The sequence below is a fragment of the Setaria viridis genome, chromosome 1 (genome assembly GCF_005286985.2).
Source record: "Setaria viridis chromosome 1, Setaria_viridis_v4.0, whole genome shotgun sequence".
Lineage (NCBI taxonomy): Eukaryota > Viridiplantae > Streptophyta > Magnoliopsida > Poales > Poaceae > Setaria > Setaria viridis.
The window spans coordinates 15,915,527-15,987,615 of NC_048263.2; the positions used below are offsets into that span (position 1 = coordinate 15,915,527).

The 72,089-nt window shown below is 47.6% G+C and overlaps 1 protein-coding gene and 1 pseudogene across 1 annotated transcript; one reads left to right on the forward strand and one right to left on the reverse strand.

Moving 5' to 3' along the window:
• Positions 1-67: 67 nt before the first annotated feature.
• Positions 68-2,657, reverse strand: LOC117840744 (GDSL esterase/lipase At5g45910). Its single transcript, XM_034721302.2, has 5 exons — positions 2,253-2,657; positions 1,931-2,140; positions 1,643-1,791; positions 1,275-1,551; positions 68-581 (listed from the first exon to the last, which is right to left on the reverse strand). The coding sequence occupies exons 1-5, from the start codon at positions 2,512-2,514 to the stop codon at positions 364-366; spliced, it is 1,116 nt and encodes a 371-aa protein (XP_034577193.1). The 5' UTR covers positions 2,515-2,657; the 3' UTR covers positions 68-363.
• Positions 2,658-30,614: 27,957 nt separating this feature from the next.
• LOC117854410 (translation initiation factor IF-2, chloroplastic-like) lies at positions 30,615-56,521 on the forward strand (annotated as a pseudogene).
• The last annotated feature ends 15,568 nt before the right edge of the window (positions 56,522-72,089 follow it).

The window sequence follows — 72,089 nt, forward strand, 5'->3', positions numbered from 1 at the left end:
ACTTTTTTCAAAACCACGGTATGTTACGTGTGCCGCACAAGCTGATGGCACGAAAAATGCTCAGGTCTAAGCAAAATCAAACTGTGCCACAGAAAAAGAACTGGTTCTTTTTATGCATGCCGAATACATTTGATTTTGTGATAAAACTGGCCGCCAAATGCAAGTTACAACAAGGATCGATGACATCGCAATACTATTATATTCCACAGTTGCCGTCATTGCTTTCTTGGGCAACGTAGTCAACCCCTCCAAAGAAATAAATAGCGAAATCGATAAGCCAACAATTAATCCCCTCCTCAATTAATCCAATCCAACTCTATATAAATAATAAATATAAATCACGGACCGCCTATCCTGGCTTATTTAGCTGTGAAGCATGGGAGGGCGGCAGTAGGGCCCCTTGAGCCATCCGTCAGTGATCTGCTTGTACGCGGCTTCCGTGAGGTGGATGCCGTCCCAGCTGAGATGCGATGCGGGGCTGGCGCACGCGGACGCTCCCTGCATCCCGCAGCGGGCGCTGTTCTGGTAGTTGTACTTGCCGCCGCCCGACCCGCAGCACGTCTCGAACACCGAGCTGAACCCTGCAACACCCATCAAGAACAAAAAAGATGAATAAATGAAAGATGAACAAAAGGCTAGGATCGGACTCGGAACATGTTGGCGCATTGGTTGGGAGAACATAGCCAGATGGAGCGAGAGCTCGAGACATTGATGGAAAACGCTTGACACTGCACCACCCCTAATCGGCGCATCGATCTGCCATCGTGTTCCCATGCATACCCCCTAAACAAATAATGCTCGCCAGTACGTCGTCACAATTACGAAACGACCATGCATGCCTGGCCGGGGCCATTTTCTTTGAGACGCCCGCACGACATGTTCACGTTTCCGCGTAACGCGCAGGCATGGGTCTCACTCACTGATTGAGGAATCTCAGCCCGGTGCACATGGGCACGTGCAGCTCACGCTGCTGGTAGTGCACATGTTTTCAGAGTGTTTTTAAACCTACCACGTTGCTTGTTTTTTGTATTTACCTGTGGAGTTCAGTGTTTGCCAGGATGGCGCGTTGAAACAAAGGCTCTCTGCGAGGGGAGCTGGAAGAGTCATGGCTCAATACTAAAATCGCAGTAGCCGCCAAGCCGGCCCGCTCCGGACGCTCGTCACGGACACTAAGTTTGCGTGACATTTCCCGTTATACTAGCTACTAGTCCTATCGGATTACAACCTGGAAGAATATGGGGACTAGGCCGGCGCGGAGCTCATAGAGGGCGTACCGTAATTCTGCGGGTTCCGGACCATGTCGTAGACGCCGGAATAGAAGTCGGCGTACATGATCCGCACCGTTTTCCTGTGCCTGCTCTGGATGATGTCGACCCTTTTCTTGAGCAGGGTGTTGTGGTACGTGGAGAGATCATTGAACTTGTTGAGGCAGCCGAGGTCGTCGTAGTCGCTGCTGTTGGAGCTCTGGTAGATGGTCAGGTAGATGGGGAAGCACCCAATCGGCAGCACCCCCGGCACCACGATGTCCGTCGCGCCCATGGCGATCAGTTTCTGAACGGTCGCAACAATGTAATTCCTCAAGACACAGCGCCCCAGTACTCTTGCAGGTGAGAGGCAGAAACGTAGCACAGCGAGAGCTCACATCGATGCCCCTGGAGATGGTGTTGACGATCTTGGGCGTGTATTTCCTGGCCTGCTCGGTGGTGTAGCCGCCAAAAATCATGGCGTTGTAGTCGTTGCCGCCGAATTCACCGAACACGAATAGGGAGTTGGCCAGGTAGCTCTTGCAACCTGCTCGTACACATACGAGGACGAGTTGGACCAAGCGAATTGACTACTGATAGCATAGGGTCTTAATAAGAAGGTAAGGTAAAGCGCGTGGTAGCTGGTGACATAATGTTGGTGAGCTCTGAGTCGTCCGTCCACTTACTTTGCCCGCAGATGGAGGTGGCGATCTGCTGGAACCACTGGAGCTGGAAGCTGATGGGCCCGTTGTTCCAGATCTTGTCGGAGAGCCCCAATGACCGGAAGAAGGGCGCGTCCATGGCTGTCGCGCCCGTGATCGCCATGTTCGCTCCCTGCTTGAAGTCCCCGCTGCTAGACTTGGACGGCGGCAGCAACGGCAGCCCGAACTGGTCGCCTGCGTGTGAAGAGACAGAGGGGGCCGTGTCGATGATTGAATTGAATTTGAGACAATTAGAATACGGGATCGACTCGATAGAGATCGAGGAAGTCAGGATGGAGATGCGTACTCAGGAAGTCGACAACGACGCGGCCGTCGGAGCAGCGGCATGTCGGGGTGCCGAAATAGGTCTCACCGTAGGGCGGCTGGGTGAAGGTGATCATCGACGGCCTGCCGTTAGTGCACAGGTTGCCGGTGTCCGTGATGGAGTCGCCGAAGTTGAAGATGGCACTGTAGTTCTGCGCCGCGGCGAGCACCCACGACGCGAAGAGCAGGGTGAGCATCAGCGCCGACGCCGGCGCGGCACCAGTAGCCGTTCGGTGGCTCCCCATGATCCGCGGACGCTTGCTGCCGGCCGACCAATGCGACCAAAGCCAGCAACTGGCGAAAGGAGACGGTGGTGCGTCTGCCTGTGCAAAGGTCTCGGCTGCTCAGCACAGCGCTGGTAGAGCTGCAGAGCGGAGCACTTGAATGAAACGGGTGGCTGGAGGCGGGTTTTATAGCCTCTCGCCCTCTTGAGGCAGCGCGTCGCCCTGGGCCCTGGCTCCTTTTCCAGCCGGATTCCGCCGATCGCTGTACCGCCTGACTGACAACGGACAGGGACAGTCCAGATGACATTCAGACGGGGAATGATATATCCCGTGTTGGATCTGAAATTTCCGGGGTCGATTAATCAAAATTATAGTATGTCATGTGGTTCTACAAGGTGCGTGTGGGAGCAGTTTGCACGCATTTCGGTAGTTGATCAACATGCAGACAGGAGGAGCGGCATTTCGCTGATTTTATGAGCTGTATTTCTTCCACCTTTGCGATTGATCGGTGACTTCCATGTGATTTTGGGGGCCTTTTGGGTGGGCAGTACGGTCGGTGCTCGCAAGGTCCAACCAGATTATTAGAATGAATGAGAAAGAACTGTTTTTGTATTTCAGCCAACTAGGTATTCAACTAGCGAGTGCATGGAGCCCCGTACATTTGTTTCCTACTTTAAAAGATATCAGAAACCTACTCCTATGTGACTTCGGTTCCATTCGTTTGTATGTATATGCGCACTGGCAGAACATAGAATGGCAGAACATAGAATGGCAGAACAGGCCTTTTCCCCGGTGCTTATACTAAGCTGTACCGGTGTTTGGAAAGGACTAGTTTAAAAGCATTTGATAGCTCGGATTAATTGTATACTATTAAAATGTTCACTAGAGATATTCGTATTATAGATGAGTAGTATTGGTCGTATAAGGGTATTATGAGGAAATAATTTTGGATGTTTTTTAATTAGGGCCTCATCTTATTTGTAAATTGGAATCACAATTATTTCATTAGAATATTGAAATCACAGGCAGCTCATTAAAAATTAGAAATTGGAATCACACCTGCTCCTCTCCCAGTCACCTCTCTTCATCTCGCTCTCCTCTCTACCTCTCTTCCTGTCGCAAGCCCTGGCGGCGGTGCGGGCCAGTGCGACTGCCGAGGGGACGATGAACGGCAACGTGTGGGTTCACTGGAGCGTGCGGGTAAACAGCGTTGCGCAGGCTCGCGCAAGCCACTGAAGGGGAGGGCGGGCCTTACAGGAGAGGCAAGGACGGCAGCTAAACGGCAGCACGCCCGCCCACACGAACTGCCCGAGGGGAGGGCGGGCTCGTGTGAGCGCAGGGGAGGGGCACTTGCGGAGGCTGCATGAGTTGGAGCAGCCAGATCTAGGCCAGTCTGTACGAGCGACAGGGCGGGGCATGGCAGCGGCTGGGGATGGGGCACCTCATCCTCCCCTGTTCACTTCTCCCGGTGGGCAGCAGCTTCGGAAATGAGGTCTTTGACAGTGGATTCGGTCTCCTCCCGGAAGTGAAGGATGCAAGCTCCTCCTGGAAGTAAAAAAATCAGGGGTGTTGTCGACGATCTCCGTTTCTCCGGATATTGCTTCGTCAGTGAAGTTGCTCTAGTCAGCCTCTTGAGCAGGGTTCAGATACTTCAGAGAAGGGAAAATTGGTTTCATAGCATCGAAAGATCGTTAGGTCCGTAAAATACCATAAAAAATTCACCCCTCATAAAATACCATTCAAAAATTGAACCGTCGTGCACTGGAAATAGCAATCTGTCATGTTTTAAGGAAACGCCATCAACCCCATCAAATCCTCCATTCTCCTTCCCAAGCTGAGTGCGGCAGCTCCTCGTTCCTCTGCTTGGCAGCGCACCACCAGTCCACCACTGCCACGCACATACAACCGCCTCATCCTTGCTGGAGTCCAAGCTTCGGGCTAAGGATGTCGAGGTCAAGCAAGGGCGTCCTAGTCCCAACGCCATCTCTCCTCGGTTCTCTCTCCCACCACCAAAACAAGCACCAATTGCAATCTGTCTTATTCAATCCCTCTCTACTGCTCCCCTTACCTCTTCTCAAATCGGCACAAACTATCAAGCCGCACCTGCATCTCTGAACAGAGGAAGCAAGCAGCATGCCTCCCTTTTCTCTATACTTGATTTCTCCCTGTTCTCTATAGGATCAGAAGCACCTGCCTGCTTCAATTTTTCACGTGGGCAAGTACTAAATCCACCACAGAAACCTTCAACACCATCAAATCGATGGGCACCGGAGGCCAGGGCTGCAAGGCATGCCTGTGGGCCGTCATGCTGCTCGTTGGTCTGGATATTGGGCGTGCCACCACTCGGCCCGTCGTGGCGGCCGAGCGAGGACTTTGGGGCAGCGCCTAGCACCTACCTGGACGGGTATGGCTGTACGGCAAGGGGCGCCTGTTTGGGCCGCAGGACGGGCGCTGACCTAGAGTGGAACTGCGGAAGGGGCAGCGGCTGCCTGGAGCAGTCACGGACGGTAGCCTGAACCTGCGGCCTGGGACTGAATTTGGGAAGGAGAAGGGACAAGGTACACGGCGTTGACAGCGTTTATACTCTAGATATGACAGAATGCTATTCTCATTGGACAATTGTTCTTTTAATAGTATTTTACGGAATGGCGAAATTTTGATAGTATTTTTCGGATACTGTGCCATGAAACTAATTTTCCCGACATCAATGATGACCAGATAACCAATCAGGCAATATTTCTAAAATAATCAATGGATGATGCCTTAAGGGGACCAGTCTCTGCTGCAAACCTCAGAGACAGATGGGAGTCTTGATGGGAGCTGCGACATAATTTCTGGAAGGGTGACACGGTGTTTTCGTGGTGTATTTCTTGTAGATATGCAACAAGTTTGTTTTTGTACCCCAAAACGCATAGGGCCTAAAACTATAGGTCCTTTATTCCTAAATTATTTAGACGAATGTATAGGATAGAATGGTGTATGATACCGTACCGTAGAGAGATAGGAGATGGGAAAAACAACACCCACCCAAGGAGGGCGGTAACCTTTCATATATATAGCCAAGGAGGCTTGGTGTACAAGAAATAGGTACAACACAATATGATTATACATATAGATCCTAACACCGTCTGCAGTTGTAGCGGGAGCTAGATTGACGCAAAGACTGAACCTAAAATCAGTAAACAACTATACATGCAGTCCTTTTGTCGTGATATTTGCATACTGGTGGGCTGATGACACATGAAGAACCCCAACTTCACCAAGAGTGACCTTCTCGCGGACGAAGTGAATATCGATCTCAATATGTTTCATATGACGGTGGTGGACGGGGTTAGCGGTCATATAGACAGCACTCACATTGTCACAGTATACCACCATCGCTAAAGCAAGAGGGATGTGAAGTTCTTGGACAAGCTGCCGGAGCCAGCAGCATTCGGCCATAGCATGAGCAACAACTCGGTATTCTGCTTCAGCACTGGAATGGAAAACCGTGGTCTAGCGTTTGGATGACCATGATACCAGATTATCACTGAGGGTAGACGCAATAGCATGAACTGCAGTGTCAATAGTCTGGACTGCCTGCTCAGTCACCGTCAGAGTAGGTTGTGAGTGTGTCAACTGAACTAGTGCCAATGTGAAGACTAGCAGACAAAGTCCCCTTCACCCAGCGCAGCATGCGCTTGATCAGCGCAAGGTGAGGCTCTCTGTGATCGTGCATGAATAAGCAAATAGCATATGCCGGATCTGGGCGAGTCAGTGTGAGATACTGAAGAGTACCAACTAGCACTACAAGAAATGTGTTGATCTATGATGAAAATTTTATGACACATTTGTTCTCGTCATAGATCTATGATATTTCTAGCTGAAAACATCATAAACTTTCACATCTGAGCAAATTTAATTAGTGACAAAGTTACGAAACATCATAAAAGTTACCACTGTAGCAAAAAAGAAATCATCACTCGCTCTTACATGGTGGTTTTGTGACAATATAAGGTCGGCGAAAATGTCATAAACTGACCAGGGTCCCACATGTAAGCATTTGTTGAAAAATAAGGTATGCAAAAAAGTCATAAACCGAGAGGGATCCCCCATGCAAGCATGAGTTAAGAAATAAAGAGTTCCAATTCGTCGTAAAATCTAACAGGGTTCCACAAGTCAGTCTGTGATAAAAAAGGGAGAAAAATAAAAAGGTAAGAGTGTCAAGAGCAGGGTTCGAACCTGTGACCTCTTAATTCTGACAAATCAGCACAACCACTGAGACATAATGCAGTTTATGATTTTTGAACAAGGCAGCTTCTTTATATTACAGTTCCCAATTGCAGACTAGAGCAACGGGTATATCTGCAATGGCATCAACTGCAAGGGACTCACCGGCACGCTCTTGTTAGCTGTGGCAAAGACTTAAGCTTAGACGTGTTGGTGCGTAGATCTGCATCGGGCGGCGTGAATGGCGCATCCTAGCAGTGAAGGGGAGTAGGAGTTACAGTCAGGTCAATCCCCTATTTTGTGCCGCTAATTTCCCCTTTCGTTAGAGGGAAGGAGATTTTCTGGAATTGGGGATTTGGGTTGAAGAAAGTAGATTCTGATTTCATCCTACACTTAGGTCTGCATCCGATTGGTATTAGAAGTTGATAGGCTATAGTTTATGAAGTGGAAAACTAAACTTTGATTTTAAATTACAGTGACTTTTTTGAATATTCTGAGTATTCCATCGTCTTCTTCCATTGGTAGCTACTGCTCGGAGACATCTTCCTGCGACACTACCCGTTAACATCCTAAAAGCAAGTGCGATAACGGATTGAGAGTAGTGGTGAAGTATTCTTGGACCGTTCTCAACCCTGGCCATCGGTTTGCTTGCTGCCCAAAGTAATGGCTACCTACCTCACAAAGATATTGGTGCTGTAGTTTCATGTTATTGTTGTTAATGACAATTTGTAAAGGGGTGTTTAATTTGTAGGATGAAAAGAAGCAATACGGTTACATGATCTGGGTTGATTAAGAATGGAATGATAGGGCCTTTGGTGTTCTCGTGAAGCTCATGAAAAAGAAGATGCAAGCTAAGGAGGATGCAAAGAAAGTGGGAAGAAGAACTGGCAAAAGCTAACAGTGAGACGGTGCGGCAACAACTTCAGAAGGCTACTGCCGAGCTGAAGTTCATTGGGAATTATAGGCACAATGTCAAACTCGCGCACCTACTGCTTGCTTTATTTGTTGTTCTCGCGGGATTGATGCTTGGTGGCAAGGGTAATTAAGTAGATGGTGAAGTTCTTAGCTATGGTGAACAATCTTAATGTAGTTTCCTTTGTCTGTATTTGTGATGTTCCTATCTATGGTCAACCATCTGGATTTTGTCTGAATTTGTCAATTTGTGATTGTCCTGAGGCACTTCAAAAAAAAGTTGTTTGTGAAGTTGTTAGTGTTTTTACTCCAGGAATACTCTAGTGAAAAATTAATAAAAATATAACAAGAAAGAAATGACTCCTTAGGAGTCGAACATGAGACCACATGTTTGTGGTGGGCAATCCATACCACCAAACCAACTGCACACTTGCATAGGAATTGGCTTTTATTGTTCTTTATGGAAATGAAAATGTGCCACCGAGGTGGGCGTTGCCTACTCCTCGTAGCCGTTCATCTGCACATCGATGATTCAGATCGACTATTTGATGCCACGGCCTCTGACAGTTGCCATACCAGTGTTCCCGCACGTTCTTCGAGGAGCTAGTTGCCATCCTTGAGAGGCGTCGGTTGCCAAGCTTCCCAGGGAAGCTGGTGCAACTTTCCATGGAAGGTGAGGAACTCCTTATTTAATCACCATTTTCCCCACCATCAGCGTCGTCACCAGTTCCACTACCATCTCGTCCCCTACGTGCACCTCAATCCAGCACCTCGACCAACGCCATGGAGTGATCTGTCCCCCCTCACCACCGCCTCCTCCAGCTCCCCATCATGCCACCTCTCCCCCACCGGCTCCCCCTCATGCATCGAGCGGTCCTCCTTGTCATCATCGCGGGTTGTCACCGCGCTTCCGCCGCACCATCGCTCGCAACTTCACGGCAGCGCTACGGCACTACGTCCACACGGTGGGGTCATCCCGCGATAGCGGCGCTTCCGTGTTGGGATCCTGCTCCAACGCTGGTGACCTCGGGTGGCCATTGCGCTTGTCATCGGATTGCACTCCGACGCTGCTGACCTCAACCCACCGTTGCTCGCGGATGGTCGCCGTGGAACCGTTGGGGGCTCCCCGGCGCGTTTCCAACTTCCTCTGGCAGTGGGGGTGGCTTCCTCCACCCCCGCGCCCTCATCACCGCATTGAAAGTTGACCTTGACGGTGACCCTTCTAGCTGATGCGTTCAACTCCGACTCCAACTCCCAGACTAAGATGGACTCGTCTGACGACCGTCGCCGCGGCTACCGCACACTCTTCCTCTGGGGCGGCACTCTGCGTGTCTTCCGCCGCGCTAACAACACCTTCGCGTGCCCCATCTGCCCCAGCACGAGGCATCAGTGGAGGATCCTGAATGAGGTCAAGGACCACATCCTGGGGATGGCAAAGTCCTTGCCCCTGAGGGGTGAGAACAAGAAGTGGAGCTGCCACCTCGTCGTGGCTCGGAACGAGGGGTGGATGGTGGGAGCGAGCCATGTCGTTGGAAGATCAATGCTGTTATCTTTGCTATGCTATTAATTAGTAACTTTAGATTTTTTTGGAACCTTAGCCATCTTTGATATGTTGTTATTTTTTGTTTGCAAGATCAATGAACCTGTTTTCCTGCTCTGTTTGCTCTATTTTCCAGTTCTGTTTGGTTTGTTAACTATCCCTCACCCTTAATGTGATTAATGTGGATTTTTACCTGAGGATTAATGTGGCAACTGTCCATGTTCCAGTGTCGTGTAATGTCACATCCTCCACGTCCATGCAGTCGGTCATCCTTGGTTCTCGTGTAGGCATGGTTACTTGAAACAAATTTTTGGTCTTCCCTCATTTAATTCCCAAGATGGATCGAATTTTATGTTTCATTTAATGAGAATGTAGTTGGAATAGTGCATCAATTTTGTGAGGGGTTGAATATCAATATGGGACGATTATTAACAAATACTAATGTGATTTTATTTGTCTCTCTCTCAAAAGCAAGGAATCTTTGCTCACCTAGCTTGTTCGTTCTCTCCACCATCATCTCCTCCAATGGATGCCGCCGTTCCTCGTATCCCTCACGTCCGAGCTGAGGGGTCAAAAGGGAGGTCCTTGACGCTCCACATCACACTGCTACTGTGGAGCACCACGACAGTGCCGAGGTGCGGTGGCTGCGGCGCCACTAAGGCATCACAGTGGGGGATGGGCTTGACAGGGCCCTGATTGCTCTGTAGCACCTGGGGGGTCGTCGTAGGGCCGCGGGGAGCGGCGGGGAAAGCCCCGACGTCATCGGCAGAAGACCATGACCACCGTCTCCAATCAGCCGCCGTCGGCACTGAAAGGTGGCCTCTAGTGGGTGCAGTGTGAGCGAAGCACGACCGGCTGCACGTCGCTGCAGACCATAGCCACTCGACCAACAATGCAAAGTGGGCCAAGCATAGTTTCTCACCCAGTGTGGGAGGTGCTGGACCCTTTCCTTCTCGATGGGCGACGCCGCCCATGATCGTCGACGAGCCTTACTGGATGGCCAGCCGCAACATTCCTCCTCCAGTATCTTCGCCTCCGTAATCGTTTAAGATTTCTGAGTAATAACTTATGTTTTCGTCCGTGTGTCCTAAACAAAACTGCCGTGCACCTCTAATGTTTGTAACATCGTATTTTGAAATATGGATTGGATGTTTTGTTAGCAAAGCATGTACCACAATGGTTGCAACCTATAGATGCCACAATTTCCCATTGATTGTAGTTTGAATAGTGCATCGAATTTTAGAGAGGATGTAAATCAATATGGGATGATTATTAACAAATAATGTGATCCTATTTAGCTCTCTCTGAAAAGCAAGGAAATCCTTGCTCACCTTGCCAAAATTTAGACCAAGCAACTTTTTCCTAATAAAGGATCACACATGTTAGTCCAACCTATTCAATTTTCCAATAATGGATCATACATCTGCACATCGCCAAGTATCGAATTCTTTCTTTTACCTGATTATTAACATGGCTACCATCCACGTTCTAACAACGTGTAATGTCACATCGTCCACGTTCCATATCCATGCAGCTGGTTATTTTGGGATGCTAGCCGATGAAGGAGTGGTGGTTTTATTATAAATGCAATACGCCTCCACTTGTTCTTCTTCAACCGGCCTCAAGCGCAAGAAAACCCTTGGGCATCTCCTCTCGGTGCAAGAAAACCCTATTTGGCAAGGTTGAAAGTCAATATGGGACGATTATTAACAAATAATGTGATCCTATTTGGCTCTCTCTCAAAAGCTAAGAAATCCTTGCTCACCTTGCCCAAATTCAAGCCAAACATATTTTTGCCAACAAAGGATTGAAAATGTTAGTCCGGCCTATTCACTTTTCCTAAACCGTAAAATACGTCCTCACCTTGCCAAGAAACGCAAGTGTCTCTGCTACTCCAGTAAGACGTGACCGAAAATGTCCGGTCTCATACAAAATATATTCGCAGAAAATCTAGTTTCTTAACAAAATCTTATTTTGACCCTAAAATCAACGTGGCAACCAAAAGTTGTTCTAGTGACGGTTGTTTTGGGAGACTTGCCTGGTGAAGTAGCGGTGGTTTTGTTATAAATGTGATAGCCCTCCACTTCTTCTTCAGCTAGCCTCAAGCACAAGAAAACCCTTCTGCATCTCCTCCTATTGGTGCAAGAAAACTCTTCTGCATCTCCTCCTCTCGGCGCAACTACAATGCTCCCTCCCTTATCTCTGTATCAATTTGTATGTACATTCAACCCTGACCCCTCTTTGATCAAACTAATTTCTATGTGCATTTCAGGATCGTAGACATGGATACTCCAACTCCGCTACTGGAACTCACCATCACCCAGGCTATGCTGCTCCACCTTGGTGTCTGGAATGTTGTTGTTGATCGGGTGGTGGCAGCTTATGTCACCAAGCAGCACCACCAGGCTCCTTGGCTCACCATGTCAGTCTACATCAGCGCTTCGTTAGGCCATCACAACTTCAAGATGGCACACGACACTACCTCCAAGCTTGTCTTTGTCGTACTTCCATCCTCCCAGGATGTTGACTGCCTTCACGATCACACCTGGCAGTGGTGGAAAGAGGTCATCATCTTCCACCACATCAGTCGCTTCAACATCTTCGAGGGTGACTGTGAGTCCCTGGGCAACCCTAGGGAGATTATGTAGATCGTTTATCTTTGCAATGCTGTCAATCGTTTATCTCTCCATGTTCTAGTACTTGCAAATTAAGTTTAGTTCTTTATTTCTCTACCAGAATTCGCTGAGATTTCAATGTTATTCACTTGCAAAAGGCTGCTACATTATTAGAGATCGATTAACCTCTTACCATTTTTCATCCCCCAACTCCCGATGCAACCCTTCGGCTTTCCCTTGGCAACTAAGAGCCATTAATGTATTGGTACCCTTCTCCTATGCTAACCAACCCCTCCATTGCCTTGCCTCCACTCTCTTCCTCTAGAAAACTACCATGGCTTCTTCTCCGATTGCTTCTTCTCCTTGTTCCAACTACTCCTCCGACGAGGATGTTGGCCCTATCAAGGATCGTGGGCCACCGTATGATGAGTCCGACCCCTCATATGAGCTCTCCATTGTACCTGAGTCTCCCAGGTACTCCTACGATGAGGAGACCGAGTACGAGAAGAAGGAGGAGGAGGAGGACAACGATGAGACCTACGTTGAAGAGAACTTGGACGAGGAGGATGAGGAAGCGACGATGGAGGTGGTAGAGGAGGAAGCGATGACAGTGACCTACCAAGAAGTGGAAGCGAGCAGAGGCGGCTGCGGTGCAGGTGGTGGAAGTGGCATTGGTGGAGATTGTGGTGGAGGAGAGGGCCAAGAAGCGGGCTGCTAAGAAGAGAAGGGAGGAAGAGAGGGCCAAGAAGAAAGCTGCCAAGAAGAGAAGGGAGGAGGTGGAGGTGGACTCGGAGATGGCTAGGAAGAGGAGGTGGGTGGACTTCAATGTCGACTCTGGTCCCTCCAATGCCGGTCCTGGAAATGTCACTCCCGCGGCACCCACCATTGTCGGCCCCATGCCAGAGTCATCGGGGAACTCCTCAGAGGGGTCATCCTAGATTACTCCGATTTGGGGTTTTCTTTTGCATGTACATAGGTGTTCTTTTAGATGGAAAGATCAATGGACAGTTTTCTTTTGCATGTACATAGGAGGTCTGTGAATCTAGTAGGAAAATCCTCTATTTTCTAGTGCGAAGATCAATCCCCTGTTTTCCTACTATGTTTGCTTTGTGATGGGACATCAGCAAGAATCTATTCATCTTCCTTGGTGCTTTGGTTTTCCTTGGTCATGATGCTGCATCATAGCCTGCCTTGCCATGTCTTGTCAAGTGATTTTTCTATTCTTATCCCACCGCACCGCACTACAGCAAAAAAGTCAATGTTTCCCGTTGAATGTGCATGAACGGACTCTCTCGTACCAAGTACTAGCAACAATGGCTATCTTGTCTTGTGTATTTAGAAACAAATGACTATCTTCCGTAATTGGTTTTTTGAGTGGTTGAAAATCAATCTATGACGAAAAGTTTAGTCCGTCCTATTTACTTTTTCGACAATGGATCTTACGTTTCTACTTCGCCAAGAATCACTATTTTTGATCATTGTGCCGATGATGTATTGTCACTTTACCAACCGAATTGCATGATTTTTCCAAGAGTTCCAAGCTTTTCCTAGGGAGATTAATTAAATCATTTATCTTAGCTATGTTGTTCTCCAACTCACATAGCTCGAGAGGACAAGATGGATCAAATTTTATGTTTCATTTAATGTGATTGTAGTTAGAATAGTGCATCAGTTTTTTTGAAGGTTGAAAATTAATATGAGATGAACATTAACAAATAATGTAATCCTATTTGGCTCTCTCTCAAAACCAAGGAAATCCTTGCTTACCTTACCAAAATTCAAACCAATTCAAACCATTTTTCCAACAAAGGATCGAACATTTTGGTCCATCCTATTCACTTTTCCTCTAACGGATCTGTAACAACCGACCCCTAATCCTTTCCAGTTAGTCTTGATCGCAGCCCTCAACCTTAGTCAGCTGTCTTGCTTGACCGCACCTAAGTGCTCAGTTTTCCGCCAGGTCCCGACCCCTGGATCCAACCCCTTCCCGCTTCGCTCCTTTTCCGACCCCAGCGAGCTCAGCCCACCGTCGGATCCTGCTGATCTTCCTCACCCATCCGATCTATCCACCCGTGGACCCATGAGATCTTTTCAGATCCTCCGCGACAGCCGCACTCGAGTTTGCATGGCCGCCTCGGAGTCTTCCTGCTGCGTGGCTCGTCTTCTCCGACGCTGCCGCTCAGTTTTGTCTCTGGCAAGCAACAGAGTGGGTTCCCGCGCCCCTTTTCCCCAATGGCAGCGGAAGCCCTCTGCACCCCTTTCTGTAGAGCCTCGCCTCCCGCGCCCATCATCACGCCACCAGATCCCGGCCCCAGAGCCTGATGTCGCCCGTCTTTTCCGTCCCTTCAGCCACAGTTGCGCCGTCCGGTCGTCGCTACACGACGATTCCTCCACCGCCAACCCCGACCGCGGCCGCGACAGTTCCTTTCCCCGCTCTGTCAGAAGCCGCCCGACAATCTGTTGTTCCGCGCTCTCCCCGCGCCCGCGTCCGCCTGTCTTCTCACCTGTGCGCCCTCGATTCTAGCGCCGTTAAACCGGTCGCTTCTATCACCTCTTCCGCACGACGATGCCCGCTTGCCGCCAAACCTCAACCACCAGTCTACCCGCTCCTACGCCGCCCTGACGGCAGAACGCAATGATCGCTGGCGTCACCCCCGGAGTTCTGCAGCACCGCCCTCCTTGCTCAATCACCACCACGGCAGAGCACTCCATTGCTTCTCCCCAGCCTTCGCGCCGCTCCCTTCTCTCTCTCCGCGCCGTTTCCTTTTCCCTGCTCCAGCAGCTATAAAAGGAATGCCCCATCGCCGGAGTTCCCTCCGCCTTTGTTGCCTTCAGCTTTCTCTAGCTCCCTACTCAAGCTCCTAGCGCCACCCACCCAGTTCTTGAGAAGTTCTTCTCCCAGTTCCCTCTCAGTTCCTCCAAGTCACCCAGCAGCTTGCTCCTCCGTGCTGCGTAAGAGCTCTCTTGTGATCCACAAGAAGCAGCGCCGCCGCCGTAGCATTGCCAGTTGTAGCCCTTGCTCGAAGCTATAGTCCCTCCGCCCAAGTTCGCTTCTTCCCGACCCCAAGCTTTCCTTTCAGGAAGAAGGTGAGTTGCCGACCCTAAGTCCGCCTCGCCCGACCCCTCCTATCCGCCCGACCCCAGTTCCGTCTCGCCCGACCCTGTTTGTTCCGCCGACCCTTATCCGCCTCGCCCGAGGGCTTGGCTGTGATATTTTTCTTCAACTCGAGGGTGTATGTGTAAAACCTGGGAACCCTTCAGCGCTTGCGTCTAAGGATCCCAGTTATCACATCCTCTAGTTCAAGGATCAGACCACTAGTTCCTTTCCTACCCTTACCTCTTGATCATCATCAGCTCTCTCGAACCACCATAACCTCCTGCTCTTTGTCGCAAGTTTCTGGGCTCAGGCGAGCCAGTGTTGCTGTTGAAATAACTGTCTAAGATAACCCTTGCATTGCATTCGTGTAGAGCTGCACCTCGCCGACGGTTTCTACGAGCTTCACCCGGCGCCAGAAGAAGAAGCTGTAGCCGAGCTCCTGCCCTCCGAAGCCGAAGTCGCCCCCGAAGCCGAGCAGTTCCCGTCCTCCTTGCTTGAAGGCAAGCCCCGGTTGCATGAAATCCTACGTGTTTTGCCAAACTTGCGCATGCCTTCCGTATAGCATGCTTGTGCATTTACGCATAGGAGTTGTGTGAAACCCTAGATGCATGACTCAGGTAACCCATGATCTGAGCACTAGCTGTTGGACCGAGTAGCTGCATTGCTTAACTAGGAGACGGTAAAAGTCGAGTGATTTCCTGTCACTCGCGAGTTGTAGGAGTTGCATGATTTACTCTCCTGTTATAACTATAAGGACGATGGATGGGGCAGGGTTTTGGTAACTTTTTGGTGGTCGGATGGTCGCCCCGTCTGTCTATGAAATCTTGCTAAGGCCCGACAGCGGTGGTGTTCATGATCAAGTGTTTGAAAGTACTAGCCTCATACTTAGTATGGGATGAGGAAGCCTAGTACCGGATTGAACCTAGACGTGAGTGGTCGCCCCATTGTTCTTGGAACGGAGTTTCCCCTGCTGGTTGTCGCACGTGGTGGCAAGCGTGGTCACAGGACGGCAGAGGCCGAGTCTGTGGAACCTTGCACCAAAGGAAATGGGCCCGACACGGGTTAGGGGATTGATGGGGAAGGCCGACACAGGAAGCGACCTCCGGGTGCGCGGATTTCGTGAGGCTAGGTTCACCATGCATGGTTAAAGAACTCGAATCGATTCGTCTGCCTCTCACAGCTTGAGATTGCTTGATCGCTATGTCACCCTGAGTAAATGAGGAATCTGATGATGGCAATGTTTGTTGTTATATCTACACATCTTGTTGGCTCTATGATTGCTTAGAATAGGTTGCACAACCTAGACTGGTAAATGAACCTAGAACCGGAGCTAAAACTTGAATTAGGGTTACTCAGTGCTTTTGGCCAACAAACCCCTCAGCCAAGAAGCCTTGCATGTCTAGAAGGAGGAGTAGTCCTTACTCCTATCGGTTAAGTCTTGTTGAGCTTAGTAGCTCAGCCTTGTTGTGGCTTCTGTTTTCAGGTGAAGTTGCTGCGTCCGACCCCTCTCTGGTTGGTGCTTGGCCGCCCCAGCTCCCGCCAGGCTGGACGGTCGAGTGGGACCCCTCCTCGGACGGTGAGGAGAGGACTCAGTGATGTTCTGGCTGGCCTCGCCCGGACATTCGACCCCGACGAAGTCTTCCGCTAGTGTTTTCTCTGTTGTTCTTTTGAATTTTGTAAAACTCTGATGTTGGATTTTATGGTTGAACTAAAATGTGTAAAACTTGTTTAACTCAATGGACTTGTTGTATTCTCTGTAACCACTCACCTTCGTGTGGGTTTGCTAAACTCGATCCTGTTTAAGTGGTTAAATCGGATGAAATCCGATGGCACTTCGTGTTAGCTCGGTTTAGGCAGGAGTGTCGCATGTTAGGCGGCTTAACCCTGCTTAATCAATCTAATCCGAGGTGGTTCCACCACAGCTGGTATCAGAGCAGTGTTTAGCATTTCAGAGAACCCAATGAGCCCTAAACACTTCTTTAAAAAGATAAAAGTTGCAAGGAACTTTTGAAAATCTCGTACGATCGTTAAGGATGACTTAGTGCGAGAGGCCCTAGGGGATTTCGGGGTTGATTTAGGTGGCTAATAAGTATTTGGTTATTTTGCTAACTCTTCCAGCACTTCGCCACGTCTATCATACGTGTGCCGAGTTCCGCATCGCGAGCATGCGAGGTTGATAGGGATCTCCATTCAAAGGACCCTATCTTCGCGGTTGTTTTCGCCCACGTCTATTATACGTGCGCAGGTTCCGTATGTGTGTTCCATACGAAGGTTGGTACGGTTCGATTCCAACGAACCTATCGGCAAGGTTGCTTCGCCACGTTTGTCATACGTGTGCCGATTCCGCATCACGAGTATGCGAAGGGTTATATGGTTCTATTCGACAGGAACCTATTTCCACGGTTGAGTGCTGTCCATGCAGCCTTAAACGCATGGGTGCCGTTCCTATAGTGAGCGGTAATGTTTGGGAACGCTTTCGTGGGTGCTGGCATGAAAGGTTCGTGTGTGGTGTTTTTCTGCAGGTTGCTAACCGCGTTCGTTAGGAGACGTTACTAGCACCGACTAGTTATTATAGGGAGAGACGTATTGTTGCCTTGTCACCGGCGCTGACCGCGTAAGACCCGAAGTTCGGGCAGTTGTTTTTGGTTAAGAGTACGGTAGGCCGTGCATGCGTCATATCCAAAAGGTTGTACGGTTTCCTTTCTCAACAGCAACCCTGTTCAAAGGAGTTCTTTTGGATCTAAGGATTTCTAGTTTCTCTTAGTTACCCTCGGTTAAACCTGTATGCTTCTCTATCCGACCCCTGATCCTTGGAGTTATCTCACGTGGTTTTCGGTTTTCTTGGTTCCAGATGGCTGTTCCTGAACATGTTGTTTTTGGAGCGGACGGTACCTTCCAGTCAACGTGTCTGCATTTCGAGGGGTTTCCCGCGATTCTGTGGGATACGCTGAAGTGGTTTGGGTATCAGTCCCCGCCCCTGTATGCCGGGCGGTTATATATGGAACAGGGCATTCAGACATGCCAAGTGCAAGCGTTGGTACCACCTCCCCTTGCACGGCCCGACTGGCCCTCTCTTGGCATAATAGCCTATGGTCTCGCTCTGGAAGATACATGGGAATCCGCCGCCCTTCAGTTGCTCACCCAGTTCTGTCAGTTGCATCCTGTGGAGATCACGCTAGACCCGATCGGTCTCTTCCCCGTCAGGAGTCGGCTGGACCCGGCCTAGCTTGACCGCGTCGGGAACATCGAGGTGTTGGCCACCACCTGCTCCATGGTCACCATCTCCACCAACGTCCGGTGCATGGCCGCTCTCTACCGGTTGATAGAGCTTCAAGGAAGAGCCATGACTCTCTTCGCCCGGACGACTGTAGATACCCACGGTTACCTCCAGGCAGCAAGAAGAGACCTGGTAGGCCAAACCTACTAGCTGATCCAGCGTGGTATCCAGATCCACGATATGCAAGATCGGATCTCCGAGCTAGAAGGAGAAGTCGCCGACCTCGTGGACGGCATGATAGAGCTCTCGGAGGAAAAGATGGAGGTGGAAATGGAGTTGGCAGTCGCCAATGCCCACCTGGAGGAGCACCAAGCTGAGCTCGAGGATGTGCATGCCCTCAACATGCAGCTCGAAGCTCAGGAGGACCCTGAGGAAGACGAGGGAGCGTCCAGCATGGATATAGAGGAAGATGGCGCCCCTTCTCCGACTCATAGTGTCCAATGGTAGCTTAAGGGTTCTCAGGGAACCTTCTTTCTTTTTGTTGTACTCCTCGGCAGCCTAGATTTTGGAAAAGTTGTAATAGGTTAGCCTCGAGTTGAGTACTCCCTGTGTTGACACACCGTTGTATAAAGTTAACCCTGGTGCATAGCTTTCTCATCTTTGTATGGTGTGGATGCTGGGCTGAGTAAGTTGCGCCGTGACCTTATGATGTGTTCGGAGGACCTGTTCTTGGGCCGACCCCGGCTTGTGAAACCAAGTGCGCCGACCTTTGAGGCAGTTTCCGCCTCGTCCGACCCTTTTCGAGTACGGACCGTGTCCGACCCCTTGGTTTGAGAGGATCAGATCCTAGGAGTCTGTATGTGGCATGTGTGCCTGAAGTGGAGTACCAGGACAAGTAGAGGTTATCTATGCTGAGAATGGGAGGAATGTGCTTCCTCTATGAGGACGTGTGATGCACCATTGGCAAGGGTCGCATTAAGGGATTTAATTCATACATTCCATTTGTTGGAGTACACCTGAGGTTATGAAATTAATGGGGTGTTGACTCTTGCAGATGGCGCACCGCACTAGGTCTGGATCTGTGCCCAGTGGTAGTGATCAGCGACAGGATCTTCCCCCGCCCCCGCCCCCATCACCATTGGAGGCAATCTTAGCAACTCAAACCGAGCTGCTAAGGCATCTGGTGCAAGGACAACAACAGCAGCCACATGGTGGAAGAGCACAGCCACAGCCGCATGTCGCACGATATGAGGACTTTCTAGGGACACAACCCCCGCTGTTCCAGAAGACACAAGAACCGCTCGATGCTGACGCATGGGTTCGTACGATTGAATCCAAGTTCGAGCTCCTCACCGCTCCATGCCCCGATAACAACAAGGCGCGGTTCGCAGCTCAGCAGCTGCGTGGCTCCGCACGGCTTTGGTGGGACCACTACCATGCCATGCTACCTGCTGGCCACGAGGTCAGTTGGAACGAGTTTAAGACGGCGTTTAAGGCGCATCACATTCCCGAAGGTCTCCTGGAGCGCAAGCTCAACAAGTTTCTTGCCCTCACCCAAGGAACTCGGGATGTGCTGCATTACGCCCAAGCGTTCAATGACCTATGCCGTTATGATGGCTATCATGCGGACACCGACGAGAAGAAGCGGGACAGATTCCGCCGAGGACTGAGCTTGGAGCTCAGGGAAAGGCTGAACCCCATCAGGGTGGACACCTATAACGAGTTGGTCAACCTGGCCATCTCTCAGGAGGACTGCATGCAGGCTCTCAAGGCCGACCAGAAGAGGAAAGCCTCTGTGGCATTTCTGAGTCCGCCGACTCGAAGGTTCCGGATGATCCCTCCACAAGCCCCTGGCCGACCCCAGCAGTCAGGGAAATGGATCGCCCGACCCCCGCCGGCAACAACGCCTTGTTTTCCAGGCTTCCAGCCGCAAGTGCCCCGGCCGACCCTGCCAACGCCACCTCGCCCGGCAGCCAGTAATCGATGTTTTACCTGCGGCAATGAAGGACATTTTGCAAAGGACTACCCCAGGAACAAGAATCAGCAGCAAGGCCAGAACCCCATGTCAGCCCGAGGAAGAAGGCCCAAGGTGCAAGTCCAACAAGGCCGACTCAACTACACCAGCTTGACCGATCTCCCCGAAGGTGCGTCAGTAATGACGGGTACTTTCCTTGTTTTAAATCAAGCTGTTGTTGTGTTGTTTGATTTGGGAGCCTCTCATAGCTTTATCGGGAGTAAGGCAAGGGAAAGATGTGGGCTAAGTGTCGGTCACACTAAGGAACCCTATGTGATCGCCACTCCTGGAGGAAGGATAACGTCGGATCAGGTCGTTATTCTTGTACCTCTCCAGCTAGGTCCCACCCTCTTCAAGGAAAACCTTATCATCCTTGACCTAGAAGGCATAGATGTCATCCTTGGCATGGATTGGATGGCCCAACATCATGTTGTTTTAGATACATCAGCCCGATCCCTTTACATCAGCTCACCCTCCCATGGCAGTTCTACCCTATCTTTGACCCATCCTGAGTCTCCGACTCCTTGTGCCTACCCTCTCTTGGGAGCCCGTCTAGAAGACCTCCCTGTTATCTATGAGTACCCTGATGTGTTTCCAGAAGATTTGCCGGGTATGCCACCTGATAGAGAAGTTGAGTTTTCCATAGAGTTGGTTCCTGGCACAGCCCCGATATCTAAGAGACCCTATCGGATGCCACCCGCTGAGTTAGCCGTGTTGAAGGCCCAGTTGCATGATCTGTTGGAAAAGGGTTTCATTCAACCCAGTACATCATCTTGGGGTTGCCCCGCCCCGTTTGTGAAGAAGAAAGACGGCAGTCTACGTATGTGTGTGGATTACCGACCCCTCAATGCAGTAACAGTCAAGAACAAGTACCCACTGCCACGCATTGATGTCTTGTTCGATCAGTTAGCCGGAGCAAAAGTGTTCTCCAAAATCGATCTTCGTTCTGGTTATCACCAAATAAAGATTCGACCTTGCGACATACCCAAGACAGCTTTCTCTACCAGATATGGACTGTACGAGTACCTAGTCATGTCCTTTGGACTCACCAATGCACCCGCTTATTTCATGTACCTTATGAACTCGGTGTTTATGCCCGAGCTGGACAAGTTTGTAGTGGTGTTCATTGATGATATCCTAGTGTACTCGAAGAACGAGGAAGAGCATGCCAACCATCTTCATATAGTTCTCCAACGGCTGAGAGATCACCAGCTTTATGCAAAGTTCTCCAAGTGTGAGTTTTGGTTAGATAGTGTCAAGTTTTTGGGACACACTATCTCCAAGGACGGTATCGCCGTGGATCCCAGTAAGGTGCAAGAAGTCATGGAATGAAAGTCTCCTGCCTCAGTACACCAGATCAGGAGTTTCCTTGGACTGGCAGGTTACTATCGGCGTTTCATACCGGATTTCTCCAAGATAGCTAAGCCGATGACCGAGTTGCTGAAGAAGGAGGTCAAATTTGTGTGGGACACCAAGTGTGAAGAGGCTTTCAAGACCCTAAAGCACTTGCTGACCACCGCCCCAGTTTTGGCTCAACCTGACCCCTCTAGGCCGTATGACGTATACTGTGATGCCTCTGGTACTGGACTCGGATGTGTTCTTATGCAAGACAGCCGAGTCATTGCCTATGCCTCACGTGCGTTACGACCTCATGAGCTAAACTACCCGACCCATGACCTTGAGTTGGCAGCGGTGATACATGCCTTGAAGATATGGAGGCACTACCTAATGGGAGCTCACTGCAACATCTACACTAACCACAAGAGCCTCAAGTACATCTTCACTCAAGCCGACCTCAACATGCGTCAGAGAAGATGGCTGGAGTTGATAAAGGATTATGAGTTGGAAGTGCACTATCATCCTGGCAAGGCCAATGTGGTAGCCGATGCCCTCAGTCGCAAACCCCATTGCAACTGCTTGTTGTCAACAGCCTTCACCAACACTCTGTGTCACGAGATGGGAAAACTAAGTCTGGAGATTGTTCCCCATGGAACCCTTGATCACCTCATCCTTGACTCAGTTTTGGAGGACCAAATTCGATCAGCACAAGCTAAGGATGAAGAAATAAAACAGATCCTCAGTAAGATCTCAGTAAAGGATGAAGGATATAAGCATTTCCGTGAGGACCAAACGGGGGGGTGTATTATGGAAACCGACTAGTAGTGCCCGCCGACCCCAAGTTGAGGAAGCAAATCCTAGATGAAGCTCATCTTTCCAAGTTCTCGATCCATCCTGGCAGCAATAAGATGTACCATGATCTCCATCAAACCTTTTGGTGGAGTGGAATGAAACCAGAGGTAGCTCGTTATGTTTCAGAATGTGACACCTGTCAACGTGTCAAGGCCAGTCACTTGAAGGTAGCAGGAACCTTGCAGCCGCTACCTATTCCCTCTTAGAAATGGGAAGACATCAGCATGGATTTCATAGTTGGATTACCACTTACAACTCAACGGTATGATTCCATCTGGGTTATAGTGGACCGTCTGACCAAGACCGCACATTTCTTTCCTGTTCGTACCACCTACACAGTCAAGCAATATGCAGAGTTGTACCTCGACCGTATCGTTTCCCTACATGGTGTACCCAAGACCATCATCTCTGATCAAGGAGTTCAGTTTGTGGCCCATTTTTGGGAGCAATTACAAGCATCTATGGGCACCAAGCTCATCCGAAGCTCAACGTATCATCCCCAAACCGATGGCCAAACCGAGAGAGTCAACCAGATCCTTGAAGACATGCTAAGAGCCTGTGTTATCCACTATGATAAAAACTGGGACAAGTGCCTGCCCTTAGCAGAATTCTCCTACAATAACAGTTACCAGGCCAGTTTGAAGATGGCACTGTTTGAGGCCCTATATGGCCGGAGATGCAGGACACCCTTGAACTGGTCCCAACCAGGAGAAAGACAGGTCTATGGCCCTGACTTAGTGGCAGAAGCCGAAGAGCATGTGAAGGTAATTCAAGCGAATCTCAAGGCCGCCCAATCCCGACAGAAGAGCTACTCCGACCAGAGGAGAAGACCCCTGCAGTTCGACCTTGGTGATCATGTGTACCTTCGAGTCTCCCCGACCAAAGGAGTGCAACGGTTTGGAATAAAAGGCAAGTTAGCTCCCCGCTATGTTGGCCCTTATGAGATTGTGGAGAGATGTGGACCCGTTGCTTACCGGATCCAACTCCCAGAACAGCTATCAGCCATACATGATGTTTTCCATGTGTCTCAACTGAAGAAAATGTGTCCGAGTTCCAGCAGAGATCTTAGAACAAGAACAGCTTCAGGTAGAGCCTGACCTGACCTACGCCGAGTACCCAGATCGAGTTCTTGACCAAAAGGAAAGGCACACCCGATGCCGAGCGGTAAAGATGTACAAGATCCTCTGGAGAAACCACACCGAAGATGAAGCAACATGGGAAACGGACGAATATCTGAACAAGCGTTTCCCAGGTTTTCTGTCCCATCAAGGAGGTAAGAACAGCACACCCTTGATCTTTGAATCTCGGGACGAGATTCTTTTTAAGAGGGGTAGGCTGTAACAACCGACCCCTAATCCTTTCCAGTTAGTCTTGATCGCAGCCCTTAACCTTAGTCAGCTATCTTGCTTGACCGCACCTAAGTGCTCAGTTTTCCGCCAGGTCCCGACCCCTGGATCCGACCCCTTCCCGCTTCGCTCCTTTTCCGACCCCGGCGAGCTCAGCCCACCGTCGGATCCTGCTGATCTTCCTCACCCGTCCGATCTATCCACCGGTGGACCCGTGAGATCTTTTCCAGATCCTCCGCGACAGCCGCACTCGAGTTTGCATGGCCGCCTCGGAGTCTTCCTGCCACGTGGCTCGTCTTCTCCGACGCTGCCGCTCAGTTTTGTCTCTGGGAAGCAACAGAGTGGGTTCCCGCGCCCCTTTTCCCCAATGGCAGCGAAAGCCCTCTGCACCCCTTTCTGCAGAGCCTCACCTCCCGCGCCCATCATCACGCCACCAGATCCCGGCCCTAGAGCCCGATGTCGCCCGTCTTTTCCGTCCCTTCAGCCACAGTTGCGCCGCCCGGTCGTCGCTACACGACGATTCCTCCACCGCCAACCCCGACCGCGGCCGCGACAGTTCCTTTCCCCGCTCTGTCAGAAGCCGCCCGACAATCTGTTGTTCCACGCTCTCCCCGCGCCCGCGTCCGCCTATCTTCTCACCTGTGCGCCCTCGATTCTAGCGCCGTTAAACCGGTCGCTTCTATCACCTCTTCCGCACGACGATGCCCGCTTTCTGCCAAACCTCAACCACCAGTCTACCCGCTCCTACGCCGCCCTGACGGCAGAACGCAATGATCGCTGGCGTCACCCCCGGAGTTCTGCAGCACCGCCCTCCTTGCTCAATCACCGCCACGGCAGAGCACTCCATTGCTTCTCCCCGGCCTTCGCGCCGCTCCCCTTCTCTCTCTCCACGCCGTTTCCTTTTCCCTGCTCCAGCAGCTATAAAAGGAATGCCCCGTCGCCGGAGTTCCCTCCGCCTTTGTTGCCTTCAGCTTTCTCTAGCTCCCTGCTCAAGCTCCTAGCGCCACCCACCCAGTTCTTGAGAAGTTCTTCTCCCAGTTCCCTCTCAGTTCCTCCAAGTCACCCAGCAGCTTGCTCCTCCGTGCTGCGTAAGAGCTCTCTTGTGATCCGCAAGAAGCAGCGCCGCCGCCGTAGCATTGCCAGTCGTAGCCCTTGCTCGAAGCTTTAGTCCCTCCGCCCAAGTTCGCTTCTTCCCGACCCCAAGCTTTCCTTTCAGGAAGAAGGTGAGTTGCCGACCCTAAGTCCGCCTCGCCCGACCCCTCCTATCCGCCCGACCCCAGTTCCGTCTCGCCCGACCCTGTCTGTTCCGCCGACCCTTATCCGCCTCACCCGAGGGCTTGGCTGTGATCTTTTTCTTCAACTTGAGGGTGTATGTGTAAAACCTGGGAACCCTTCAGCGCTTGCGTCTAAGGATCCCAGTTATCACATCCTCTAGTTCAAGGATCAGACCACTAGTTCCTTTCCTACCCTTACCTCTTGATCATCATCAGCTCTCTCGAACCACCATAACCTCCTGCTCTTTGTCGCAAGTTTTTGGGCTCAGGCGAGCCAGTGTTGCTGTTGAAATAACTGTCTAAGATAACCCTTGCATTGCATTCGTGTAGAGCTGCACCTCGCCGACGGTTTCTACGAGCTTCACCCGGCGCTAGAAGAAGAAGCTGTAGCCGAGCTCCTGCCCTCCGAAGCCGAAGTCGCCCCCGAAGCCGAGCAGTTCCCGTCCTCCTTGCTTAAAGGCAAGCCCCGGTTGCATGAAATCCTACGTGTTTTGCCAAACTTGCGCATGCCTTCCGTATAGCTTGCTTATGCATTTACGCATAGGAGTTGTGTGAAACCCTAGATGCATGACTCAGGTAACCCATGATCTGAGAACGAGCTGTTGGACCGAGTAGCTGCATTGCTTAACTAGGAGACGGTAAAAGTCGAGTGATTTCCTGTCACTCGCGAGTTGTAGGAGTTTCATGATTTACTCTCCTGTTATAACTATAAGGACGATGGACGGGGCAGGGTTTTGGTAACTTTTTGGTGGTCGGATGGTCGCCCCGTCTGTCTATGAAATCTTGCTAAGGCCCGACAGCGGTGGTGTTCGTGATCAAGTGTTTGAAGGTACTAGCCTCATACTTAGTATGGGATGAGGAAGCCTAGTACCGGATTGAACCTAGACGTGAGCGGTCGCCCCATTGTTCTTGGAACGGAGTTTCCCCTGCTGGTTGTCGCACGTGGTGGCAAGCGTGGTCATAGGACGGCAGAGGCTGAGTCTGTGGAACCTTGCACCAAAGGAAATGGGCCCGACACGGGTTAGGGGATTGATGGGGAAGGCCGACACAGGAAGTGACCTCCGGGTGCGCGGATGTCGTGAGGCTAGGTTCACCATGCATGGTTAAAGAACTCGAATCGATTCGTCTGCCTCTCACAGCTTGAGATTGCTTGATCGCTATGTCACCCTGAGTAAATGAGGAATCTGATGATGGCAATGTTTGTTGTTATATCTACACATCTTGTTGGCTCTATGATTGCTTAGAATAGGTTGCACAACCTAGACTGGTAAATGAACCTAGAACCGGAGCTAAAACTTGAATTAGGGTTACTCAGTGCTTTTGGCCAACAAACCCCTCAGCCAAGAAGCCTTGCATGTCTAGAAGGAGGAGTAGTCCTTACTCCTATCGGTTAAGTCTTGTTGAGCTTAGTAGCTCAGCCTTGTTGTGGCTTCTGTTTTCAGGTGAAGTTGCTGCGTCCGACCCCTCTCTGGTTGGTGCTTGGCCGCCCCAGCTCCCGCCAGGCTGGACGGTCGAGTGGGACCCCTCCTCGGACGGTGAGGAGAGGACTCAGTGATGTTCTGGCTTGCCTCGCCCGGACATCCGACCCCGACGAAGTCTTCCACTAGTGTTTTCTCTGTTGTTCTTTTGAATTTTGTAAAACTCTGATGTTGGATTTTATGGTTGAACTAAAATGGGTAAAACTTGTTTAACTCAATGGACTTGTTGTATTCTCTGTAACCACTCACCTTCGTGTGGGTTTGCTAAACTCGATCCTGTTTAAGTGGTTAAATCGGATGAAATCCGACGGCACTTCGTGTTAGCTCGGTTTAGGCAGGAGTGTCGCATGTTAGGCGGCTTAACCCTGCTTAATCAAGCTAATCCTAGGTGGTTCCGCCACAGGATCATACGTCTGTACCTATTTTTTCCAAAAATTGTAACGAATTCTAATTGTACCCGAGGATTAATGTGGCAACCATCCATGTTCTAGCGCCATGTAATGTCACATCCTTCACATCCACGCGGCCGGTCTTCCTTGGTTCTCGTGTCAGCATCGTTACTTAAAACCAATTTTTGTTATTCTCTCATTTAATTCCCAATGGGTTGTTCTCCTACTCGCATGCCCCTAGAAACCAAGATGGATTGAATTTTATGTTTCATTTAATGAGAATGTAGTTGGAATAGTGCATCCTTTTTTTGAGAGATTGAAAATCAATATGGGATGATTATTAACAAATAATTTGATCCTATTTGGCTATCTCTCAATAGCAAGGAAATCCTTGCTCACCTTGACAAAATTCAAACCCAGTATCTTTTTCCCAATAAAGGATCGCAAATGTTAGTCCGCCCTATCAATTTTCCAAGAACGAATCATATGTCTAATTGATGCTAGTATAATGCATAAGAAGAACATACAAAAAGATTAAGGTAGCATAAAAGTTCACATAACATCTTCATGATTTATCTTGCAGTGAGAGCACTAACAGGAAAGGATTAAGGTTGCATCTTTTCCTTCTGGGATGATTCCATTGCGTCGAGGTGGTGTTGGATGTCGGTCCTTAGCCCCTCCAACGCCCTGATGAATACCGGCAGCTCGTCCACCCTGAGAGCTTCCACGTCCACCTCCCACCAGTTCTATTTCCCCGTGGTCGTTTGAGCTGCCAAGATCTTCGACCATGTGACAACCTGACATGCCCTTTTCACCTCAGCCAGGAAAACGGTCTCCTCCACCTCCTGCTTCATTTTGTCAACCCTGGCAGTGGCCTCTCCCGTCGTTTCAGAACAAATTGGAGACGATGAGCTTTGGATCTTTGGGAGGTAGGTGCGGAGGATGGAGTCGGCGGTGGGTGCTCCGTAGGCTTTGGGCTCACCAGTGGGGGAGAATGCGACGACAGCAATGTGGGCGCCGAACTCCTGGGAGAGGTCTTTTGCCATGGAGAAGAGTGTGTTAGTGCGCTCTGAGAAGCTTGTCTGGTTTTAAGCCATGCTTATGGATTTGGGCATGAGGACAAGTAGCTTGTCGGGCGGCGGTGGAGATTGGAAAGATGCGGGGAAGAGAGCAGATGCAGCGAACAACGGGGGATTTCTTTTGTGCCTTAAATAGGGAGTAGAGTATAGAGAACTATTAGCTTATATAGGAAGATACACAATGTAAGTTCCACTGTTCTAAAATAGTAATGAACAAACCATGACCGTTCTTATTAGATCGCATTCTTAAGTACACATACATGATACATCCCCATAGATCCACACTCATACTATGGCACAAGCATGCACACACACAACAATGAAACTATACAAATTTTAAATACTAAACTGGTGCACTATCACCAGGCACCGACAAACTAAAACCACTGATCCAGACGATACAAATAAAGTCATCTCTGTTACACAAAAGTGTCACAGCACGAAGATGCAATGCATCGGACATGGACATGGCAACGAGGAGACAACGGACACGGTCATGGAGATGGATATGGCATAAGCTTATTCTAGCATACCTACGGCAGCACAGAATGCAGCAAAACAAGGGTCGCCGTGGACATAGTTCTCCAATGCCTAGCCCTCAAGTCCAGGGTAACGCGACCTGAGTGACTAATGCCACAAGCATGCAGCAAGATGTCATGAATATGCCATGTCCGATGGGCAAGAAAGCAGTAAGGGCACACAAAATGACCATTGCGAAGCACACCAGTGTAACCGTGGTCCTGCAGCCAAGCGAACTCAGATTTCTTCAGCTCCTCTGTTTCATCCTCATCCACTTCTTCCATGTCATACAGATTATATGGATCAACAAAGCCTAGCTGCTGTGGAGGTGGCACAGCTTCGAAGTTGCCTGCTCCGTTCACTTGACCAATCGTCCTCCTATAGACATTTACCAACAGAACTAAAAATGATAAGCAATGAGCACAAGCAATGATGGTAACCTATAAACAAGATGCGGAAGCTATGAGCTCTCCTCTCACAGGGTGCAGAACCAAGTAGGTCACCTAGCACAACTACTAGCAATGCGTGTAAAATGAAGAGCCGATAAGCAAAGGCCTTAGGGGCACACCTATTTATTGAAGCACCATGACCGATCAACAATGTCATGCCCTTCTCCCAGCGCAGGCCTCACAGGATAACAGTAGCCATGAAAATACTAGGGTTGCTCGGACTGTGCAGGCCTACACTAATTAGGAATCCTACCACAAGTATTGGGCGGAATATGCAGGCTTCGTTCATGGGTAGGCATGTGAAATATTCAGCGGGTACACGAGTGTGCTTTGGTTAGGATAAAAAGAAGGAAAATCCTAACATAAAAAAATAGATGCGTAGGCATTATAGTTGGAGAAAGCAGCTATTCGCCTTTGTGGTCAGCGACTAGAAACGCACCCAGGTCCAATGAAGCAAGGGCCTCTTCCAGATATTCATCTCCTGCCTATGTTGTATGCAAGATGAAATGCACCAAGCTTTGCTGACAAATGGGTCCGATACGAGTGCACAATCTTATCAATGACCCCGCAGCAAGTGCAGCTTACCAAATTTTCATCTCGCACTCAGGAACTTGAAAGCGGGATCTTGAAATTCTGTATTCCCTTACCTCCCCCCAAATAATAAAAACATGGCTACCGCAGTGCCCCTCCAAATTCCCACATTGTATTTCCAAAATTAGCACTCTCCTCTCTGCTGGCTGTAAAGTCTAACTAGATCAACGGTCGTGGTTGACCTCGGCAGCCGCGGGGTACCTCAGTGGCGGCGGCAAGCTCCATGAGTAGCGAGCATCAAGGTGCAGCATGGTCGGTGGCACTCTTGGAGGAACATCTCAGCATCCTTGCAACAGTAGCGCCCATGCTTGCACAACTGAGCAGTTGAGAGAGGATGTTGCATAAGCACCAACTGCCCTGTTCAATCATGCGCTACTGCATCTTCGAGCTCCACAAGTGAGAATCTCATTTATTTTCTATATAGTCCCCTCCAATTTTCTGTCTGGAGCACTCTGCTCAAGTTTATTTCTGTCTGGAGCAGAGCCTAGTTACGCCTAGATGTGGCCATGACCCCTACGCTGCTGGAGTATTTCTTTAGCGAAAAGTAAATTTCTTGGTGTATTGTGGTATATTTAAGATCCTTCTCTTATGTTGGCCACTCTAGACCTATCTGCAAGGCTGGCATCTACATTTCTATGGTCATGGTACATTCTATTCATTATCTCTACTCCTAAAAAAAGCAAAACCAAGACATTTTTTCATACGTCGTCTTCCGCTCGGTGGTTTCGTCCCGCGGTATATCAATTTCCTTCCGTCCGATCCAAAAATCCTCGTACCTCCGGTTCCTCCGCTCCGGTTCCGCGCCCGCGCGGCACAAGCACCATCCGCATCGCCTACCTCCATCTCCTCCGCAACAACCGTCGCCCTATCTCGCCGCCGCCACTGCCCACCTTGCACGATCCAGCTCCTCCCCGCCGCTTGACGACACCGTCTCCGTACCCACCGTGATGCTCCACTCGATCTCCGTACCCCCCTATGCGCTCGCCAGATCCCCCTCCGTCTACGCCACCGCGGTCGATGCCGAGGACCGGGCCATCGTGCGCGTCCATGGCCCCGACGGTTGCCCCGTCGTGTGGCGCCTCTACTTCTCCCTCCTCTACAAGGTGTCGGCGCCCCTCCTCCTCTGAGCCACCGCCGTCCCCTATCCTCCTCCGCGCCATCTCACCATCGCTGTCACCATCCAGGTCTACCCCGCAGCCCCCATGGACGTCGCGGCGGCCGAGCCAGTCATGCTCGCCGTGCCCCTCTCTGCGCCCTTCACCATCGCGTCCTCGCGCCTCAACGCTGTCTCCAATGTTGCCGTGCACTTTGAGCTCCGCAATGGCACCATCGGGTGGGGGAGGCCGCCGTGCTGCCATCCATCGCCGACGAGGACCAGCCGGCCGCGCTCGCGGCCCGCGACGTCGCTCCGCGTGCTACTCGACGAGGTCAGCCACCCCTCCTCCCCCCTCCCCCTCCCCCTTCCCATCTCAAATCTTTGAGAACATCAACATCTTGCATCAATTGAGATATGGGGTATGTATGTGGAATTTGTTCTAATATGTTCCATTATTTCAAGTTCTACATCTCAATCGGTTCAACATTTGCACATGGTCATGGTACAGGGTGTTCTAGAAGCAATCCGGATCAGCTGTGCTAGCTATCCAACAAAGAGGACATTTGATGAGTTTATTATTGATCGGTTTGGAATGCTTGCACCAGAGCTTGTGGACAGGTATGAATGCTCTAGCTGTGGGATTTAAGTAGGCGATATAAATAGGGGTGAAGCTCTAAGTGAAATATGCCAGTGAAATATATTCTGATTTTTCTGAACTATACATTTCAAAAAAAAAACTGAACGATTAAACTGAGCTCAATGCTTTTGCAGCTCTGATGAGAAGGCCGCTTGTGCAGCCATACGTGATAGAATGGGTTTGAAAGGATATCAGGTAGCCTATGTGTTGACGCCAGATTTTGACACGAGTAAAATCGGCGTTAGAAGAGGAAGAAATTAGAAGATGCGGCGAGACGCAGGGGCGATGAGTGGAAATTGGCCGATTGGTGCTACAGTCATGGATCGGCCGATTGACCGTTGGAGTTCCGTCTCGCCCGACCCCTGAGGTCTGGGATCGGATGCGTCTGACCCTCCAAGAGAGGATCTCCGCCTCGCCCGACCTTAGGTCCCAGGGTCGGAGTAGTCTGAGCTCTCGACACGTGGGTCCTAATCAGTTATCCCTTGCCGATGAGGTGAATAGAAATCGGCCGATTAGGAGGCTGGAATAGTTGGGCCGGTGTGGGCCTAAAGAGGATTACAAAGATGAAGAGGGATTCAGCCCATGAAGAGCGTGGTTATCGACTTAGTACGAATCGTACTTGTAAATATTCGTTTTCTGTTTAAGTTTAGGGATAGAGTCCTGATCGGATAAGAAGTCGCTTGTAATAGGCTATAAATAGCCACCCTTGTAGATCTGTAATCATCATCAACTCAATACAACAAACTACTATTTCCTCGTACTTACTTTCAAGCCGGCGACTTCGCCAATACTTTTCTCTTTTCACGAGTTTGTACGGGTTGGCAGGGCTGCATCAACTTGACCTCCGGCCGATCTTGTAAGTTCCGCTTATCGAATAATTTCTAAGCTTTAACTTCGGGCGCATCGCTGTCGTTTCGTTTAGATTTATTCATCAGTTATTGATATTTACTAGAATTCTAGGTTTTACCTGTTGTTCTGGTTTTATCACTAGTTATTCAGCTAGGAATCGGCAATTTCGGCTTTTCTTGTATTTCATCATTTGATCTATTTATCTCACGCGTAGCCGATTTAGATCTATTCTTAGTGTTGTTACTGTAGCGTTGTTTAGATTACTCCAACAGTTTTCTTTATTAACGCTGCCCGGTAATCGGCTGCATCATAGCCGATTTCTTTATTACGGCAAATCGGCCGATTCGCTGATAAGCTTCCTCGAGATCGGAACTTTAGTCGATCGCTACCTCTGGGATTTGACACGTTTCTCTCCCTGCCAATCAACAGGTCAGATTGGCTGGCACGCCGTGCGAACCGCACTAGGGTGATCACCCGAACAGGAGCTAAGCAAATTCTCCCGGGTCGTGTGTCCGACGCTGGGGATTCGACCAGTCGATTTCGAGCGCCAACACACTTTTGGCACGCCCAGTGGGACCAGTACAACCGCCACTATGTCGAAAGCTGCTGAAGTCTCGGAAGATAACGTCATCGAAGTGACAGAAGCAGACCTCAGGGACGATCAGAGGGAAGAATTGGAGAAGCAGAGGGCATATTACCGGAAGGCATGTCTGCAATCCTTCAGTCGCACCAGGAGCGGAGAAACTGTCAAAAAGACTCCGTTCCCAGCTCCTCGCCAGATCACAATCACCGAGGACTCGGACAAGATGTCCGAGATGGTTCAACAATCTGTCTATCAAGCTTTCATCGATCAATCCCCGGTGATTTCTAATACGGCATAAAACGCCGTCATCAGCTCCTTAGCTAGCGGCGTATCTCAAGGGTACCAGGGGCCGGCATATGCTCCACCAATTTCGGCTCCACACAAGAGTTATTCAAATGCTCCTTATTCGGCTTCTCAGCCGACCCAAATTCCAGTTGGAGGTTCTGGCGCCTCCTCATCGTCGACCTTTATGGGGTCTAATGGCGCACAATATCTTCATCCGCGTCCCATTCAGTTGTCCTCTGCGCAGTTTTCTCCTTTGAATCCAGCGCCTTGGGGGACACCCTCAGTGATGGCCGCCCAGGATCAACCGGCCAGCTATGGAAGTCCTCAACTCCAGGCATCTTTCCAGGCAGCCGTTAGGCCAATCATGCCACAGTATCAGCCTGTCACGCCAGAGATGAGCAGGGCGGCAGAAACAACGGAAGTACTTTGGGGCGTTGCGCCGCTCATACTATATGACGAAGCAGGCGGCTCATTCAAACAGCCGACCCTGACTACGCAGCCGGCTATGACACATCAGACACCGCACGCTTTCACTCATCATCAAGTCATCCCGCCACCAATATACCAGCACGTACCAGTTCCCCAGCCTACGGTATACCAGCAACAGCCGGACTTGTCGGCACGCATAACAGAGGTGATTCAAGAACAATTCGGCTTAAAACCGAAGGTGCAGACCTACACATACAGGACACCATACCCGCCTACATACGATTCACTACCGTTTCCCCATCGGTATAAAGTTCCTGATTTCACTAAGTTTTCGGGACTGGACGACACCTCAACTGTGGAACACGTGAACAGATTCATCATCCAATGCGGGGAAGCAGCGGCGCAGGATGCTCTACGGGTGCGCCTTTTCTTGTCATCCCTGTCTGGGTCAGCCTTTCAATGGTTCACCACATTACCACCCAACTCGATAATTACGTGGGCTGATCTGGAAAGGCAGTTTCACAAGTATTTCTACGCCGGGATACATGAGATGAAGCTGTCCGATTTAACCAGCCTCAGGCAGAGAAGCACAAGCCGATATCCTCATATGTGCAGAGGTTCAGGGAGATCAGGAATAAGTGCTACTCCCTGGCCCTGACTGATGCACAATTGGCCGATATAGCCTTCCAAGGTCTCCTATCTCATATCAAAGAAAAATACGCCTCACAGGAGTTTGAGAGCTTAAGCCAAATCGTCCACCGATTGTCTGGTCAAGAAGTACGCCCTTTCGATCCACGGAGGAACTTCCAGAAGAAGGTGGCATAGTTAGAAGAGGTTGAAACCGAAGAAGACACAGAAATCAGCCTTGCGGAATAGGTTAAAGGGAAGAAACCGATATCGTGTCCATTCGGAAAGAAGGAGCTGGAAACGTTCAGATTCGACACATCAAAGGCCGATAAAATCTTCGACCTCCTCCTCCAGGAAGGACAGATCAAGCTCTCGCCGTACCATTCAATTCCTTCTGCCGAACAGCTGAAGAAGATGAAATATTGCAAGTGGCATAACGCTACCTCCCATGATACAAACGAATGCAAAATCTTCCGGCAGCAGATACAATCAGCCATCGAGCAAGGCAGACTTAGATTTGAAGTTCCAACGAAACCGGCCAAGCCGATGAAGATCGACCAGCACCCCTTCCCCACCAACATGGTTGATACGGGGAGGAATTCGCTCCAAACCAAGGTACTGACGTCCGAATCGGCGAAGCAAAGCGGCGCTGTGGACCCCAGGAATAAAGCAACACCCGAAGACGTCAAGGGAAAACGGCGGATGGAAGATGATGACGACGGAATGGGAGAACCACGTAAGCCCATTACTTCTAAATTTCTGCTCAATAAGTATCAGCGGCAACATGAACGCTCGAGATCCCGGGAAGAGGCGATGCGGCGACATGAAGATCACTGGCGATGTCCGTTCTTCATCCACTGTTGGGAAAGCAACCTCAGGTTGCCATCGGCCGATAATTGCCCTGAGTGCAACGGCCCGTATCGTAACAATCAGCCGTTCAGAAGGTCTCGCTCCAGATATGGGAAATCAGAGCCGATCAGCAGGAACTGGCGCGACCAAGAAGACCCGCGCCCTCCAGTACGTGATCGGCTGGGGGGCAGAAGTGACCGATATGACCGGTCGGAAGGCAGGCGCGAACGAAATGATAGGCCGGAGGGCAGATTTGATCGACATAACCGGCCAGAAAACAAGGTTAGCATCCACAGTCGACTTGAAGAAATGGCCAATGCTTGGGTATCAGACGAGAGTCCTTTAGGACGTGAACCAGAATGGGAATGCGCCAGGCCACAGACCAAACTAGTAAACCCCAGGTGGTGCCCTGATGGATTGACCAAATCTCAAAAAAGAAGAATCCAACGTCTCCGCCAGTGGGAACAGCAGGAAGAAGAACAATGACATACGACGGATGAGAAAAATGGCAGGTCTCAGGTCTGGCACCCCAAAAGAGGCGACAGGGGAGACGATGAATTGGCAACCGACATCGGCATGGTTTTCATACTGCCGATGGAGTTCATGACTCCTGCCGACCGACAAAACATGTCAGCAATAGAAGAGCAGATGGCACAATTGGCTTTGGAACCAATGACAGCCACGTTCGAGAAGCCCGAAGATGACAAACGAGAACACCTGAAGGCGTTGTTTCTTAAAGGGCATGTCAACGGCCGACCCATCACCAGATTACTAGTAGACGGAGGAGCTGCAATTAACATCATGCCGTACGCCATGTTCCGGAAGCTAGGGAAGAATGATGACGACCTGACCAGGATAGATATGATGCTAAAGGACTTCGAAGGCAACGTATCCCCCGCTCGCGGCACTCTCTGCGTCGACCTCACCATCGGCAGTAAGACCCTTCCTACTACTTTCTTTATCATTAATGGCAAGGGGTCCTACAACATGCTACTCAGCCGAGACTGGATACATGCAAATTGCTGTATCCCGTCCACAATGCATCAATGCCTCGTGCAATGGGTCGGTGACAATATCGAGGTGGTCACCGCCGATTCCGCATACAGCGTCGCGGCAACCGACACGCAGCAGTGGAGCTGCGAGAACATCAAGTGCATATCCGGGAGAATATGGGACACTGATTTCTTGAAGGTGTCCGATTTTGGCCTGCAGCCGATTCGAGTAGTCGGCTCTGAAGACTCAGACTAAATGGATCAGTTAGCCCGAGAAGATGGGAAGCTGGGACACGGATTCACGTCGGCCGATTCATTAGAAATGATAGACTTAGGCGATGGTACCAAACCAAGGCCGACATTTATTAGTGCAAATTTGGATCCGGAATACAAATGTAAATTGACAAATTTATTAAGAGAATTTAAGGATTGCTTTGCTTGGGAATACCATGAGATGCCCGAATTAGACCGATCTATTGTTGAGCATCGGTTACCCATAAAGTCGGGGTATCGGCCGTATCAACAGCCTTCACGGCGGTGTAATCCTAAAATCCTACCAGACATAAAGGCCGAAATAACGCGGCTAATCGAAGCAAAATTTATTCGGCAATGCCGTTATGCCGAATGGATCTCCAACATTGTACCAGTATACAAGAAGAACGGAAAGCTACGCGTATGCGTCGATTTCAGGAACCTCAATCAGGCCACACCAATGGACGGATACCCCATGCCAACGGTCGATGTGCTGATAGATGCCGCCGGAGGACACAAGGTTATTAGTTTCATGGATGGAAACGCTGGGTACAATCAGATACTAATGGCCGAAGAGGACATATCCAAAACGGCCTTCAGATGCTCGGGTCACCTTGGTTTATTCGAGTGGGTGGTAATGACTTTCGGTTTGAAAAACGCCGGCGCTACGTATCAGAGAGCCATGAATTACATATTTCACAAACTTATCGGCATGCTAGTAGAAATCTACAGCGACAACGTCGTAGTCAAATCAAAAGGACACCAGGAGCACCTAGCCGATTTACGACAGGTATTGGAATGCACTAAGAAACATGGGCTGAAGATGAACCCGAATAAGTGTGCCTTCGGCGTATCCGCCGGACAATTCTTAGGATTCATGGTGCATGAGCGAGGAATAGAAATTAACTGGAAGACCATAGCGGCCATCAACAAAGTTGTGGCCCCGCAGAATAAAACTGAATTGCAATCTCTAATCGGCAAGGTGAATTTCATCAGAAGATTCATATCTAATCTGTCTGGGCGAATCCAAGCCTTCACACAATTATTAAAGTTGAAGCCCAACCAGGAGTTCATATGGGGGGAAGAGCAACGCAAGGCATTAGAAGATATCAAGCAGTACTTGGTCTCACCACCAGTATTGGTCCCACCTCAAACTGGTAAGCCGTTTAAACTATACTTATCAGCTGATGAACGAGCTATCGGGTCGGCTCTGGTCCAGGAGTTCGAGGGAAAGGAACGAGTAATTTATTATGTCAGTAGAAGACTTCTGGACGCCGAAACAAGGTATCCTCCAGTAGAACAGTTGTGCCTATGCCTTTACTTCTCATGCACCAAACTCAGGCACTATTTGCTATCGGCAGAATGTGTGGTCGTATGCAAAGATGATGTGGTAAAGTACATGCTGTCATTGCCGATCTTGAAAGGACGAATCGGAAAATGGGTTTTAGCTTTGTCGGAGTTTGATCTATGATATGAATCGGCAAAGGCCGTTAAGGGTCAGGTCATGGCCGATTTCGTTGCCCAGCACTGTGGACCAGAGGCCACCTTCGTGGAACCAGTACCTTGGACCTTATACTTTGATGGATCATCATGCGGGGCCGGAACAGGAATCGGCATCGTCCTCATATCGCCTCGGGGGGCAAGCTATGATTTCTCTCTGCCGATAGAAGCATCCGCCACTAACAATCAAGCAGAATACCGAGCTGTACTGAAGGGGTTACAATTATTAAGGGAAGTCAAGGCTAATTCTCTCGAAATTTTTGGGGATTCCATGCTTATTGTGGATCAATTAACAGGGAGGTCCGAATGCAAGGACGATGTGTTGAGGATTTATTACGAAGATTGCCTGCAGCTTCTGAAAGAATTCAAGTCTGCAGTTATTGAGCACATCCCAAGGAATCACAACGAGGATGCCAACAAGCTCGCCCAACATGCATCTGGGTATCGGCCGATTCAAGGCGCTATGGCTCTAGAGCTCGCGGCCAATGACTGGCGAAAGGAGATTGCCGATTACCTGAAAGATCCATCTAAGAAAGTGGATCGGCGGGTACGATTTCATGCTACCAAATATGTGTTACTGGAAGACGACTTGTTCTACCGAACAATTGATGGCGTCCTACTCAAGTGTCTAGGAACGGAGGAGGCTAAGACTCTGATGGGAGAAATCCACGAAGGAGTGTGTGGAGCCCACCAGTCGGCACATAAGATGAAATGGATGATTAGGAATAATGGGTACTACTGGCCAACGATCCTCGAAGATTGCTTCAAATATTATAAAGGATGCCAGGATTGTCAGAAATACGGGAATGTCCAACGTGCGCCCGCATCGGCCATGAATCCCATTATCAAACCATGGCCGTTCAGAGGTTGGGGAATAGACCTCATCGGCCAAATCTATCCTCCGTCAAGCAAAGGGCACAAATTCATTCTGGTGGCCACTGATTATTTCACCAAATGGGTGGAGGCGATTCCTGATAGAGTCGGAGTGCCCGATCTTTCGGTGAGTGGAGATAAATTCGACTTGGTGGAAATAGACCCTCACGATCCGACTACGACGAGCGAACCCGAAGCGCCAATGCAATCGCTGAACCAACTCCCGATGGTTACCAACCTCGCCGGTGCGAGATCAGCCTGATCACGAAGATCGATTCCTGTCCGCAATCGAAGAACGAACAAGAACAAGAGGCGAGCAATCTAAATATCACTCGAAGGTGGAGTTCTGAATCAACAAGGACAGCGCGTATTTGCGCGTGTTCAAGAGTAGCTAAAGCTAGATGTAAAACAAAACTCAAGTCGTAAACAAAAAGGACTCGGACTAAATAAAGGGGGCGCAGCCCCTGGAGTCCGAAGGGGTCACGGCGCCCAACCCTAGGCGCCCCACCTGGGCTGCCCTGTTGGGCCATCTTCTTATTCCGATGGGCCTTCGTTCCTTAATAGCATGATGAAGTTTAATTCTCTCGCACGGGCTCGAGTGATTGGCCCAACTGGATGAGCAACTGTAGGCGCCTGAGGTGGAGGAGCAACTGGAGGCGCCTGAGGTGCTGCTGGTGTAGATGTACTCGTGGTGTCCTCATCATCCTCCCCTTCTTGAACTGAAGTCGTCCTCGACGGCAACTCCTCATCTTCGCCCACATACGGTTTCAAATCTGCAACATTAAAACTCGTGGAAACACCAAACTCCGCAGGCAGGTCAAGGATATAAGCATTATCATTAATCTTGGTTAGCACTTTAAAAGGACCAGTAGCACGTGGCATCAATTTAGAACGACGTAAGGTAGGAAAACGATCCTTCCTCAAATGCAACCAAACCAGATCACCCGGTGCAAAAGTAACATGTTTTCTCCCTTTACTACCCGCAACCTGATATTTAGCATTAGCAGCAGCAATGTTTTGTTGAGTTTGCTCATGCAAGCTAATCATTTGATCAACATGTGCAGCGGCATCTATGTGTGGGGTGTCCTCGGCATCAAGTGCAAACAAATCAATAGGCGCCCGAGGAATATAACCATAAACAACTTGAAAAGGACACATCTTTGTAGAAGAATGCGTTGCATGATTATAAGCAAACTCAACATGAGGCAAGCAATCTTCCCAACGTTTCAAGTGTTTATCTAAAACAGCCCTAAGCATAGTGGACAAAGTTCGATTAACCACCTCAGTTTGTCCATCAGTCTGAGGGTGACAAGTGGTGCTAAACAGCAATTTAGTTCCCATTTTATTCCATAGTGATCTCCAAAAATGACTGAGAAACTTAGCATCACGATCAGAGACTATTGTATTTGGAATACCATGCAAACGAATAATCTCGCGAAAGAACAATTCAGCAACATTGCTAGCATCATCAGTCTTATGACAAGGTATAAAATGAGCCATTTTGGAGAAACGATCAACAACCACAAAAATACTGTCCCTCCCCTTCTTAGTTCTAGGCAATCCCAAAACAAAGTCCATAGAAATATCAAGCCAAGGGGAAGTAGGAACAGGCAAAGGCATGTACAAACCATGGTTGTTTAATCGTGACTTAGCTTTCTGGCAAGTAGTGCAGCGGGCAACAAGGCGCTCAACATCAGCGCGCATCCGAGGCCAAAAGAAGTGGGCAGCCAGCACTTCATGCGTCTTGTAGACGCCAAAGTGCCCCATGAGACCGCCTCCATGCGCTTCCTGTAACAACAAACGACGAACCGAGCTAGCTGGAACACACAGCTTGTGAGCGCGAAACAGGAACCCGTCCTGTATGTGAAATTTGCCCCATGGTTTGCCATGAATACAGTGGGCGAAAGCGTCTTTGAAATCAGCATCATCCACATATTGATCCTTCACAGTTTGCAAGCCAAAGATTTTAAAATCTAACTGTGACAGCATGGTATAGCGACGAGACAAAGCATCAGCAATGACATTTTCCTTCCCGCTCTTGTGTTTAATAATGTAAGGGAAAGACTCAATGAATTCTACCCATTTAGCATGACGACGGTTCAGGTTTGTTTGGGTACGAATATGTTTTAAAGCCTCATGATCAGAATGAATTATAAACTCGCGATGCCAAAGGTAGTGCTGCCAAGTATGCAAAGTGCGCACTAAAGCATAAAGCTCCTTATCATAAGTAGAATAATTCAAGCTAGCACCACTTAATTTCTCACTAAAGTAAGCAACCGGTTTTCCTTCTTGTAACAAAACAGCACCTAGCCCAATACCGCTAGCATCGCATTCAAGCTCAAACACTTTAGTAAAATCAGGCAACTGCAAGAGAGGAGCATTGGTTAACTTATCTTTCAAGGTGCTGAACGCAACCTCTTGCGAATCACTCCAAACAAAGGGAACATCCTTCTTTGTAAGCTCATGTAGAGGCGCTACAATGGAGCTAAAATCACGAACAAACCGGCGGTAGAAACCTGCAAGGCCAAGAAAGCTTCGAATTTGTGTGACCGTCGTCAGTGTAGGCCACTCCCGAATGGCATCAATCTTGCTGCTATCCACCTCAATGCCCTGTGGAGTAACAACATAGCCAAGAAACGAGACACGTTGTGTGCAAAACATGCATTTTTCGAGGTTAGCAAATAAATGGGCCGCACGCAATGCATCAAAAACAGCACGCAAATGTTCTAAATGCTCTTCCATAGACTTGCTGTAAATGAGGATATCATCAAAATAGACAACTACAAACAATCCGATGAAGGGCCTCAGAACTTCATTCATCAAACGCATAAATGTGCTGGGAGCATTTGTCAAACCAAACGGCATAACCAACCATTCATATAACCCAAATTTCGTTTTAAAAGCCGTTTTCCATTCATCACCTAATTTCATGCGAATCTGATGGTAGCCACTACGCAAATCAATCTTAGTGAAAATAATGGCACCACTAAGCTCATCTAGCATATCATCAAGGCGTGGTATAGGGTATCGGTAGCGAATGGTAATGTTATTAATAGCACGACAGTCTACACACATACGCCATGAGCCATCTTTCTTTGGAACAAGTAACACAGGAACGGAGCAAGGGCTAAGAGACTCACGAATATAACCCTTGTCAAGCAACGCCTGTACCTGGCGCTGGATTTCCTTCGTCTCATCCGGATTTGTACGGTACGGTGCGCGGTTCGGAAGCTGTGCGCCGGGAATGAGGTCGATCTGGTGCTCAATGCCACGAAGTGGTGGAAGTCCCGGTGGCAAATCTTTTGGAAAGACATCAGCGTACTCCTGCAAAATGTTAGCAACCGCAGGGGGAATATCCAAAGATGGTGCATCATCAAGTGAAACGAGCACACTAGAGCATATAAGGACATAGCATGGCAAAGGAGCATCGCGTAACTCAGCAAAATCAGCACGTGTGGCAAGCAAAACAGGAGCATTCAACTTGATTTCAGAATTAAGAGATGTCGATGGTTCAAGTTGTTTAGCAGTTTTCGCAGCTCTAGCAAGATCATCTTTAAGAATTTGTTCAGGTGTCATTGGATGTATAATTATTTTCTGACCCTTAAACATGAAAGAATAGTGATTTGAACGACCATGATGCAAGCTATCAGTATCATATTGCCAAGGTCGCCCAAGTAACAGAGAGCATGCTTCCATGGGAATAACATCACAATCGACAAAATCAGAATAAGCACCCATGGAGAAAGGAACACGGACTGATCGAGTAATTCTAATTTTCCCACCATCATTAAGCCATTGAATGTGATATGGATGTGGATGCTTACGAGTGGGTAAAGACAACTTTTCAACCAGCGTGGTACTCGCCAAATTGTTGCAGCTGCCGCTGTCGATGATGATGCGAATCGACCGCTCCTGCACAACGCCCTTGGTATGGAAAAGAGTGTGTCGCTGATTCTTCTCGGACGGTGCGACCTGTGTACTAAGAACACGCTGCACAACAAGACTTTCATACCTATCGGCGTCACCCAGGTTGACATGTACCTCCATAGCTGCATGGTCAGTGGCAAGCATCGCATGTCGAGTATCTTCAGAATCACTAGCGGAAGAGTACTCACCATCATCACGAAGAAGCAAAGTGCGCTTGTTCGGACAGTCCCGAATCACATGGCCAAATCCTTTGCAACGATGACACTGAATATCCCGTGTACGGCCTGTGGGAGGGGCGGCGCCTGTGGAAGGGGCAGCGCTTGCAGGTTTGGCCGTTCGCTCGCGCGGTGTAGTGGTGGGCGTGGGTGGCGCAGGGAGAGCGGGTGCGGAGTTGGATGTCGAGCTTCTTCCTGCAAAAGAGTTAGAATATGTCTTCGAGCGGCGTCCCTGCACTTCACGTTCAGCTTTGCAAGCATATTCAAATAATGTTGTCATATCTGTGTAGTCCTTATAATCAAGTATATCCTGAATTTCGCGGTTCAAACCACCACGAAAACGTGCCATAGCAGCATCGGTTTCCTCCAATAACCCACAACGAATCATGCCTATTTGTAATTCCTGGAAATATTCCTCAACAGATTTGGAACCTTGCTGAAAACGTTGCATTTTATTAAGCAAATCGCGAGCATAATAAGAAGGCACAAATCTGTGGCGCATAGCAGTTTTTAATTGCTCCCAAGTGGTTGGAATGGTATTGGGATGTTTGTGTTTATATTCACGCCACCAAATTAAAGCAAAATCAGTAAATTCACTAATAGCAGCTTTAACTTTAGAATTAGCAAGAATATCATGGCATGAAAATTTCTGTTCAACTTCTAATTCCCAATCAAGATATGCAGCAGGATCATATTTGCCATTAAAAGGTGGGATTTTAAATTTAATCTTGGAAAAGGAATCATTACCACCGGAACGGCGTGGCACGCGGCGGGCACGGCCTCGGCGGTCGCCATCGTCCTGGTCCGAGTCACCACCATAACCCTGCTGCAACTCTGCGACTGTAGTGTGCAATGCATCGAGTCTTGCCACAACTGAGTCGAGTGTGGCCTTAGCGGCCGTCTGTGCAAGGTCGAGCTGATCACACCGCTCGGTCGTCGAGGAGATCGTCGAGTCCAGCCGTTCATGAATCGTCTGAATGTCGGTGACAAGCCCTTCAACTTGCGCCCGTATGCCCTGCAGCTGGTTAGCCCCCGCGTCGACATCATCTGCCATGGTTAGCGCAAAGACAAGAACACAAGCGACGACAAAATAGGGGTGTAACAGCTCACAAGGCGCTCACACTAGTGCTGTTATCAAATTCTTATCCGTTCTTACCACGCACACAGGGGCGAACTGCAACCAACCGGTGGAACTCACGAAAGATTGGAGGAGCGATTGCCTGGAGAAACAAAATATGCTCGTCGTAGAACTATGTGGAGTTCTGGGAAGGCTGCACTCAAATGAAGGATTAGCACAAGCAAACAATAATGCAAAGTTGAAAGATAGTGCCAAACACGTAACAAGAGTTGCTGGTAACAAGGAAAAATCGAAAGAACAGAGGCAAGGTGGAGAGGGCGCACCTCTTTTTTTTTTTATTTCTGTTTTTTTTTTTCACAGAGGGTGCCCCAAAACTGATAATATGAACACAGAGGATCTCAAATATCAAATTGCGGCACACACTTTTTCTGAAAGTACAGGGGTATTCCGGCAAATTGTGGCACACACTCTCTCTCTCTCTCTCTCTCTCTCTAGAGTAAGGCGGACCTCAGAATAATAAAGGACCAAGAAAGAGAGATACGGATGTGAAAGGCTGGCACGGAATGCGTGGGGGAGGGGGGAATTAACACCAGAGAGTCGTGACCCAGGAGGAGTCACGGCGCGCGCAAAGGGAGGGTCCACCGAAACAAATCCGAATCACCTTCCTTCTCCCTGTTGGATTCTTCTTCGTCTGTTTTTTTTTTTTGCTTCTTTCCTTTTTTTTTTTTGATTGCTTTCGATCTTTTTTTTTTTGACAGGGGAGGGGCGATCGGAGTAGTGGGATGGCGCGGCGCGGTTGTCGCGGGGGGAGGTGCGGTGGGCGCGGCTGGTAGGGTTGGCAAGCAGCGGAACGGCGGCGGCGGCGAAAACTAGGGTTAGATGAAAAACGAGAAACAAAAGATTAAACACAAGTAACCAGCAACAATTGAACGAGTAGGCACACAAATTCAACAAAGACACTTATTGAAAGAATGTGCGAGGCTAAACGGTTGCTGGGACAAAGGATCTAACCTGAAAAAAATTTGTTTTGGTTTTTGTGGACTGTAGGAAGGGAAAAACACTCGGTAAAACTCACCGATCAACCTGGAAAGCTGATACCACTTGATAGAGTCGGAGTGCCCGATCTTTCGGTGAGTGGAGATAAATTCGACTTGGTGGAAATAGACCCTCACGATCCGACTACGACGAGCGAACCCGAAGCGCCAATGCAATCGCTGAACCAACTCCCGATGGTTACCAACCTCGCCGGTGCGAGATCAGCCTGATCACGAAGATCGATTCCTGTCCGCAATCGAAGAACGAACAAGAACAAGAGGCGAGCAATCTAAATATCACTCGAAGGTGGAGTTCTGAATCAACAAGGACAGCGCGTATTTGCGCGTGTTCAAGAGTAGCTAAAGCTAGATGTAAAACAAAACTCAAGTCGTAAACAAAAAGGACTCGGACTAAATAAAGGGGGCGCAGCCCCTGGAGTCCGAAGGGGTCACGGCGCCCAACCCTAGGCGCCCCACCTGGGCTGCCCTGTTGGGCCATCTTCTTATTCCGATGGGCCTTCGTTCCTTAATAGCATGATGAAGTTTAATTCTCTCGCACGGGCTCGAGTGATTGGCCCAACTGGATGAGCAACTGTAGGCGCCTGAGGTGGAGGAGCAACTGGAGGCGCCTGAGGTGCTGCTGGTGTAGATGTACTCGTGGTGTCCTCATCAATTCCGCTAAAGGCCGTAACATCGGCCGCTATGGTTGACTTTGTAAGGGACCATATCGTCTACCGTTTCGGCATTCCCCAGACTATCATGACCGATCAAGGAACGATGTTTACATCAGGAGAATTCGAGGAGTTCACGGCCGATATGGGAATCAAATTGTTAAACTCCTCTCCGTACTATGGCCAAGCTAATGGCCAGGCCGAATCTTCCAACAAAGGGATAATTAAGTTTATCAAGAGGAAGATAGAGGAACAGCCGAAAAAATGGCATTTATGTTTGACTGAAGCCCTATGGGCATACAGGATGGCTTGCCATGGGGCCACCAAGATGTCCCCTTATCAGTTGGTATACGGTTACGAGGCGGTACTACCATGGGAATTGAGGGCAGGATCGAGATGCACTTCACTCCAGGATCAGTTGGCGGCCGATGACTACTCCTCACTCATGAAAAGGGAACTCGACGACTTGGCTGGCCAACGATTGAGAGCTCTAATAAGTATTGAGGAAAACAAGAAGAAAGTAGCCAGATGGTATGATAAGAAGGTCAAAGTCAAGCAGTTCTCTCCAGGAGACCTAGTATGGAAGTTAGTGCTGCCGATCGGGTCGAAAGATTCTAAATTCGGTAAGTGGTCCCCCACGTGGGAAGGGCCATATAAAATCGGCAGATGTGCTCCAGGAAACGCTTATATTCTAGAAACGATCGAAGGAGAAGAGTTTACTAGGGCTTTGAACGGAAGGTACTTGAAAAGGTACTACCCTAGTATATGGGTCGGAGCATAAGGATCAACCACGATGAACAAGCACACAGCCGATACAAAAGGAATCGTCTAGAGAAAAAACATAATCGTCCAAATCGGCCGATATATTATTCGGTACGGACGATGGGTTACACGGCCGACGCGGTACAAGTCGCCCTTAGAACAAAAAATAATTAACCACGCCTCTTCTTAAGCTCTCTCTCAACCCGACCTAGTTCTATCAGAAGGCGGATGTGCCGTTCTTCTATCTCTTTCATCGCGGTCTCCGCTTCAACTTGACGGGGAGGAGGATGACTCCGGTCCATTGCCGGACGTGATGTTCCTGCTGCTGCATCTTCAAGGATGATTTGACAAGGAACCGCGTGACTTCTGTCGGCTTGAGGTCGCCGGTGGTCGTTGCCGTCAAGGAAGTCCCAGATCCGTCGGATGTCAGCAGGGACGTGCTCTTTGAGTTCGTCACGATGGACCTTGATTAAATCCTTGTCTTCTTGTGACAACGGTTCGTCGGAGTACACGAGTCCGATGACTCGTTCGAGCTCAGGACTAAGACGCCGCGGCTGGGAAAAGCAACAATATACATATGGCCACCGAAGATGTGATTCTCTTCAGAGGAATTAAACTGAGAAAGAGAACGAAGGCGAAACTTTTACCTGATTGACAGAGGAAAAGGAAGAGGATGAAGAAGACATGACTGCAAAGCGCGCCGACGGGAACAAGTCAGGGAAGATAAGGCCGAGTTAAACGAGTGCTCTCAAAATAGAACCGAAGCCGGTACTTATAAGCAAAGAAAGCGTGGATGTTTGGTAGGACGCGTCCCATCAGAAGTAAAAAGGGTAATAAATAAGGGGGCGCCGTGAAGGATGGTCAAAGGAGGTATTAATGTTCGTACAAGACTACCAGTGCTTTTACAGGTCACCCAGAAGGGCGTTGATAGCCGCGATCGCTCGGCGCCGGATCTGATCGACAGAGTCTTGGACCCGTTGATCATCCTCCGCCGATCCAGGGACTTCTGACATATGGCGGTGGAGTTTGAGGGCTTCGTGAGCCAGGTGCTGCCTCTCCCGTTTCAGATCGGCGATGACGGAAGGAAGTTCCTGAAGCCTCTTCTCTTCGGCGGTTATTGCTTTGGTCACCTGCTCCATCTCCTTGGTAAGCTCTGCTCTTCGGCGTTTGAGGTGATCTATCGTGCCGACAATTCCCGGGTGAGAGTCTTCGAGAAAGTGGATCCGTTGATGCACCTCTTGAGCTTGACGCTTGTACGTGTCTTCTTCTTCACGAGTCTTGGTCAACTTGGCGCGATCGGCCATGTGATGCAGGGCCTTAAAGGCCGGAATCCTCATTGACTCGATATACGCGGCCGGCGCCAAGGCTTCTTCCGCTTCTTCTGGTACTCGCCTGCTGACGTCACCAAAAAGTTGCCGAATCGATGAGGCATCTTCTACTAATCGGTCGATGTCCTCTTGAAGAAGAGATCGTATGCTTGCAAGTTTGGCACGAACGTCATCAGGAACGGAGCTCAAAGTGACCTGACGAGAGGCGACTTCCTCATCATCGGAGAGTGTGACCGCGAACGAAAAAAGACTGGTGTTGGGGGTGTCCTGTTCCTGGAAAGTAGTAAATCAAAAAGAAAACAAATCGGCCGATGGTGATAGCAAATCGGCCGATTAAGGGTGGGAAATCTCTTACCTCCTTAAAATGGATTTCTTCAAACTGCGTTTGAGAGACCGTTACCCTCAATTCAGGGGCTGGTACCATTGGTTCGTCAGAAGAAGAAGACTCCACAATGATTGGCACTTTGCTCGGGCCAGCTTCTCGAAAGATGACCAATGGTTGATTAGGCGGGGCACTTAGCGTGCCGGTGACCTGTGTCAAAAAATTGAATAAGAACATCATTCAAATACTAGGAGAATGGGTTGAAGGGTAGTATACCTAGGCAGATGGAAGCGTTGGCGTTTCGACGACCGATTGGGTTGCTGCCGATTGCTGGGGGTCCACGGAGGTGATTTGTGCAGTCTAATATAAGAGGAGTCAGTATAGAGATGGCAACCGGAAAGATCGGACAACAAGTTTACCTGCATGGCCTCCACCAGTAATGATGCAGCAGCTGCCCCAGCTTCCGTGACGACTTGAATGTCTACTTCTCCAGCAGTTGGAAGGGACGGTGCGACCGAAGTCTCTGCCGATGTAATCATAGGAGGATCAGCCGATTCTATATGAGCACGTACTCGGCGACTGGTCTTCTTGAAACCTTCTTCTGCACGTTCTTCGCTCGACCGGCGATAACGTCCATGGAAGGGGCATGATAGCCGATAAGGGGGAAGGTGGTGTATGGATAACGGTCCTCTATCGGCCGGCCACTCCGGCTGCGTTTTGGGGGAACGTGGTTTTCAGACTGAGTCAACAGCAAGAGTTAGTATATGCGTTTAACAACATTAGTAAGGAATGAAAATCGGCTAGGGAAAAATACCTCGGCATTCGGATCGATGTTGGCTGGATCCAGGAGGTTGTAGTATGTCGATGCAGAAGTGCAGAACAGGTACTGTTTCATTTGGCCCACCATAGCTTGAATGGTTGGACGGCAAAGGGGGCTACTATCCATTCATTCAGGTCTATGGTACTGGAGTCTGGGATCCGATCTCGCAGCCGATTATAGTCAAGACCCTTGGTGAGTTCATCTCTGAACTTTGGTCGGCCGGCGAAGTATGCCTGAATCGGCAATTGACCCATGCCGAATTGCCGTGCTGCAACGGAGGGGTTGTAGAACTCATACGTAGGAGCATCCTTCCCCGAGAAGAAGTTGGCCGGTAAGATTCCCGGTTTGATTAATTCGTCTGTGAGGTCTTCGTCGAATCGGCCAGTGGTCGAGTCAAAGCAAGAAGGGAGCTCAAAGATTGGGTCATCCCTCTGATAAGGAAACCAGACAGTTGCATCTTCACTGAAGCCATTATAAAAACACCGGAAGTATTCGGCCACCTTGGTAGCAGAGTACGAGCAACCGGAGAAGGCCGATGCCGCTTCGCCGAAGGATGTACATCGGCGTCGGACAGTGGGATTCTCTGCCGATTCAATGTTGGGGAACGTCATGTGCTCTACTCGCTGCTGAGAAATCTTGCTCATGTACAGGTTAAGCCATAAGTTGATAAACCACCAGGGTCCACAAGGGTTTCCAATCAGCTCCCCTTCGGATAATTTAACACCGATTTGGTGAAGCATGTGGTAGGCTGCTCCCAGTAGGTGCTTTCCGAGATGAACAGAAGTCCCTGCCGATAATGCCTCGGCCAGAGCTTGAGTGTTGGTGGACGGACCAGCTGCTCTCCCACAGAAGAAGTGTTTTTCCACCAAATCATTAGGAAGGCCGTATGCTCTCTGTTCTCGACTGATCCGGCCCTTCTGTTGCATCTAATGAACCCCTTCCATCCGCCGATTCCCCTTGTGTCCAGCCGATGAGATGTCGTAGCTAAAAGGCGAAAAGGGGTGTCTGGGGAGGAAATGTCCAGGCCGGTCAGTAAGACTACATCGGCCAGAGTGGGGGTCATGGGTCCGTGTCCAAAAAGGAATGCATTGAGGGCATCGGACCAGAAGTAAGAAGCTGCCATCACTAATGGCTCGTTCCGTTCCATTTGGGACAAGGATAGATCCATGCACTGGCCGATTTTGAGCACGTCCCATTGGACCTTCTTAGAGGCGGCTATCAGCTGGTACCATTCCCTCCAGCCGGGAGTTTCATTCGGCCATGACCTAAAGGTACCCGACCAATGATCTAGGTCCATAGTTGATTGCTTGAAAGGGACCCTATGGGTTTCCAAATTGATTAAGTCGGTTGGATCTGGGCTTCCCATGGGACCAAGGCAGATAAGGCCGGGGGTTTCTGTGAGGCGAATGGTAATGTGATGCCTAACCGCCTAAAAAAGGAAAAGGGGGTGCGGGAGTAAGAAATAGATCTAAAGTAAATGCATTACTAATAGGGAAAGTTTCGGTAATGACCTCCGGGATGAAGCTCCTCGTAATCGGCGGGATCGCTGGTGCAGCTGCAGATGATGAAGCCGCCAATGGGATCTCGGTTGAAGCCCCAACTTTCACTGACGGAGTTCCTTCTCCCGTCGATGGAGCCGCCGCCGTTGCTACTGGAACCTCCGCCGAAGGCGCCATCTCCGGAGCTTTGGGCGTTGGTGAAGTGCCTGAAGGTGCCGCAATTGGAGAAGTAGGAAGGAATGTGAATGGAAGGAGGCGCCGGAGAACTGGAGGACTAAGGAAAGCGCTGGAGGGAGAAGAAGGCATGTGCGCTGAGGAAGGAAGACGTGAGCTCGTAAGGGAAGTACGGGATGTGCTGATATTTAAAGGAGGTCTGAGAAGGGGTAAAAGTGGAATTTTTACCGCACCAGCGTTTCGAGTTTTTCGGGAGGAGTGGTTGTCGTGGGCGCCCGTTGCAAAAAGATTGCAATCATCAGGTTGGAGACCGCGAAACGGAAGGATATTTTCATTGCGCCTGTTTCGGACGGGAAGTTGAAAAGAATTTCGAAGTAAAGACTATGTTTTACTCCGAAATTGGGGGGCATGTGTTGACGCCAGATTTTGACACGAGTAAAATCGGCTTTAGAAGAGGAAGAAATTAAAAGATGCGGCGAGACACAGGGGCGACGATTGGAAATCGGCCGATTGGTGCTACAGTCATGGATCGGCCGATTGACCGTTGGAGTTCCGTCTCGCCCGACCCCTGAGGTCTGGGATCGGATGCGTCCGACCCTCCAAGAGAGGATCTTCGCCACGCCCGACCTTAGGTCCCAAGGTCGGAGTAGTCTGAGCTCTCGACACGTGGGTCCTAATCGGTCGTCCCTTGCCGATGAGGTGAATAGAAATCGGCCGATTAGGAGGCTGGAATAGTTGGGCCGGTGTGGGCCTAAAGAGCATTATGAAGATGAAGAGGGATTCAGCCCATGAAGAGCGTGGTTATCGACTTAGTACGAATCGTACTTGTAAATATTCGTTTTCTGTTTAAGTTTAGGGATAGAGTCCTAATCGGATAAGAAGTCGCTTGTAACAGGCTATAAATAGCCACCCTTGTAGATCTGTAATCATCATCAACTCAATACAACAAACTACTATTTCCTCGTACTTACTTTCAAGCCGGCGACTTCGCCAATACTTTTCTCTTTTCACGAGTTCGTACGGGTTGGCGGGGCTGCATCAACTTGACCTCCGGCCGATCTTGTAAGTTCTGCTTATCGAATAATTTCTAAGCTTTAACTTCGGGCGCATCGCTGTCGTTTCGTTTAGATTTATTCATCAGTTATCGATATTTACTAGAATTCTAGGTTTTACCTGTTGTTCTGGTTTTATCACTAGTTATCCAGCTAGGAATCGGCAATTTCGGCTTTTCTTGTATTTCGTCATTTGATCTATTTATCTCACGCATAGCCGATTTAGATCTATTCTTAGTGTTGTTACTGTAGCGTTGTTTAGATTACTCCAACAGTTTTCTTTATTAACGCTGCCCGGTAATCGGCTGCATCATAGCCGATTTCTTTATTAGAGTAAATCGGCCGATTCGCTGATAAGCTTCCTCGAGATCAGAACTTTAGCCGATCGCTACCTCTGAGATTTGACACGTTTCTCTCCCTGCTAATCAACAGGTCAGATTGGCTGGCACGCCGCGCGAACCGCACCACGGCGATCACCCGAACAGGAGCTAAGCATATTCTCCCGGGTCGTGTGTCCGACGCTGGGGATTCGACCAGTCGATTTCTAGCGCCAACACTATGTCAATGGGTGAATACAGGAGATAAAACAATCTTATACAGCATATACTTTTTTCGCAAGACCTCATCTCGAAGAGCAGAAGTATTGGCAAATGCTGTGCAACTAATCCAGAGGCGTATAAAGACACATCTTATGCGAAAGGAATTCATCAAATTACGAAAAGCCTCAATTAAATCTCAGAAGTTCTGGAGAGGTATTTCTTCCATTTCATCCATTTTTTTACTGCTCCGGAGATGATGGTGCCTCATATATGTCTTGTGTTTTGTCTGCCAGTTTCTGGCCATTTCATTCATGAGATGATGGAATTGAGGTTTGACTCCCTAAATCATTCTGGCTGATCCAATTTCATCCATGGTGTTGGTGTAGGATTGAGAATCAATCATTGAGACTGTATGCATTTTGTTGTTCTGGCTGATTTCTTAATGAGTGTTTTTCAAAAAAAATTTGCTTAATGAGTTGATTGAAAGGACAGATGATAATGCAATCGTGTTGTTTATTAAAAAATGGTTGTGCTTATATGTATGTTGAAAAGGAATTATTGATTATGTTTCCTTCATTCATGGAAACATCTGTCCTTACAATGTGTGGATATATTGAAAAATCATCATGTCTCTGTTGTTTCAGCTAGCCCGCTATCATCGATTGTTCAGATATAGGCCCTGACTAGAAATGAAAGCCTGATACATTTTCTTCTCCACACATTGAGCTAAAGTCTGATCTCTCAACTGCTGGGCTGCCCGCTTCGCAAATCACAATTTTCCACTGCTCATCTACGTAACTTCCTATGCGTTCAACTAAATGACTGAAACAACTTGCTTCCCAGTAGGAATTTACCCAATTCATGATCAAACTTTCTACTGAATTGAGGAGCATAAGAGAAAACTAAAGGAAGAATGAATTTACCCAATTCATTGTTTTGCTGGAACTCAGAATGTCGGCAATGCTCTGCTCAGCCTATTCATGAAGAAAGTAAAGATTGAAGATCCATCGCGGACAAGGCTGTGAGCTGCACGCCTGCTTTTTTTTATTGACAGGACCAAGCGTCCATGCATGATGTACCCCAAATTATGTTTGTACTGGTTCTTTTATTACAGCCATGATATTAGTGGTCAGCTCCCTAAAACTTATTTTCATTCCCCTAACAATTCCAAGTGGTTGTTTATATATAATGCCCATTCTTTAACATATGATTGCAATCAGTAAATAGGTTAACAGCTGCCACTATGCTATATGTGTGTGTCCTCTTATCTATATGCAAATATTGTTACAAATAATTAAGTTGTCCTCAAATTTTTTGTTACAAGACATATAATTTTCTTATCTGTATTAAATCCATCCAGTTTGTATGCAGGAACTGATTTTGTAGATCCTATTGATTCTTCATTCCATTTTACTCTCTAGAGTATAAGCTTTCTCAACAAGGGGGTTGGAAAATCTGGTCTAGCAAACTGTACCCGATGTTCCTTGCTTTTTTCGCTTCTTGATGGAAGTCTGTACCCCGTATTCGTTCTATAAGTGCTGAAAACACAATTGTCATTCTATGTATTTGCAGTTTTGATCAGACCTCTACATTTGGCTTGATGACAATAGCTGGTTCCTGATTCGTGAAATGCTCTTAGAGGTTAGCTTCTATATTTTCTGCATATTAGTTTGGATTTTATTCATATCTGCGGCATACGTAGCTTCTGCATATTAGTTTGGATTTCTTGAAGGTTACGTGATGAGGAATCTTTGCGGTGCTTTTCAGGCACCTTATTTTCTTTGATGCTCCTTTATTGGGGAGGAGGCGCCTCTTGACGCAGGGACTAATCCTGATATGCTTTTGTACATCATAGAATGCTCAACATCTGAGACGTATTTGCAGTTTTCTATTTGTTTATTCTTATGTGAAGGTAACATTGCCCAGGTAACATTCCATTTTTATTTGATGTGCCAAATTCAGTAATTATCGATCATATTGGGGAAATGTGTCTTTCTGGAACCAATGAAGTGAATTGCATGTTAAATTTCAATGAAAACAACATGTGCGACTTAAAGAAATTTCAGTTGTAGCATACATTTGTATGATTCTTGACTTACAATATGGAGATCATTATTCATTCATGATCGTTGGATGCTAGATCTGGGAGAAGATTACTTGACCTTTGCTCGATTTGTGGAAAGATTTGACTGATTATTGTGACATTAGCTTTTGATTCAGATTTTTTAGTGTTGTGCCCCGATTATTGTGACGAGTGTCCGTAACGTTGTATTATGAGAATGCATCAAGACCCTCCCCTTTATTGAAATAAAATATTAGAACAATAAAGCTGGATCTTGATAAGTCACATAGATCACCATGCTAATTCCACTTTATTTTTGCTGCATTAATTGATTAATTATTTGAGAAAGGCTAGATGCAGATTAGTGACAAATTACACAATTTTCAAGCAGTTGTGACTGAACTTTAGTAAGTCGCTTTGTGCTGGTCATAGATTCTCCTAAGCAGTTTGACAGTGAAAATAGCTGTGTTCCAAACATGCATTATAACCAATGACTGAGCAGTCTTGGAACGGCGGTGTTAAGCATCCTGAACTTTTCTCAAAAAATGTTGGCAGGTTATTGGCCTGAATAATGTTCCCCTTGCTGGTGATGAATTTGAGGTTGTTGACAACCTTGATGTTGCACGTGAAAGGGCGAATGAGCGTGCTGGAACACTGGATATAGAAAGGATATCTGCAAAAGCTGGTGAAGGGAAAGTCACACTCTCATCAATTGCAGCATCAGTTTCATCTGCAAAGCAAGCTGGAATTGATACACATGGGCTAAATGTCATCCTAAAAGTTGATTTTCAGGTAGTGGCAACACTTGCGAGCGATGTGGACCTTTGTTTAATATCTTGTCCTTTCTTTTTAAACAAAGTAACAATTGATCAACAGGGTACGATTGAGGCCATTAGGCAAGCTATCCAGGTGCTACCACAAGAAAATGTCTCTCTGAGGTTCCTACTTCAAGCTCCTGGTGATGTGAGTGTTAGCGATGTTGATCTGGCTGTTGCTTCGGAAGGAATTATATTTGGCTTTAATGTCAAAGCTCCAGGATTAGTTAAAAACTATGCTAAGAAGAAAAGTGTTGAAATTCGGCTGTACAAGGTGATCTATGATTTGATTGATGATTTGCGGAATGCCATGGAAGGTCTTCTTGAACCTGCTGAGGTAAACCGACACTTTTTATAACTTTTAAACCAGTTGATTTGATGAAGTCTAAAAAGTTAATGGGCTGTGTTATTACAAATTGAGGTCAACATGTTTTCAAAGTATAGGTATATCCTTTGCTTCAGGCAGAACAATTGATTTGATCCTTCAACTTTCATCTCAGGTTCAAATTTGTTACTCGACTATCAAATTGGCCAATCTAGACCTCAAAATTTTATTTGATAGGAATATTCTTTACTTTGTCGATTAGGATGCTAGCTGGGAGCTTTCCTATTTTTTGTAAAGACAAGTTATGTTACTGAACTACTTGTATACTCATCCTCAATACATATTTCTTCTCCAGGAGGAACTACCAATTGGTACTGCGAAGGTTCGAGCTATTTTCAGTAGTGGGAGTGGCAAGGTAGCAGGTTGCATGATTACTACAGGAAAAGTTGTTCAAGATTGCAATGTCCGGGTCCTTCGTAAAGGGGAAGAAGTATATGTGGGCTAACTTGATTCCTTGAGAAGGGTGAAAGAAACTGTTAAGGAGGTACTCAAAATCATCAAAATTCCTACTGCAGTTCACTTCTTGGCTAAAATATTAATTGAAGAAACAATTTTCACCCTTTATTTTCATGTCTTGCTCAACTGGTTAGGGTGGGAGGTGTGATTGTGCACTCTAACCACCTAGGTTCAAGTCCCCTCTGGCTCGAATTTGGGTGCATATTTTTTCTTAATGAAAAATCACCTAGCTCCTCCTTGGTTGATCTAATTTTTTTTTCATGTCTGAACTGTTTTTTTTTCTCAGCGTTACTTTGTTTTGCTCACATGCATGATGTATTTTTACATGTGAACAAAAAAAATGCTCATGGTGTGAACTGGATTTTTCCTTTCCACTAGGTTGGTGCAGGGCTAGAGTGTGGTATTGGGGTAGATGACTTTGATGAATGGGAGGAAGGCGATGTTGTAGAAGCATTCAACACTGTAAAAAAGGCAAGAACCCTTGAGGAAGCCTCTGCAACCGTGACTGCTGCTCTTAAGGATGCAGGCGTCCAGCTGTAGAATTGGCGATGATCATATGCACTGAGCGGTTTAACAGCTATAGCAGCCTGTGGCCAACAATTTTTTGGCGACAAAGCTGGAGCGCATTGGTCGAGCTGCTAAAGAATCATAAGCATGTGCTTGTACAGAAGCAATGTTATGCAGGCCAATTCATGGTGTCTGAACTCGACCATGTTGCGCCTCCAGAGAGCTGCCTGCTGAAAATTGGTGTACATAGAAAAGATGGGATTAGCTGTTCTACCCTTTTTAGCTTTGCCTCTAACAAGTAGATAATGGATGTGTCTAATTTTGCGACTATTGATTTTTGACACGAGATGTAACCTGCAACGGTGATGCCATCATTGTTCAATCATCATCCATACACTTCATAATTGGTAAAAGATGTATTCTGTGGAGAACATATCAATAAAGAATTAAAAGGAGTGGGAAAGGAGTCTGCTCTCCTAATGTGTTACAAATCTGTCTTGAATCTATTACAAAAGATTCAGTTCATATTCTAGATCTTATGGGGCCCTGTTGTCTGATCTCTCCCACTTAGCTTGTTTGTGGTTTTATGGATCATGTGAAGTTACATAGTTTTAGTTTTGGCCACATGGTATAAGAATTGTAAAAGATACAGTTAGACTGACTAAGAAGTTTGGAAGTGTCAGATTTGGTGACCGACAGTCCAGCAGGGGTTATCCAGGGGGTAGATTTGTAGGCGAGGGAGATCGTAAGATCAAGAACTCGAATGGTAACACAGAGACACATCTATAATGGCTTCTGCTGGTCATCTTTAAGTCCAGCACACAATTTTAATCCAGATGCTCTACTTGAAGGTCAGTCTCAATTGTGTTTGTCTTCCTGTGATTCATGTTTGCAGTCTTTTGGAATTGTATGAGTCCTTATCAAGAAAGATCAGCTAATTTTTTAAATAGAACATGAAAGTTTGCAATTAGTGATGGATTGAACTTGTACGGTGCTCTCTTCCAACTGGCGTATAATGCTTAAATGTAAATCTAAAATATATTGTTTACGATACATAAGATGGATTTTCGAGGAAAGAAACAAAAATATATTTTTATGGGAGTGAGAAAATAATAGTGGCTAATGTTTTGTATCGCTTGAATTGTATTTTGCCCAATGTCTTGAGAACATAAATAATCCCCATGCAAATAGTGTTAATACATTTGTTGCCCGTAGCAACGCACGGGCATGATCCTAGTATCTAAGAAAACTGACCAAATACTTAGTGTGTAGGGCCTAGTACCACGTTCCTACATTGCTGAAATTCAATCACATGTCGCAGTACGTAATTAAACAACTGATTATTCTACTCCTATATTATTTAATTTATTCAGTTGTTTTGTTTAAGATTGAAGTTTGGCTTTTGCTCCTTTCATTTGTAGGCTGAAATATTGAAAACAATCCTTCGCAGTCATGATTTGCAATCAAGTCCCTTCCTTGATTACGTCGCCGTGCAACTAGCCGTAGCTACTAGCTCAAGATTTGATGTTTCTTTGGGAGGGCTACAAGAAGCTACAGAAGTAAGACAACAAGTTGTTGAATAGGAGCAATTGTTTAATGACTTGAAGTTGAAGGCACAAGCTTCAGATGAAGCAATGAAAATGCAGTCTGAGGAGATTGAGAGTTTGAAGAAAGCAGTAAGGGAGACTGAGTACCTCCTTCGTCAACTGCAAAACTTCAGAGGGTAAGGTCAATGTGTTTGTTAGGCATCTACTCATGTCCTCCCAACTGCTTGTGCTGGTCCATGAGTATTGTGGTTTGTGTTCAATGTGTTTCTAGGCTAGCTTTGTTCTTGGTCAGAGAGATATCATGTGTAGTGGTTTGTGATCTCTTAGGGACAATATGCTTGTGCTTGTTCTTTGGTCATGAATAATAATGTGTGAAGTGTGATGAGAAACATCTATTTGCATGTGTGGTATGGAAGGAATATTTGTGTTGTCAATTACCGAACTGATTTGTATGTAATATTAAATAAGATTATATTTCAATTAAGCACTACCTGAGCTACACCCAAAAATAACTAGGCCCAATTTCGTGGGCTTGCCCCCTCATCCCATTATTTCGTGGGTCTAAACAAAGTTATGACGCCAACAAATGTTCGGCTAAATCCATTAAGAATTGGCCTTAACAAAGTTATGATGTCAGCTTATGTTGCGCTTGGTCCAACAAGAATTGGGCCTAAACCAAGTTATGATGTTAGCACTTATTAGGCTCAGTTCAAGCAGAATTAGGCCTAAATCAATCTATGACGACAACAATTATTGGGCTCGGCACGACAAGTTGGGCCGAAATCAATCTATGAAGACAGTAATTATTGGGCTTGGTCCAACAAGAATTGGGCCTATTTCAATCTATAACGAAATAGTTCGTCGCAACCGTCATGCCACATCAGACTATGGTCCGACGTGGCATACTACGCAGGAGGCAGTTTATGACAACATGTGGGATGAATTTTCATTTGTCATTATCTTAGTGATGCACCAAAATAAGGAACGTCACTAGTCACGGTTTATGATGCTCGACTAATGATAAAGGGTTTCCGTCACTCCCGCGTCATAAATCATGGTTTATGATGCAAAAAATGCGTTTATGACACGTTTTGGTTCGTCACTAGTCAGAAGATTTCTTGTAGTGAATTGTCCCATCTGACTTCCTCTTTACTTTGTGTTGACGGTAGTTAGCACGCCAATTGTGAACCGCAAGCGCACAGATCAGTTGTAGCTCTTCCCTCAAACAGATAGTAGATAGAGCAAAGGTAACCAATCTAGAGCAACCTAGACTATGCATATGTTGTAATTCTGAGCATGGATAGCAAAGTAACACAGATATGATCTTTAGTAAAAGCATATTTAGATCTACACCTTCGGTCTGGCTCTCAAAAACCCCTATATTACACAAGAAAGACCACGTCACGATCCTCTCTATCAGTATAGGTAATCTAAGGGCACAATCAAAAGAACGTGTTATACTCATTGGTAGATCAGGCATGCAAAGCTGGTCACCATGACCACATACACATCCTATGAAATCTATCATTGATCATAGATTGAAAAGCAAGCAAACCCGAAAGAGCATAAAACCATAGAAGGAGATACTTAGATCGCTAAGAACAAGAACATATCTATTGCTCCACCATGAATGAATGCTTGTACATCACAAGATCACCACCGGGATCCTACCTTGATCTTGATGATCCTAGCTCCAGAACATTGACATGGATCTTTCTCGCAGGGTTCCCACATCAGCTAGGGCTTACCTACGCTAATCCCTAGACAACTGCATGGCCCTCGGCTCTTCGAAGTGGTGTCCCTCAAGCTCCTTCTGCTTCTCTGCTGCTTCACCTCGAATACGTTGCCTTGGATGTGGTGCACGATGGAGAATTTGGGTATTTATAGTCTAGAGGACCCGTGGCTTAAATTTGAAGGCGAGAGGGTACATGCAGCATCCCTCTTGCAAGGAGTTGTGGGATGCACTTGAGGCAAGTTTTGATGTATCCGAAGTGGGCAATGAACTGTACATCATGGAGCAGTTCTATGACTACAAGTTGGTTGATGACCATCCTATGGTTGAACAGGCTCATGTGTTACATGTGCTTCCCAAGGATCTTGAAAACCTCAAGTGCTCGCTGGCAAATATATTTGTGGGCGGCGACATCATTGCCAAACTACCTCCTTCATGGAGGAACTTTGCACTACTCTAAAACACAAAACACAAGAGGTAGGAGTTCACTATAGCTGGTCTGATCGACACTCTTGGTATTGTAGAGAAGGCAAGAGAAAAGGACACATGTGCCCATGGCAATGAGGGAGGTTCTAGTGCTGATGTGGTGCAAAGAAGGATCCAATCCCAAAAGGACCGGTTCAAAAGAAAAGGCTAAATTTCAGCACAAGACTGAGAAGGGAACATTAGAGAATGGTAATCATGCTACTATTCTTTTAGTTTGTCATTTACCAAATTGGTAGATTGGCATCGGAGCTCATATTCATGTTTGTGCTGATATTTTTTTTGTTTCCCTCTTACCAAGTTGCATGCACTAGATCCATGTTGATGGGGAATGGTTCAAATGTTTGTTGTTCTTGGTGTTGGTACGGTTGATTTGAAGTTTACTTCTGGAAAGACCGTGCGGCTGAAGAACGTGCAGTATGTCCTCTCAATAAATAAAAATCTTGTTAGCGGATCCCTTCAATGTAAGGATGGTTTTAAGTTGGTGTTTGAGTCGAACAAATGTGTTGTGTATAAATTTGGTTCCTTTGTTGGTAAAGGATATAATTGTGATGGTTTGTTTCGCTTCTCATTATCAGACTCTTGTAATAAAGTTTTGAATCATGTGTGTAATGATGATGAGTCAAATACTTGGCCGTCACGGCTTTTGTCATCTTAATTTTGGTTGTCTGCTGTGGGTAGCTAATTTGAGTTTAATTCTGAAATACAATTTGGTTTAATATTCCAAGTGTCAAGTATGTGTGCAATCTAAGCAACCCCGCAAGACTCACAAGCTGTCCAGGCGAGGAACTTGGCATCGTTAGAACTAGTTCATTTGGATTAGTGTGAAATGAATGGTGTGTTGACTAAAGGTGGAAAGAGATACTTCATGACTTTGATAGATGATTCTCCTAGATACTGCTATGTGTACATACTTAAAACAAAAAGGACACATTTTATTCTTTTAAGATCTATAAGGTCGAATTTGAAAATCAACTTGAGAGGGAGATAAAATGTGTTAGATCAAATTGAGGTGGGGAGTATTTTTCTAATGAGTTCAATTTGTTTTGTGAGAGAACCGCACCTTGTTCCCCTGAGACAAATGGAGTGGTTGAAAGGAAGAACCGCACTCTATCTGAGATAATTAATGTCATGTTCGAAATAGAGATACTTTCTTGGGAATGCTGGGGTGAAGCCATGATGATTGCTTGCCATGATAATGGAAAAATATAAGATTAACACTCTCATACTTTCATACTTGTGGATGCTTGGCTAAGGCTAATGTACCAGTTTATAGGAAACGCATTCTCGAACCGAAAATAGTTGATTGTGTCTTTTTAGAATATGCTTTTCATAGTGTTGGATATAGATTATTTATAATTAAATCTAGAGTTCCGAATATGCATGTTGCATGTTGGTATAATCATAGAGTCCATATATCTCACATTCTTTCACAGCATTTTTCCTATGAAAGAGACATCTAGTAGTTCTAGTTATGAATATCATAAAACTCCTGAAAATAATGATACAATAGTACACTTTAAACAACCACATGAGGAGAATTATAAGAAGGATGACAATGAAGTGACTTGAAAGAGCAAGAGACAAAGGTATGCAAAGTCTTTGGGTGATAACTTCATTGTTTACCTTGTAGATGACACTCAAAGAACCATTGTTGAGCCTTATGGATTTAACTACAAGAAGTCTTCAGATTTATGATGTAAATTTATGAAACTTTTGGCTGAAAACGTTATAAAATTTTACATCCAAACAAATTTAGTGATAAAGTCATAAAACATGATAAAAGTTACCACTGAAGCCAAATAGAATATGTCACTCATTGTTATACGGTGGTTTTGTGATGATATAAGGTCTACAAAAATATCATAAACGGACCCACATGTAAGCAAGTGTCAAAAAATAAGGTGTGCAAAAAAATGTCATAAATCAAGAGGGGTCCTCATGTAAGCATGAGTTGAAAAATAAGGTATTCCAATTCGTCATAAACTCTGCTAGGGTCCCACATGTCAGTGTGATATGAAAAAAAAAGGAAAGAGTGTCCATACCAAGGGTTGAACCTATGACCTCTTGAATGTGATGAGTCAGCACTACCACAAAGACATGAACTAGGTAAGGTTCTTACAAATGACACCTTTTATATATATTATATATCCAACGAGTATGATCCACTTGCCAGTTGCATGCGAGAGTAATGGGTATATTATTTCTCATTTCCCAATATGGCGTACACATCATGGGACTCGCCAGCACACTCATGTTGGTTGGGACAAAGACTAGAGCCTCAAGGCATCGGTGTGCAGATCTGCAACAGCTGAAGATGGGAGTGGCGTATCCTAGTGGCAAGGGAGGATTGGGAGCTACGGTCAAGTCAATCCCTTATTTTATGCCTGTGCTTTCCCCTATCATCCGAGGGAAGGAGATTTCTAGAATTGGGGATTTGGGTTGAAGGCAGTAGATTCTGATTCAGTCCCCTATTTCGATTGGTTTTTACAACTTGATAGGCTATAGTTTGTGAAGTGCAAAACCAAACATTGATTTAAAGTTGCAGTGACTTTTTTGAAGCATCCAAGTATTGTTTCATCTTCTTCCATTGGTTGCTACTGCTCGGAGACATCTTCATGCGAAACTACCCATTATGATCCTAAGAACAATGCGATCACGGGTTGAGAGCTGTGGTGAAGTATTCTTGGACCTTCCTTAACCCGGACCGTCGGTTTGCTTGCTACCCAAAGGTAACGGTACCTACTTCATAGAGATTTTGGTTATGTGGTTTCATGTTACTATTGTCAACGGCGATTTATAAAGGGGCGTCGACATGGTTACTTGCACTAGAAACCAATTCTTGCTCTTCCCTCATTTAATTCCCAATGGTTGGTTCTCTGACTCACATGCTCTCAAATTAAAGCATAAGTAGAACCAATAAATCTTGTATAAATGGACTATCCTACATACACAATCAAGTAGTTTCAATACTTTTCATGTCATATGGAAGCTAAAGTTCCAATGGGCGATATCTTCACTTCCCTTGTCTCTCCATACAGTACTCTCTCACCCTTTCTCTCTTCCTTTTCTCACGTAGACATGGTTACTTTACTTGCACTAGGAAGCAATTCCTGCTCTTCCCTTGTTTAATTCCTAATGGGTGGTTTCTCCTACTCACATGCCCAGAGAGGTCAAGATGGGCCAAATTTTTTAGTTTATTTAATGTGATTTTAGTTGGATCACTGCATTGGTTTTTGGAGAAGTTGAAAATCAATATGGGACAAATTCTAAGAAATATTTGTGTTTTATTTAATGTTATTCTATTTGGAACAATGCATAATAAGAAAAAAATGATAAATCTAATACTAATGGACTATCCTCTCATGTTAGATTGATGATGATATAATGCATAAGCCGAACAAAAAAATCTTGCATGTATGGATTGCAAAAATGATTAAGGTAGCAGAAAACTTCACATAACATCTTCATCATTAATCTTGCACTGAGAGCACTAGCAGCAAAGGATTAATGCTAGATCTTCTCTTTTCAGGATAATTCCATTGCATCGAGGTGGCGTTGGACGTCGATCCTAAGCACCTCCAACACCGTGACAAACACTGGCAGCACGTTCGCCCCGAGAGCTTCCATGTCCACCTCCCGGCAATTCCATTTCCCACACTTGTCTGAGCCACCATGATCTTCAAGCATGTGGCAGGCTAACACACCCTTTCCACCTCTGCCTGGGAAGCAGTCTCCTCCACCTCTCGCTTCATTCTATCAACCCTAGTGGCAGCCTCCCCCGCTGTTTCAGAACAAGTGAGAAACGGCAAGCTACGTACCTCGGGGAGGTAGGTGTGAAAGACGGAGTTGGCGGTGGGCTCGTAGGTGGGGAAGAATGCGACGACAGTGAATAGGTGCTGAACTCCACAAAGAGGTGTTTTTCCATGGAGAAGAGTGTGTTGGTGCACTTTCTGAAGTTGCTCTATCGTTGAGCCATGCTAGTGCATTTAGGCATTGAGTAGCTCGTCGAGTGGCGGTGGAGAATGGAGAGATGCGGGGAAGAGAGCGCAGATGGCGAACAACAGGGGATTTCTTTTGTGGCTTAAATAGAAAGTAGAGTATAGTGGACTATCTACTAATGTCATAACATACAGATCAAACCATCCTCGGGTCTGAGATTCAACAAACCATGATAATCCTTATTAGATCGCATTCTTAAGTACACATACATGATACATCACCATAGGTCCACACTCCTACAGCGGCACAAGCACACACCAAAACAACAACATACCATAATTTTTTTAACTACTAAATTGGTGCACTTTCACCGGGCACTAACACGTTGAAATCAATGATATCCGGACAATACAAATAAAGTCATCTCTGTTACACAAAAGTATCACAACGCACAGATACAATGCATCAGACATGGATATGGCAACAAAGAGACAATGGGCACAGTCATAGAGACTGAGATGGCATAACCTTATTCCGGCATACTTGTGGCAGCACAGAATGTAGCAAAATGAGCATTGCCATGGGGATACTTATCCAAGACACGATGCCTAGCCCTCATGTCCCCTGTGATAGATCGGTAATAGCACTCGATCGACCAATTCTAGAGGCGTGGTGAAGGTTGTCACGAATACCCCACCACCGGTGAGCAAGGTGGCAGAATGGGCGCTCAAAGCGACCATGGAGATGCACACGAGTGTGACTATGATCCTGCAGCCACGGGAACACAAATTTCTCCAGCTCCTCCATTTCATCGTCGTCCACTTGCTCCATATCATACTAATCATATGGATCAAAGAAGCCTGGCTGCTATGGTGGTGGCATAGCATCCAATTTACTTGCTCTGTTTGCATGTCCAGCCATCCTCCTACGCTTACCAACACCAACAGAACTATAAAAATTACAAGCAATGACCATAAACAATGATGATAATGTGTAAACAGAATGTAGAAGCTATGAGCTCACCTCTCACATGGCACAGAATGGAGGAGGTCGCCTACCACAACCAGTCACACTGAGAAAGATGAAAGGGCGATAAGCAAAGGCCTTATGTGGCCACTCCTATATATTGAAGCACCATGCACGATCAACAACGCAGTTCACCTTCTCGCAACTCACGGGATTACAGTAGCCATGAAAATATGTGGGATGCTTGGAATATGATGGTTCAGGAATGTTGCCTCAAGTACAGGGCAGAATACGCGATCTTTCTTTCACACACCTCTCACGCGTAGGCATGCGGAATATTCGGCGGGTACAATGTGCACTTTGGTCAGGATAAAAAGTAGGAATATCTTTACATGTGCATGAGTTAAAAAAACAAATGCTAAGCCAAAGAGTTCGACGATAAGACAAGTACATGGCCAAGGATGCTTCATATATACTAAACTTGGTTTTGTATAATCTACCAGAATCAATTTTGTATAATCTGGATTCATATGGATTTTAATTGTCACCGTATTTTCCTCTCCAGCTATCAAATTTCCAAAAAGTTCCAAAATTATAGTTGGAGAAAGTAGCAATTTCTCTTTGTGGCCAGCGTCATGAAACACGTCTAGATTCTCTGATGTGTGGGCCTATTCCAGATACTCATCTCCCACCTTTGTTGTATGCAAGATGAAAAGCACCCAGATTAGCTAACAAAGGGCCCGATAAGAATGCACAATCTTGTTAGTAACACTGGAGAAAGTGCAGATAACAAAATTTTCATTTTGTGCCCAGGAAGTTGAAAGCGGGATCTTAAATTTTGTATTCCCTCCTCCCCTCTAATCATAAAATATGGCTACCGCAGTGCCGCTCCAAACTCCCACCTTGTATTTCCAAAATTAGCACTCACATTTGCTGGATGTAATGTCCAACTAGATATGTGGTGGCAACTGACCTCAATGATGGTGGCAAGCGCCATGAGCAGTGGGCATCAAGGTGTGTGACGGTCCGCGGCAGTCCCGAAGGAAAATCTTAGCTACATTGCAGCAGCTGTGGACATGCTGGCGTAGCTGAGCAGTTGAGTGAGGATGTCACACAAGCACCGGCTGCCCCGCCCAACCATGTGCCACTACATCTGATTAGAGTTCGACCAAGGAAAATTTCATTTCATTTCTTTGTAGCCCCCTCCAATTTTCAAAATGTTCTTTTCATGATCAAAGAGAACTTTGCTCAAGTTTATTTTAGTCTGGAGTGGAGCCAAGTTATGGCTAGAGGTGGTCACGGTCCCATGCCGCTAGAGTATTTCTTTAGCGAACAGTAAATTTCATGGTGTATTGAGTTAGATCTCAGCTTTTTCTCTTAGCTTGGCCGCTCTAGATCTCTCTACAAATCCGGCATCTGCATTTCTATGGTCACGGTACATTCTATTGCTTATATTAAGACAACTTTAGAAATTTTAATATTGACCAAATAACTTTTGTGTAGGGCCTAGTTTCAAGTTTCTACACTGCTAAAATTAAATCACATGTCGTGGTATGTAACTAAAAAGGTAATTATCTTGCTCATGGATATGTTGGACTTTATTTAAATCTTTGTTCAAGATTGAAGTTTCACTTCTACTCCTTTAATTTGTAGGCTAAAATAATGAAAATAATTCTTGTAATTCTTGGGGTTGCACTACCAAATTCTGGTCCTCAATATTTGAAGTCAAGTCCCTTTCTTGATTATGTGGCCATGCAGTCAGCGACTTGAACATGAAGGTAGAAGCTTTAAATGTAGCAATGAAAATGCAGTCTGAGGATATTGAGAGTTTGAAGAAAGCAGTAAGACAAACTAAGTATCTTCTTCATCAACCGCTAAACATCAGAGGATAAGGTCAATGTGTTTCTTTTATGGCACTTGCACATGTCCTCCAGCTGCTTAGGCCAACTTTGTTCTTGGTGAGAGAGATACCATATGTAGTGGTTTGTGACCTCTTGTGGACAATATGCTTGTGCTTGTTCTTTGGACATGGATAATATTTATTTATTCATCTGTAACTAACAGCCCATAATGTCTAATAGGACTTGGGAGGTCATTGATCATCCATACAGGTGCAAACCTGTAGGATGCAAGTGGGTATTCAAGAAGAAGCCTAGACCTGATAGCACCATTGAAAAGAACAAGGCAAGGCTTGTGGCTAAGGGTTATACCCAAAAAGAAGGCAAAGACTTCTTTGAGACTTACTCACCAATTGCAAGTTGACCACGATTCAAGTACTACTATCATTAACTGACTCACATGGTTTTCTCATTCCTCATATGGAAATTAAGATGACTTTCCTTAACGGAGAGTTGGATGAGGAAACTTACATGCATTAGTCTCATGGATATGTAGTTTAAGGTGAGGAAGGAAAGGTCTGAAAGTTGTTAAAATCTTTGTATAGCCTCAAACAAGCGCCTAAGAAATGGCATGAGAAGTTTGATAGAAGTCTCACATCTGCAGGCTTTCTTGTGAAAGAAGCCTACAAGTGTATATGTGTACTACCGCTTGATGGGGGAGGAGTGATCCTGTGTTTATATGTTGTGTTTATATGCTGATGATATATTAATCTTTGAAACTAACCTCAATGTGATTGAGGATGTCAAGAGCTTTTCTTTCGTAAATTGAGATGAATGACATGGGAGTGGCTCATGTGATTTTGAATATTACACTACTAAGAGGAGGTAATGATGGGGTTACATTACTGCAATCCCATTATGTGGAAAAGATATTGTGTTGCTTTGGACATACTGACCGCCGATGGTTGAGAAATCAATACTGGCTATCCTAATGAACTATGATAATCAAACTATCATTGTCAAGTCTCGGATTTAGTATCTCCAAGTATCTTCATGTCCTTGTCCTACACGTTCTGATCAAGTGGGCCCACTTGTCAGGACCGACCTCCCCAAGCGATGTGTAGGCGAATAGGAACCTGAGGTCATCGTAGAGAAGATTGGAATGTGGTCGGCTAAAGCTGCAATGGAGTCATAGTGACATAGAGGCTGCGCAGTGCTCAAAAAAGAACAAAATCCAAGTGAACGCAGAGCGATACGTGCAGAGCAAAGTCAAGTGCCGAGTTGATGGATGTCGGGCATCCAACAGGTCAAAGCGAAGGACATGGAGGGTGTCGCAAAACACACTTCATATGGTAAGCCCCCGAGCATTGAGGTGATTAGTATAATCGGTCCAATGGTCAAAAAGGAAGAAAAAACATATCCCAGAAGCAGGTCCTAGTGCATGAGCACAAGGATAGGCGAAGCCATAGAGACACACCGATAAGAAGTAAGCGCCCAGCCCCCAAGTACAAGGACTGATGGAGCCACGGAGGGACGCCTACCAGAAGTAAGCGTCCAGCCCCTTAGTACGAGGACTGGCAGAGCCACGGAGGCACGCTGACCTGAACTAGGTGCCTAGCCCGCGAGTATGAGGACTAGCAGAGCTATGGAGGCGCGCCGACCTGAAATAGGCGCCCAGCCCCCAAGTACAAGGACAGGCCAAGCCATGGAGGCGCGCTAACTTGAAGTAGGTGCCCAGCTCCTGAGTATGAAGACTGGCTGAGCCATGGAGGCACGCCAACCTTAAGTAGGTGCTCAGCCCCTGAGCGTGAACGCGAGGACTGGCAGAGCCACGGAGGAATGCCGATTAGAAGTAGGCGCCTAGCTCCCGAGCATGAGCGCGAGGACTGGCGGAGCCACGGAGGCACGCTGAGTCATCCGCGGTGCCCAACCCTCGAGCCTGGGAGCCGGACGAGTCACGGAAGCACATCAAGTCACCTCCCGCCCTGAGCTAGAGAGGTCGGCCAGGTGATGGGAGGCACACCAAGTTATTTGTGGCGTCCAGCCCCTGAGCCTGGGGATCGAACAATCTACAGAAGTATGCTAAGTAACCTCCTACCCTAAGCCAAAGAGGTCAGTTGAGCGATGGGAGGCACGCCAAGTCATTTGTGGCGCCCAGCCCGTGAGTCTGGGAGCCGGACGAATCATGGAAGCAGGTCGAGTTGCCATCCACCCCGAGCCAAAGAGGTCGGCCGGGTGATGAGAGGCACGCCAAGTCATCTGTGCTGCCCAGCCCCCGAGCCTAGGAGCCGGCTATGCCACAGAACACGCCTAGTCGCCTCCTACCCTGAGCCAGAGAGGTTGGTTAGGCGGCAGGAGGCATGGTGAGTAATTTTTGAGCTATAAAAGGACAATACAAACATTATGTAGCATAATGTAGATCATTTAATAATTGAACAACTCGGAAGTTTAATTCGCTGTAGAAGTAAATTCTTGCACGTCTTGCTCTTGTAGGTTGTGTAATTTCCCCAAGTAGTAGCCTATTACATTTAAGCACCTAGCCCTGCTGACTACTACTCACGGAGAGGATAGCTTATCTCAGGCTATAGCGCTGGAGCTAACCCGATGCTCGCATATAGGAGATGTGCAGGATGAGTCAAGGTTTTACGGATTAAGGGGTGTGCTACCCAAGTACTTTAGCAACCGTTAAGAGGGACGGACAAGCCACAAAGCAATCGGAGCTGTGCTAAAAAGCACCAGCATGAGCTGAGCACTCGTGGGGTGTAGCCACCGATTGCCCATGTAGTGGATGGGCGAAGCTGTATAAGCAGTCGGGGTGCAACCAAGGTGGTGGGCGAAAGTTGCAGAGACACAGAGGAGCCGAGGCTGTCGGTGAAAGTGACGAAGACATGGAGGAGCCGAAGCATATGTAGGTATACGGAAGCCGTAAAATATTTAATTATAAATAAGACTTAGCTTGATTCGTGGTCGAGTTAGAGAACCCGCGTGTCGTCTTCACGTTTAGGCTTAGAAGCCCCCGAGCGTCATCTTGATAGTTGTGGTTGGTGGGCAATTGTTGATGAAGCAAACTAATTGGGGATTTGCCTCCGACTAGCTCCACGTGGGGTCTGAGTCGTCATGTAGTGTGGACAGATAAATTTGCCTAGATCCGGACGCCTCGTACGCTCATCAAGCCGACGTAGATGGGATCCTAGGCGGCGGGCAGCCTCGGTACTGTGGTGGATCCACTTCGGATTAGCTTGATTAAACAGGGTTAAATCACCTAACATGCGACACCCATGCCTAAGCCAAGTTAACACGAAGTGCCGTCGGATTTTATCCGATTAACCACTTGAACAGGATCGAGTTAGCAAACTCACACGAAGGTGAGTGGTTTCAGAGAATACAACAAGTCCACTGAGTTAAACAACTTAACCATTAGTTCGGCCATAAAAACCAACATCAGAGTTTTACAAGGTTCAAAAGAAAACAACAGAAGGTAAAACAGCAAGCGGAAGCTAAACGCAGGGGGTCGGACGTCCTTGGTGAGGCCAGCCAAGACGTCAGTGATCCCTCTCCTCGCCGTCCGAGGAGGGATCCCACTCGACCGTCCACCCCGGAGGGAGCTGGGGCGGCCAAGTGCCAACGGAAGAAGGCTCGGGAGCAGCAACTTCACCTGAAAAGAAAGGCCACAACAAGGCTGAGCTACTAAGCTCAACAAGACTTAACCGACCGGGGTAAAGCTACTCCACCACTTCTAGACATGCAAGGCTCTTTGGCTGAGGGGTTTGTTTGCCAAAAGCACTAGATGTAGATCCCTATTTCAAGTTTTAGCTCAGGTTCTAAGTTCAGTATCCGATCTAAGTTAGCAACCTACTATAAGCAAACATAGAACCAACCAAAAGGTATATATATAAAACATCATCAAGACCATGTCATCATCATAGTTCTTTCTTACTCAGGGTAGCATAGCAATCAAGCAGTCTTAAACTGTGAGAGGCAGACGAATCGATTTGAGTTCTTTAACCATGCATGGTGAACCTAACCTCACGACATCCGCACACCACGGAGGTCGCTTCCTGTGTCGGCCTTCCCCATCAATCCCCTAACCCGTGTCGGGCCCATTTCCTTTGGTGCAAGGTTCCACAGACCCAGCCTCTGCCGTTCTGTGACCACGCTTGCCACCACGTGCGACAGCTAGCAGGGGAAACTCCATTCCAAGAACAATGGGGCGACCGCTCACGTCTAGGTTCAATCCGGTACTAGGCTTCCTCATCCCATACTAAGTATGAGGTTAGTACTTTCAAACACTTGATCACGAACACCACCACTGTCGGGCCTTAGCAAGTTTCATATACAGACGGGGCGATCAACCGACCACCAAAGAGTTACCCGGAACCCTGCCCCGTCCATCGTCCTTACAGTTGTAACAGGAGGAAGACAACCAACTCCTACAACTCGCGAGTGATAGGAAATCACTCGACTTTTACCGCTTCCTATTTAAGCAAAGCAGCTACTCGGTCCAACAGCTAGTGTTCAGATCATGGGAAAACTAAGTCATGCATCTATGGTGCCAAACAACTCCTATACGTAAATGCACAAGCATGTTAAAGAAGGCATGCACAAGTTTGGAAAACATAGGGTTTTCATGCATCCGAGGCTTGCCTTCGAGCAAAGAGGAAGAGAACTGCTCGACTTCTGGGGCAGCTTCGGCTTCTAGGGGTAGGAGCTCGGCTACACCGTCGTCTTCTGGCACCGGGTGCAGCTCGTAGCAGCCGTCGGCGAGACGCAGCTCTACACAAAATGCAATGCAAGAGTTAGCATTTAGACGGTTAATTCAACAGCAACACTTGCAAGTCTGAGCCCAGAAACTTGCAACAAGTTACAGGAGGGTGGGAAGGTTCAAAGGAGTTTGATGGAGATCAAGAGGTAAGGGTCGGAGGAAGGAACTTAGGATCTGACCCTTAATCTAGAGGATTTGGTGTGCTAGGGGTCCTCAGACTCAACGCTGAAAGGTCCCCAAGTTTTACACCTACACCCTCGGTTCAAAGAAAAAGATACAGCCGAGCCCTCAGGCGAGGCGGAGAAAGGGTCGGCGAACAGACAGGGTCGGGCGAGATGGAACAGGGGTCGAACGAACAGAAGGGTCGGATGAGGCGGAAAAGGGGTCGGACGAACAGAAGGGTCGGACGAGGCGGAAAAAGGGGTCGGACGAACAGAAGGGTCGGACGAGGTGGAAAAGGGGTCAGCAGCTTACCTTCGTCTTACAAGGAAAGCTTGGGGTCGGGAAGAGCAGCTTCGGGCGGAGGAACTGGAACACTAAGACTTGCGGCGGAGATGTCCGGCGGTTCTCCGGCGGCGGCGGTGCTTCTTGTGGATCACAAGTAAGCTCTTACGCAGCACGGAGGAGCAAGCGGCTGGGTGGATTTGGGAAAGCGGTGTGGAACGGAGAGGAGAGTTCCTCAGGGACTTAGTGTGGTGACGCTGTGAGCTCGAACAGAGAGCAAGAGAGATGGCAGCTAGGGCAAGGGAAACTCCGGCGGGGCTCGCGCATTCCCTTTTATAGCGGCGC

What these genes read in the sequence shown, in the direction of transcription:
- LOC117840744 (XM_034721302.2), bottom strand. Translation starts at nt 2,514, where the DNA reads ATGGGGAGCCACCGAACGGCTACTGGTGCCGCGCCGGCGTCGGCGCTG. An exon ending in CACCTCCATCTGCGGGCAAA is followed by an intron (nt 1,792 to 1,930) that starts GTAAGTGGACGG and finishes GTGTACGAGCAG; the next exon opens with GTTGCAAGAGCTACCTGGCC. An exon ending in CCATCTCCAGGGGCATCGAT is followed by an intron (nt 1,552 to 1,642) that starts GTGAGCTCTCGC and finishes GCGACCGTTCAG; the next exon opens with AAACTGATCGCCATGGGCGC.